The sequence below is a fragment of the Cupressus sempervirens genome, chromosome 8 (assembly GCF_028749045.1).
Source record: "Cupressus sempervirens isolate cs-2001-9-10 chromosome 8, ASM2874904v1, whole genome shotgun sequence".
NCBI lineage: Eukaryota > Viridiplantae > Streptophyta > Pinopsida > Cupressales > Cupressaceae > Cupressus > Cupressus sempervirens.
The window spans coordinates 199,958,836-200,030,924 of NC_143125.1; positions in this window are offsets into that span (position 1 = coordinate 199,958,836).

The following is a 72,089-nucleotide window of genomic DNA, read 5'->3' on the forward strand; positions in this document are numbered from 1 at the left end:
AGTAGTCAATGCATAAATACAATGATCCATATTTCTTCTTCACAAAGATTACTAGTGTACCCCATGGGGATACACTAGGATGAATATGGCCCTAGGCCAATAATTTCTCTAACTACAATTTGATCTCACTCAACTCCTAAGTAGTCATGTGGTAAGGAGCTCATGAAATTGGCTCTACTCTTGGTATGCAATCAATCCAAAAATCAATATCACTCTGTGGTGGCATGCCTAGTATCTCATCAAGTAAAAAATCTGCATACTCACTAAGGAGTGGGTGATCATCAAGTGTCACCATATGAATCTTGGCTTCTAAAAGGTCAACGACATAAACCACAAACATCTAACACCCTTTTACACACTTCACCTTAGCTGATTAGCTGAGATTATTCAAAGTGAGATTGGTCTTTGGACCCCTAACAACTCCACCTACCCACCTATGTCATCAACACATTGCACCAACTTATGCTAGCAATCTATATTCTCCTAATGGGTGGCTAACCAATCCATGCCCAACACAATGTTATACAATCCTAGAGGTAGGATATGAATATCCACTATGGTGGTGAAGGTACCAAATTTCAATCTATAACCACTAATCAAGGAGTCTACAACCACTTTGGATATTGTGGCTAACTCAACTTGCCACCTATCTACTTGATGTACTACCACTAGCCCACATTCTTGAACAAGAGATGGTGAAATAAAATAATCTAAAGCACTTGAGTGAAATAATACTAAAGATGAAATACCATGCAATGTACTTGTAGCCTCAACTACGAAACCCTGGTGCTTAGCTTCATGGTTATCAACCACTATAAATACTCGATGGCTTCTATCTGCATCTTCCATAGTATGCTTTGATCTAGCTACACCTCTACTAGGTCTTGAAGATGTCTTAATAGGATATTTTACTACTTTATCACCAATTTGTCCACAAGAGAAGCATTCTTTTGAAAATATGTGTCAAGGTCCATGTTCAACCTGATTACCACTAGGGTAAGGTACATTTCGCTTGCTAGAGTTCTACTAACTACTCTAAGAAGGGTGGTCCTATTGAGACTTATTGCCATGGTTAGGATCATCCCATTTCTTCCTTGAGAAACCTACTATACACCCTTAGACCATTAATGATGGTTCTATCACTTCTAGTGACCTTGACCCCCTTGCAAGGGTGCTAATTGGGTTTGGCCTTTTCCAGAGGATTGAGTAAAATGTGCATCCTACCCTAGAGTTTGTGCACTTTGGTTTTGAGAACCTAATTTACAATTGAAACCCCTAGCCAAATTACTCTCTACGATCCATTCCTTCTTTGCAAAAAGGATAAGAGTCCTCGGCTGATGCATCTGAACCTCTCCAATAAGGAAATCCTTCAGACCTTAGACAAATTGTTGAATAAGGAGTATCTCATCATGATTATAGCATGAGTAATACCTAAGTACAAATAATCTGATCTCATACTGGTCCATTGACATGTTCCCTTGTCTAATCTCATGGAACTCATTGACACGAGCCTCTCTAAATTGAGAAGATAAACATCTTGCTTTGTACCTCTCCTAAAAGATCTCTTAGGTGAGATTTGTGATGTTGATCTAGAGAATCTACCCCTCTATATCCCACCAAATGGATACATGGTCCTTCAACTACATAAATACAAAATAGGCCCTCAAATTGGTTGCATATGGATACATGGAAATGAAACACTCTATGTCTAATAACCAAGTTTTCATCCTAAGGCCGCCTCCCTTACCATCAGAGTATGGTGGTTTGAACTACTAAAGAGATCTCATAATGTCCAAATAGATGGAATCCTCACCCTCATGGTCCCTACTACCCTAATGGTGCCTTTTCCACCAGGTGGTGTGTAGGAACGTTCATTCTCTTCCTCTCTATTCTTAGACATGTTGGAATCTTCATAATGAGATTCCTCTTCCCAACCATGGCTATGTTGGTTTTCCTCTACACAAGATCCAAACCAAGCTATAATCTCTTGAAGCAAAGGAATCAGTGTCCCAATGACTCTCTGATCATTATTGTCCTATTCTTCCCCACCAACCTAAAGTTCCTCCTCATGGTGTTCTTCTTCATTAACATTTTATCAATTACTACCTCGACCACTAGGTCTATGTACAAAAGGCATAATTATGGAAGCAATAAGATAAGGTTAGAATCACACATCACAATCATAAGATTCATAAGCATGAACCTCAACAAGATATAAAATAACAACCATAAGATAACAATATACACACTGAAAGCAATAACATAGTGGAAGCATAACATAGAGATCCCAATGTTGCAACATGGTCTTTGATACTAGATGTAATGCCCTGCCTGAAGATCCTTGGAACAAGGATAAATAAAATCCAAGATATTTTTGGCTTAAAACAAGTATGGATTCACACATCAGTCAACATACAGGGATCACAAAGATCGTAATGAAAGACTTAACCATCCATTTTGGTAACCAATGAATCTCCAAGTGCCACTACCAAATTGACATGCTCAAACTGAAAGACAAGAACCAAGGATGACAACATAACTCAAAATCTATGATCTATCAAAGCTTAGAAATCCAAAAAATCATAAAGGGTACTTGAAACACCAAAATGCATTCCCCAAAAAATAATGGAGATGCCCCCTATTTTTTGCATGAGGAAAGACAACTAGAGGTTCATGTGAGGAAGTACCCTTTTACATGAGGAAGTGCACCATGCCATATGAGGAACTACCTTCTCATGTGAAGAAATGACTTGGGACAACTAGAAATTCACACAATTGCACAAGGAAGTAAAAAGTCTCACACAAGAGAGAGTACAATCTTGTGCAAGCTTCCTCTACACTTCACATGAGATAATGCCTTCTAGTGTGAGATATCACATTCTTATACAAGAAAAAAATTCTCTGACATGAGGAATTATGAGAACAAATAGAGAAAATGATGGACAAAAATGTAAGGAAAATAACTCCTCCACATCAAGGACTATCAAATCCACAAATTGAGGCTTGGACATTTGAACACAAGAGAAGCAAGATGGAAAAGCAACTAACTATCTAAATATAGCTATATAAGAAAGAATACTAGAAATAATATCATTATGTACAAAAATAACTAAACTCTTGTAAGGTTCCTCCCAAACATAATAACATAATGAAACCTTGAAGGTCCTAGCCATCCCTCGTGTGTAACATCCCAAACTACCAATTGGATAGTTGGAGCTATCTTATGAGGGTGTCACTACTAAAACAAAATAACATCATAAGAAAAAGGAAATATAACATGCTAAATCAATAAGAAATAGATACTCCAACTAAGAAAATATAACATCTAATCATATGCTAAACATAATAATATAGGAATGCATCAAATAACTCATATCATCTAAATATGATATCCAAGCATTCCAATGAAAGCAAAGAAAACAAGGAAGCATGCTATAGAAACTTAAATGTACCAAGGGAACATCAAGTACTGGTCATAACTAGAGATAGACCATCTTTTGTTGGAAATTTTTTCAACACTTCCCTTGGGATTTGTGACAAGGGCTTAACTACCTCCTATGTACTATAAGTTGAGTGGTTGTATTGGGCATTGACAGATCGATCTTTTGGTGCAATGACAACCCCACTCTAACAAGTGGTATTAGAGCTTGGTCACAGGTTTAAATCCTCAGACCCTCAGGTAAAGCTAAGGGGGAGATTGTTGGAAATTTTTTCAATGCTCTCCTCAAGATTTGTGACAAGGGCTTAAGTGCCTCTTGTATACTATAAGTTGAGTGGTTGTATCAGGCATTGATAAATCAGTCTTTTGGTACAATGAAAACCCCAGTCTAACATGTCTCTATACAGTAGTCCCTAGTAGTAGTATAGGTAGCTATGCCTCCAAACCACATGAAAGCTGTAGGTACACTCTTGCCATGTTGATGGAGATAATGATACAACCACAAAAAAAAATAAAGAAAATGTCTATGGCTAACACTCATGCCAGATAGTAAAGAGGACTACAACCAAGATCATGAGATAATGCAAGTGTATCAAGTCTTGGTCAGACACTCTATGGATCACTATGTAGGGGCTATACTAGAGAGTAATATGCTTGAGACTCCCAAGCTAAATATAGTGTGGAAAAAATCTCAAGATGCTCCCTTGGAGGCCATCACACTAGTAGGAAAATACTCTCAAGGTACTCCCTTAGATGTAATCACTGAGTGTCATTAGAATCAAAATGTAAGACATCACATTTTATTATCTTAATTTTATTAACTAGTTTATTCTTTAATTATCACCTAGAAAATTCTTCATGCCAACCTAGGAAGTAATCATCAAGGTAATGAGAGAAGCCCGTCCACTACCTACCTTACATACCCATTCTGATCACATGATGAGTGCCCATCAAAATGTATATTTCCAACCCAAACCAATTAACATAAATCCATCAAAATAAAACCAAAAATTTGGGCCTTGAAAGTCGCCCAAAAAATGCAGGCACACGCATGTTCATGTGTGGGCATACCAACATCACAAAGATCATAACACAAGGGCTAGATGAGAACACAAGTAAAATCACACTCAACTGAATACAAGTATGGGAGTATAGATGTGGTATGCATCCAAATACAACATAATAGTGAAAAAATAGATTGAATAACATCCTATTGACAAACCAAGTCCATGACCAACATCATGCCAAGGAAACTCTAGAAAGCTGGGTGACACACAAATCAAGGTAAAAAGTCAAAAAACTAAAAAACTTCAAAATTAAAACCCATTTGGTCTTAGGACACAAAAGCCACAAAAATCCAATAAAATTTAGGTTCAGACACTGTATGTAAAAATGATTAGCATAATGGTACAAAACCCCAAACCCTCATCCTAAAAATTAGGGAAACGTTCATACTGGACCAAATGAGTAAAAGTAGCAATTAGAAATAGAGGGGAACACTAGTTCTCAACCTCCTAACATACAACTACCAAAAATAGAAGCAAAAATTAAGTTGAAAAAAAAAAACCGAAGAGCCCTACCTGATAGCCAAAAGGGATAAAATAAGAATCAGCTAGATAAAATAAATATATTGTGGAAGCTACCGAATATCATGGCAAACCAAGGTCTCCCTGAGATGGATCCAATGAGACCAATCACATGAAGATCCCATGCCCGTAGCTCTCATAATGAATAGAAATGAAATCCTTTAGAAGAGGATTTGGGAAAATCTCTAAAATTTCTAATTTCCAAAAGTGAGAAGTGAGGAATAAATTTCCTCTTTGGATACTTATTCACTTTTCCAGTGAATAGTTGATTAGGGTAAATAACCAAGTAACCTAGTTAAACCCTAAATCAGCCCAAATAAGAACATCATATTCCAAGTAATTGGAATTCATCTATGGAAAAGATGCAAGAAATTAAAATCAATAAAGTAAAGCCTAAAAACCCTTAAACTAAAATCATAAAAAACCTTACAAACTTTTGTGACAATGTGAACCTCTAAATGCATAGATACATTCATAGATCTAATCACATAATGCAATTGAGTCTGGATTTATCAAATCACTAGAAGGTTTAATTTAGACACTTAAATAAGGTACATTGACCATATAGGGACAACATTGGTAGAATATGAATATCTGAATTACTAACTCCATGTGCCACTATTTGAGATATAAATCATGCACACTAAAACACATGATCAGGTGCAATTTCATATAATAACATAACTGAAAAAATAAATGTATTAAATGACCTAATTTAACCATATATTTAGTTATACAAAATAATCCATTTACATCACTCATGTTCACATAAAGCACAACAAAGAAAGAATTAAGTAAATTACCTTAGTATTAAATCCAACATACAACATAATCAATGATATGTCCAAATACTGGATAACTAGATATGATCATAAAACATATTGTGATCTCAAATGGCATCATCATGCAAATAAGATCAACTAAACAACATAATAATCTAACATCTACAATAGTGGAAATCAAAGTATAACATCTGACCCTCAAGTCATCTCAAATGTAAAAAATAACATGAGTAGAAGTATCTCTTAGATCAAAATATAGCAAGATACATACTAAAAATATGAAAGGCACTACAAAATGTTCTCTTGAGTAGGAGGTGAAGCAAGAATACTAGATAAATATTTTTTCATTGCCTCATGATATGTCAGAGAAGCTTGAAGTGATTCCCATAAAGATATCTTAGTAGGAGTAGCACATAATTGATCAACTAAGTCATACTCCTTAAAGGTAGAAGGAAACCTAGGAGCTTGATGAAACATAGGTTGAGAAGGTGGTAAAGAAACTGGAATAGTAGGTTGAGGGTTATTCTATGTGCAATAAGCATGTGAAATAGAACTAGTGTTATCAAAGAAATTCAAAGGATCTCTAGATTTACCCTTAATTGTTATTTGAGGGCATCCTTTTACCATCATCAAAGGTGTAGGATATATCATTTTAGGTTTATCAATATTTCATATAGTGGGACATGAAGGTAACCATGCACACACCCTATGGTAAAGGTCCATTGAGAGGTTGTGGAGGAGAGTGAAATATGAATAGGATTAATGACAATCTTATCCAGATCATTTTCATCCCCACTACCATGTACCTCATGGGGGAATCTATCCTCTTTTGCAATAAAAGACTCATCAAAGTATTCCAAACAAGAATCATACATATTGAAATACTAAAAGCATGAAAATGTAAAATGTTTTTGTATTTTTAAAGAAATTTTGCAATTTTTTTTGTATTTTTTAAATATAAATAAAATAAATCTAATGAACGATTTAAATCTAACATCAAAAGAGAAAGATTTGTCATAGTTAGGTTCACCAAAATGAATAGGATAAAAAGGGAGCTGCAACAATGACTTAACATTCACCACTATTCATTTATATTTTAGAGTTGAAATGGAGTAAGTAATGTAAATCTAGAAATTCTTGAAATTAGACAAGATAAGATACATAGCTCACGATGGAATTAATCTAGAAATACCTATTTTTTGATGCCTATGAACAATTTCTAGAAATTCTACAACTAGATCTAGAACTAGAAAATTCAATGAAGAAAAGCTAGGAAACTTTTGTCTCTTTGGAAGTAGGTTGACTCAGATAGTAGGGTACAATCTTACCCCAAGACACAATTGTACCCCTCATAGGTGGTCATCCTTGACCCAAAATTTGACCTTGAACTACACTACTCCAATGGAAATTTTGTTCACATATAGCAAAATTTTTCCAAAAAGGGTACTCAAATAGGTACTTCAATTCGTGAAACAAAAATTGTATATATTTGAAAAATGGTGTTTTAGGGTGGCTATATAGGGTTTTTTTTAGTAAAACCCCCATTTTGGTGATCTCCACCTCCACAAATAGTCAGTTGTAATAGAATATGTGTGTGTATTGAATGTGTAATGCCAAGATCCAATCCTCTAGATTGAAACCCTAGCATGAATATATATGAGAAACCAATGCATAGACTTGAAGGAGGTAAGAAAATATACTAAGCCCCAAAGGCTAAAGTGCTCCTATCAAACTCATAATCTGTAATTGCTACCCCATGATTGTATCTTTGAATGCTTGAATATTGATAATGGTGGGTCAAGGAAGATGAGATCTCTCTTGCTCCAAATAGATGTTCACAATTCCATGTTCACAAAAATGCTTAATATAAAAATGGCATGATATTCTATATCATCATCTTCTAATATTGCATCTTCTTTTCACCATCACTTTTGTGCTTCTCATGACTTCTTGTTGTAAATGAATGCAAAATGAGAGTCTTTATATAGATGTTTCAAGGTGAAGCTCCTAGAGTAATGTGAGGACCCATAATTCAAATTTCACCTCAAATTATGGTCCAGTCATAATAACTAAGGAGGGAAAAGAATTAAATTAATTTCAAATTAAAACCTTTTAGTATTTAGATCTGAAAGCTTGACATTATTTTAGGGCCGTCTAGGACCAAATTTGAAAAGGGGGATCAAATCCCAAAGAAGGTCAAGGATTAACTCAACCCTAACCTAGGCTATGGTTGACTTCAATCTTACACTAGGTTAGGGTCAACCTTGACCTCCACCTAAGGGTCCAAATCCAGCTAGAATAGAAAAAAGGAGGTCTCGAGGATGCCTAGAGACCTATAAATGATATCAAAATAGGATAGAGTGCCAATAATAGATGCAAAATTGTATGATGAATATGATGAAGGCCAAGAGGACCTATGCCTATGTCCTACCTAGAAAATAAAGCCTCAGATGTAGAAAATTAAGGAGAATCTTTGAGATTGTAACCCTAATTTCACCTAGAATGAAGGAATCAAGTGCAAAATACATCCTAAATGCAAGTATATCATGATAAATGTACTAAAAGAGGGTGCTAAACCTATCAAGATGGAAGTGCTTCTATTTTAAGATGATAAAATTTCCTTCTACATTACCTTCGTATGAGGTAGAAACATGGTTTGAATAGAGATCAATTTTGTTTTTATGTTTCTATATTTATCCATCAACTTGGCTAATATTCCTAGATAAAATGTCAATTTATTAAATAAATGAGAGCTTGAACTTGTGTCCTTGTTCAAAGAATTGTCTCTAGCCTTCAAATATGCTTGTAATTGATCAATTGAATGACAGTTATCCACAATGAAAAATTCAACATCACAAAGTTTTATATAAAAGGAATGAATAATTTTGAAAATTCCTTCCAAACTATTTAAAAGGTTTGAAAGCTCAACCTATTTTATTGCAATTTCTATTGAGATTTTTTCTAAAACTTTGTGCTCAAACTTTTCTTAGATCATCTCATCAATTTCTTATTGGTCTCCATGTCCTCATTATTTACCTTCTCAACTATATGAACTAATTATTCCAAAATTGGTTGTTTCTCATTCACATCATGAATATCAAATGCATCTATAAAAATGTCTTTTATATCATGGAGTACTTGTTTCTTCTTAAACTCCCTTCTGAGTTGTTCTTGCTTTGTCTTACGACTCAACAATACTTGTCGAATCTACATTTTCTCTTATGTCATATTATCAGGGTCATACTTTGGTAGTGTAATGATCTCATCTAAACTCACTGGAGTCATTGGTGACTCAATCTTCTTCTCCATAATTTGAGATTATGGGGGAGTTGGCACTCGACAGTATGATTTGTAATTACTACCCTTTAGTGCTTGGTCCAAGTGTTTGTTGTTTGATAGAAGTGTTCCCCTGCTAGGTAGGTGTAACATATTGAACAAGTGTAACATTAGATGCATTATTTTGTACTAGAAAAATAGTTGGTAGTTGAATGAGGGCTTGGATATCCTCTTTCTCCTTAAGCTTCTTAGCCTCTACCAGCTTAGATATTTCAACCTCCTTAGCCCCCTCAACATGAGGTCCTAAGGTAGTAATTGTAGATTGATCTATTTTGCCTTGCTTGTCTCCTTCAACATTGTGAATAAAAAGATTAGCCTAAGGAAAGGGATATTTAATCAATATTAAGGATTTTCCTTGCTCCTCAACACTTACATCTTGTTGACCCTAATTATCAACTGTGATAGATGTAACTTGATAACCATTAGTTGGGGTGTTCATAGTTGGTGCACTGTCAATCCATGGGTAAACTTGACTTTGTAGTAAAATTGGATTGGTGCATGGGAAATGGGTGTTTGAGATGTTTGTTTCCACATTCTTCAAATCTTCCTCAATTAGGATATTTTGATTCTATGGTGATGAATTAGAAACATTCTCCATAGTGATAACATCTTTTTTTTCACTCTCTTCTTGTTAGGATTAACCTCAAATAGAAATAACAGTTACATGCAAATATAACCAATATTAGAAAATAATAGATCACACAAAAGATAACTCAAGACACCAAGATTTAACGTGGTTCACCCAATCCCTAGGATGCATCCACCAATAACAAGTCCAATATTATTATTATCTAGTGATTACAATCCAGAATCCCCTACAACTCAATACTATCACAAGAAGCTACAAAATCACCATTACATTATGAAATGCCTAACCCTAAGCCATTTTATATAAGCTTATTCTACTTATAAAATTAGGGCTAGAATAAGTTATCCAATAGGAAAAATAGAAATTGACACCTTTTACAATATAAGGGCATTTTTGGCATCCTAGGACCCTGGAAGAGCACTACTGCTTGACCTTGTCATGGAAGCACTACCCCCAAACCCTCGTAGAAATAATATGGGGAAAGAACCATGTTGAATAAACCTCTAAGTTTGATTAGGATCCACATCACAACACTTCTTTCTATGCACTAATTTTTTTAAGAATGTAACCATATTATCCACATTAATAAAAATGATGCAAGGTGCTCCCCTTAAAACCATAAACTCATAATAGAAACAACCAATGTGAGAAAAAAATATGGAATTCTTATCTATGGCATAAATGTAGAATTAAAAAATTCTCAAGTATAATATGCTAATCCACATGGGTGCCTTCAATACAATGATTTGCAAGACAAGTTGCAAACTATCACCTAGAGCTATCCTCGACAATGTTTGGGCCTTTCTTAAATAGGTAGTTTTATGTTGCCTAGGAAGGTTCTAGATGCTCAAACTTTATACCTAGGGCTGAGAGACCCTAACAATATACATAGAGTCAACCAAATATATCTTTGACAAATTATTTTAAAAATTTTGGTAGCCCAACTTCTAAAGGCCATAACTCACAAACTATTGCTCCAATTGGCTATTATAACCAGTTTTCAAAAATGCTAGCTCCTAAGCTATAGGCTTGAAACCATGCTACCACCCTTTCATCGAGTTTTTGGACCTCATCCAGCCATCCTAAGGCCTCTAACAATGAGCCTAAACATTTTTCTACTAATTTTTACACCAAAAATCTGCAATAACTTCTTTGATACTAATGCTTGAGCAATGAGATTTTTATGGTAGGCTTACAACTCTAAAATGAACCTTCCTATAGGAACTGAGAAAATTCTAAGCTCGTATGAAAAACTTACTAAAAATAGTAAGTTCCCATAAATAGTAACCACCCTGTCTACTAGTCCTTATTAAAATAGAAAATATTGAAGATAAAATAATTTTGGATGATGCAAGATTTCCCTTGCACCCAAGATGCTCCTACATAAGACACCCGGGGTAATTTGAGAAGTGACCTCGTCACATCTCAGGTGTTAAGAGGAAAACCAAGATGGTTAACTTCCTCCTTTGCTAGTCATGATGAATCCTCAATTGGTCTGCCTTTCCATTTGACCAGATATTTTTCATAAGTTTTTTTTGACACTTTTTCCAACACGACTATCTAGTATCTCCTCAATCTCCTTTGTAGCTGAACTAGTTACTGGAATGCTACACTGCACTTCTATGACTTCATCTCCATCACCTCTTTCATAATACTCTATCAAATCTAAATATTAAATATTAGTGAAATATTCAATTTAGTAGGAAACTCCATTTCATACATATTTCTAGAATCATGCCCTTTTCACTATCTTGCATGGTCCAAACTTCTTCATCTTCAACTTATTGTATGTACCTACTAGAAAATGCTCCTTTCTCAAATGAACCTTGAATTCATCCCTAACTTAAAATTCCTTATATCTCCTTTACACATTTTCCTTAGCCTTATACTATGTATTCATCTTTATGATGTGCTTTCTTACCTCCTCATGGATGTTCTTCAAATGTTCAGCAAAATCTTCTGCTTCAACACTACTTATCTCTCCTTTATCCAAGTGCCTCAGTTCAAAAGAATTTCTTGGACTACTCCCACATATAATCTAGAATGGTGATTTACCATTACTCTTATTGAAAAAATTATTATGTGCAAATTCCACCTATGGTAAAATCATATCCCATCCTTTTGGTTTATCTCCAACCAAGCATCTCAACAAATTTGCCAAACTGTGATTCACAGCTTCTATTTTTCCATCAGTCTATGGATGATGTGATGAATTGAACTTCAAATTTGTCTTCAACTTCTACCATGATGCATGCTAGAAATACCCAACAAATTTGGTTTCTTGATTTGAAACTATACTCTTTGGCAAACCATGTAGTCTCACCGCTTCTCTGAAAAAAAATCTACTATATAAACAACATCACTCGTCTTCTTGCAAGGAATAAAATGTACCATCTTTAAAAACTTTTCAACCACCACAAAAATAGAATCATGCCCACATTGTGTTGTCGATAATCCAAGAACAAAATCCATGCTAACATCTTCCCATGGCTTCTCTAGTGTAGGTAATCGTTGATACAACCCTGTATTTTGCTTAACTCCTTTTTCCATCTGACATACTCTGCAACTTTTTACAAACCTCATCACATCTTGCTACAACTATGTCCCATAGTAATTTTTAGCAACCAAGGCTATAGTTTTATCTCTGCCAAAATGTCTAGCCGATCCTCCACTATGCTTCTATTTGATGAGATTCTCTCTCATTGAACTTCTGGGAATGCACAATTGGCTTTCTTTGAACAACATATTATTTTGGATCATGAAATCCAACCACTTTGTCCTATCAAGTGTAACAGGTTTTGTACAAGCCTTCCATGCTTCACCAAAATTAGGATCATTTGGATACAACGTACTAAGTTCCTTGAACCAAACCACCTCTATTTGCATTTCTATTAGAAAAAGTTGTTTTCTACTAAGAGCATTTGGAACTTTGTTAGACTTCCCACTCCTGTGTTTCAAAAAAAATGTATAACTCTACAAAACTCAACCCACTTTAAATGCCTTTGGTTTAATTTTCCTTGACTATTCAAATATTGCAAAGCTTGATGATTAGTATACAAAAAAAACTCCTTAGAAAGAAGATAGTGTCTCCACTTCTTCAATGCTTGAACTATAGCATAAAATTCTTGATCATAAATAGAATATTTTCTTTTTGCATCATTCAAATTCTAATTGAAATAAGCAATAGATCTACCTTCCTAGCTCAAAATAGCTCCTATTGTAGTACCACTTGCATTATAGTCTACTTGAAATACCTTGTTAAAATTAGGAAGTGCTAAAATAAGCTACTTAGTAACTTTCTATTTCAACAGATTGAAACTCTTATCTACTTCTATAGTCCATTTAAACTCTTTCCTATCTCCTCTCATTGTTTCAGTCAAGGGTCCACAAATACTACTAAAACTTCTCATGAACTTTCTGTAAAATGTAGCAAGTCCATGAAAAGATCTCACCTTTGCTCCACTCCTTCAAGTAGGCGTTTAAAGGATTGCCTTCAATTTCTCTAGGTCTATTTTCAGACCTTCTCCTGAGACTACAAATCTAAGGTACACCGACTTCTTTACAAAATTGCACTTCTTTAGGTCCATCAACAACTTTTCTTCCCTTAACTTTTCAAACACTTTGCTAATATGAATCAAATGCTCCTCCAATGTCTTACTAAATATCAATATATCATCTAGGTAGACAATGAAAAACTTACCTAGAAACTCCTTCAGTACCTCATTCATGAACCTCATGATAGTTCTTGGTGCATTGGTTAGCCCAAAAGGCATGACTAACCACTCATACAATCCTTCCCTTGTCTTGAAAGGAGTCTTCCACTCATCATCTTCTTTGATACGAATCTAATGGTACCCACTCTTTAGATCTATCTTTGTGAAATAATGAGATCCACTCAAACAGTCCATAATATCATCCATCCTTGGCAATGGAAATCTATACTTTATTGTGATCTTGTTGATAGTGCATGAATCTGTGCACATAATCCATTCTCTATTCTTCTTTAGTGCTAATGCTTCTAGTACAAAACATGAACTTAGAATCTCTTGAATCAATCCCTTCTACAATAACCCATGAACTTTCCTATTTAGCTCTTCACTTTCTACTGGTGTTATTCTATGCACTTCCTTGTTTGGAAAACTGGCTCCTAGAACCAAATCCATCTAGTGGCTGATTTTCCTCATTAGGGTTGCATCTTCTACAGATGCCTCCTCTACTTCTTCTTTACTATCTTTAGGAATTATAGAAAAACATATATGCTCATGGTTCATACCTTTAAGAAACTCTTTTCCATCAACAAAACATATTTTGGCAACACTACATACCTTTTCTTCTTTATCCTTCAACAACTTCAACTTATGTTTCACTCCATCCTTAGTTAGAGTGTAACTATATCTCACCCATCATGTACAACATGCCTGTCAAACTACCATGGCCTACCCAACAACATATGGCATATGTCTATAGGTATGATATCACATAGTACCTCATCTTGGTAGCTTCTAATATTTAACTTCACTAAGTACTGCTCATTGACCATGACCTTATGGTCATCTTGCACACAAGCAATATGTTATGGACATGGATGTCTTTGCCTTTTTAGCTTCAACTTGGTGACCATCATTTCTGACACCAAATTTTTAGTACTTCCACCATCAATGATCACATCACAATAATTATCTTCACATCTACACCTTGTGCAAAACAAGATCCTTCTTTGTTCAAGTTCATTCTCACCACTCAACAAGACTCTTCATTTAACTAGGACTTCTCCTCTTTCAACATCTTAAGAATGTGAGGATCTAGCATCTTCATCAACATGTGCAACTCTTACCTAACCTTGTTCTTTGATCTATCCTTCCTTGGCACTGGGTACATTCAAATTTTCTATGCCCTTCTTCTCCATAGTGAAAACATTTTCCACGAAAGCCTCCTCCTCCAGATCCTTGTCCTCTACCTCTTCCTCTCTAATCTCTATTGTTCTAATCATGGAAACAATTGAAATTGTTTCCCCTCTAGTTTTGATAACTACTTCCAGCCTCATCCTTTTTCTCTTTATCATTATTACAACCACCATAAGATTGTCTGCTAGATCTTCCACCATGACCTCTTCCACGATTCTTATTGTCAAACTTCTTGCTTAGTTTCTCCTCAACTCTTAGAGAAAATTGGTATACCTCCTCAATACTATTCATTTGAACTAGACTTAGCTCATCCTAAATGTTGGGCCTTAACCTTTAAGATAATGGGTGACTTTCTCCTTATTAGCTTCTACATGGCTAGTTCTAGTGAGAACTCAGTAGAACTCTTTGGCATACTCTTGAACAAATTTTCTTGCTTGCTTCAACCCTTGAATTTTCTTCAATATATCAAGCTCATAATCCATGGGAATGAATTGTTGGCTCATTTTATCTTTCATCTGATCCCATCTAGTGATTTTGTCCTTTCCCTTTCTATTTCACTTCAACTAAACCTCCTACTACCAGATCTTTGCATGTTCCTTTAGTTTTGCCTTCACAAACTTGACCCTATTAGGATGATCAATATATTCATACTCAAAGTACTCCTCTAGTTCATTGATCCAATTGATCAGCTCCTCTAGGTTAAGATTTCTCAAAAATTTGGGTACCTTAAAATTAGGTCTTTTTCTAATCTTGGAGATGCCCTAGAAAGCCTCTCTTCCTCTAGATTCAAAACTACCTTTGCTTTGACATTTTATTCTACTTCATCCTCATCCTCACTTTCATCTCTTATGGGAAGATTTATTGCTCTATGCATTTGTTCTTCCAATGCTTGCATTTGTCTCTGGAGGGCTAAAAAATCCTCAGGTGTAACACCTATATATCTTCTACCATGCTCTATTTGTGGAGGCATTTTTGCACTTCTGCTAAAACCCTAGTGCAAACTACCTCACAATCGATGATTTGTCTACATGCTCAGCCTAAACCATAGTCCTAGTATGAATTGCCTCATAGTAGGTGATCTATCCATACACTCAAGAACTCTAGCTTTGATACCACTTGATGGAAGGTGCTCCCCTTAAAACCATAAACTCATAATAGAAACAAAGAAATGACAACCAATGTGAGAACAAAATATGGACTTCTTATCTGCACTATAAATATAGAATTACAAAATTCTCAAGTAAAATATGCTAACCCACATGGGCACCCTTAGTACAATGATTTGCAAGACAAGCTGTGAACTATCACCCAAAGCTATCCTAGAAAATGTTCAAGCCTTTCTTAAATAGACAGTTTTATGCTACCTAGGAAGATTCTAGATGCTCAAACTTAATACTTAGGGCAAGTAGACCCTAACAATACACATAGAGTCAACCAAATACATCTTTGAAAAATTATTTTAGAAATTTTGGTAGCCCAACTTCTGAAGGCCATAAGTCACAAACCGTTGCTCTAATTTGCTATTATAACCACTTTTTAGAAATGCCAACTCTTGATCTATAAGCTTAGATCTATGCTAGTACCCTTCCATCGAGTTTTCAAACTTTCAAATCTAGGTGCAATAGGTGTATCACTTTCCTTTGACCAGCATTCATGTGCTTGGTGTCTTTGTTTCTTTCAATTAAAATATTTACCAATAAACTTAAGCGTAGGATTATGCATACCAATCTTGCTTCTACAAATATTTTCTATGCGTCTAGAATTTCCACAATGATAGTATGTAGGTTTTCATTTTGGTTTTTTATTTCTTTTCTCTCCACTCTTGGATGATTCTCCTCCTTTAGTAGATGAAGAGTGCTTTCTATGTCCTAAATTATAGATGTCACTAGATGACCTCAGTGATCTCATGAGTTCTTCAAAGTATATTATGGATTCACAAGGTTTATTCATCCTTTCCAATAGTTCCTTCTAGATCTTAACTCATTCCTCAGTTGGTCACTTTGTGATTTCATATTTGCAATCTCTATGTCCTTTCTGTTTAGCTCCTGATTTGCATGCAACAATTGATTCATCATGTCTAGCTGATTGTTTAGAAGATTCTTCACATCAAATGATCTCTCTTCAAGTCTAGTATCCATTTGTCTCTTGTCTTCTTCAGCCTTGACTTTGTCTTCTACAACTTTCTTTTTCTATTTAGTCACTTCACATAATCTTACTCATTGGATTTTGTAAGAATTTGGTATAGCTCTCATACCATGTAAGAATTTGGTATAGGTATGATACCATGTAAGAATTTTCTCAAGGCGAGAATGAAATGCCAAGATCTAGAGGCTCAAGAGATAGCACAAGAGAGAAAAATCATGATCAAATGAGAATGGATATCAGATGATTAGATATTAGATAATTGGATGAATACATTATAAAAGCGCCTTGTATAAAAAGGCATCTGATATGACTAGGAGTCGACAAAGAGATAAGCATAAAAACTAAGCACATGTCTACCAAGAGTGGATTATCCTCCATTGTGTATGAATGTATGTGCAACAATGAGAGGATAAGAATGTGAAGGTGTATCCCATAAAGAGATGTAGTAGACAAAATGTGCTCCATTGGAGTGCAAACTAATGTGTTGTCAACATGACAACTCATATGAATCTACAAAATCTTAGGTGTCTACATGACAACTAATATGCTAATGCATTAACCTAAGTAAACTTAAGTAAAGTGTAATTAGTAAATAATTAATTACACCAATACCCCCCCTTAAGTGCAACTTAGGGGAATGCACTTAAGCTCATGAAAGCTAGATGATAATGCAATATGGGTCCCAAATACTAGGCCATGTTAGGTACCCAAGTACATTTCTTTTGAAAATGCAAGCTTTCATAAAGCGAAGAAAGAGAGAAAACCTCATAGGAAAAACCCTCCCCCAAAAAGAGAGATGAAAAAATAAGATGCATGGATGGATGGAGTAATTAAGACCCCCCATTACAACATACATCATGTTTATACAATATAGAATTATGAGAAGGACAAAACCCCATAAGAGGAAAAGGTCCCCCCATAAGAGAGAAGAAGTAGAAGAGAAGAAAGGAGACAAGGTAGTCTTCCCTCAATATAAAATGCTCATCAGTGATAGCTACTCCAAGATGAATATAGAAGCTGATCCATGACTACTAAATAATGTTCCTCCCCTTAGGAAGAAACAATGTCATAGGTACATATGAGATGCTTCCCCAATATGTAGAAAGAATCCTCAAGATGAATGGTGTCTCTAAAAACTACTCAATTGTCCCTATGTTGATATTGACGATTGCCCCTTCCAACACTATTGAAAAGAACAATTTTGGATTTAGTAAGGATGGATGTAGAACATATCCAAAAGAACCAACTATCTCCTCAAATGACAAAGAGACCTCTTGCAACTATTATACATAAGGATTGGCAATTATATCAACCTTGTAAGACTAATCATGTATAGAATGGACAAGAGGGTTAGAGTGTTCCCTCACAAAAATTAAAGAAGGATATTCTTCATTAAAGAGAAGATGTATATAATCAATAATGTCTCCCAGATCTGCTATGTAGGACTCCACAAACAAACCTGAAATATCTGTCATGTAGTCAACCCCTGATGCTAGAACTAGAAGACAAGGTGTACCCAATTGTATTGAATTACATGGACCTATCACTATAGAAATGTATGCATGTGGAATTCACTAATTTTTTGACCTCATCTTGCATTTGGCAAAAGGATCCCCCACAAGTGAGCCTTTTGAATCACTATCACTGTTGTCACTATCAGCTTCCATAATGTATGAAGTATGGAGAGGATTAGAGGATAAGCTAGGTGAAATTTCCTCAAAGTGAACATTCCTCTCTATGAATATCTCATGAGTCTCAGAATCCATAAGTCTATATGCCTTAACACTTTCTTTGTATCCAATAAAAGTATAAGGCCTTGGTGGTGGTGCCTTACATTCCCTTGAAGATATGTGTGCCTCTGCTGGACAACCAAAAACATTGAAGTGTTTCACAATAGGTTTTCTTCCGCACCATGCCTCAAAAGGAGTCATTCCATCTAAGACATAATGAGGAGATCTATTAAGGATGTGATTGAAACTACTTATAGCTTCCACCTCAAATGATGGATCAAGATACTTAGCTTGCATCATACAACTTGCCATTGACTTAAGAGTTCTAATCCTCATTGTTGCAATACTTGTCTTTTGTGGACTAAATGCTATAGGATTATGAAAATCAATACCTTAAAGCTCACAAAAGTCTCTAAGACTTGAGTTCACATATCTACTTTCACTGTCCATATGAAGAACCTTGATGACTTTACATGATTGCTTCTCAATATGACTCTTGAAGGCTAGAAACTTATCAAACACTTAATTCTTGTGATCAATAAAGTAGACCCATGCATAACATGAAAAGTCATCAATGAAAGTGAGGACATAGAGACCCTTGCTAATTGATGTCACTGAAAAAGAGCCTACTAGAACTATGTGAACCAACTCAAGAACAACTGATGTTCTCCAAGATTTTCCTTTTTTAAAATTCTCTTGTAGGTGCATATCCATTGAACAAGTTGAACATTCACCCTTAGAAAAGTTGATTGTATGTAGACCTTTGACCATATTTTTCAAGCTAAGTTGATGAATATAGTGAAAGGCAAGATGTCCATATCACTCATGCCATAATTTACTTTGTGATTGTGAATATGTCAATAAGACATGTGAAGGAGAATTAGGCACAAAGTGGGAGAAAGAATAAATCCTTGTGTCATGATTAACTTTACCCACTACAACCAATGAATCATCCTTAAGATTTTGCACCATTATTGAATCAGGAAGGAATTCAAATTTTATTTTCACCTCCATAGTGAGTGATTTGGTAAATTGAAAGGATATTAGTGCTAAGGTTAGGAACATAGAGAACATCTTTGAACTCTCCATTTTCCATCTCAACTTGTCCTTTCCCTTCAACTTACACTTTTGTATCATTCCCTATAAAGATGTGAGGTACCTTAGGTTGCTCCAATGAAGAAAAGTGTCATTTTGAAGAACCCATATGATGTGAGGCACCTGAGTGAAAAATCCATTCCCCTGAAGAACTTGAACTTTTGATAAGTGCTTTCCCTTTTCCCTTTGAAGTGGATGGATTTGAATCCTTGGAAGCATTTGGCACATTGATTTTTTTCTTCTTAAGTAAATTATCCAACTCATCTATTCTCTTAGTCTTGCAATGATGCTCATCATAATTTGGTTTCTTGCAATATGCACAAAATAGTTTATCCTTTTTGTTGTTGTTTCCCTTCCTGTTGGAAGAAGAATTGCCTTGTTGTGAGAAGGAAGATTATTGTATCTCTGATTGTGATTTTGGCTTCAATTTTTTTTCTTGTTGTTGGTGAAACTTTTTTTGCCTTGATTTGTTTGGTTCTCATTACTAGCCACCAATGCTTTAGAGTTTGATGACTTGAGAATTCCCATATCTATCAACTTGTATTGTTCCAACATCAACATTTTTGCAAATGCATCAAATGAAGGCTTAGTGAAGGCACTTCCCATGGTCAACTTGTGAGTGTTGTAACTCGAAATAAAAGATGCTTACTTTGAAGGTAGGCTCTTCAAGATGTGATGAATCAATCTATCATCCTTCATGGGATTACTACAATCCTTAAGTCATGCTCTCAACTTGTTGGCTTTGTTGACATAGTCTTGAATTGTGTCAAAATTCTTAGGATCCAAGAGAAGTAGATCATCCTCAATTTCAAATCCCTTTTCCTCATCCACCTTACCATACAACCTTTCAAGTTTGTCCCAAGCACCCTTGGAATCCTTAAAGCTAGAAATGTGGAATAAGAGATCTCTATGAACACAGATCTTAATAATTCCTAAAGCCTGGTTGACTTTAATTTTCCAATCAACTTGTGCATCAAAATTAGTGGGTTTTATAGTTGTACCATCAACATATAGATTTAATCCTTTTTCCATTAGTCTACTACATAAAATATCTTTCCATGTAGTATAATTATGTGAAGTTAAAAGTAGAGTTTTAGATGAACCCATGATGCAAAAAATTAACAAAGCACAAGAGAGAAAGAGAGACATAAGAACACAAGACACCCCCTCCCTTTCACTCAATCAAAAAATCCCCATGCCAAAAAATATGATTTTTCACTTTATATTTAGTGCGGGTACGATAGCCACTTGCCAATTTTGGGTCAATGTGGAACTTTGATTTTTGATATTTACAACTGAAAATATGAAGCTATATATGACTCAACAAGATAAGAAACCAGACCTCTTAAGGATCTAATTAATTACAAGTGCCAAAATAGGCCAAAAATGAGCAAATACTGAAAGTACTATGTCCACTCAAAATTACTCCAAACTAATACCAGATTTGGAAAGTAGACAAAAAATTATGCACTTTCAAAAAAATGGCACCTAAATATGTGTCCATATGAGCCCGAACGAAGCCTCTAAAGTTGTAAAAATTGGGTTGTCAATTTTTAGAAAAATTTAGGAACAGAGATCAAAAACAACCTACACCAATGTCTAGATCATGAAATTCTACCCCAAAACAAAAAATATTGCTCAAAAAAAGGAGTTCGTATGAGGGAGATATTACTGTTTGCAAATTAGCTCCATAATTATTTTTCCTAAATCACCACTGTCACACCTTAAAAAATCAAATAACTCTAGATTTCACCTCAGATGTCTAATTTTGATGAAACAAAGTTCAATTTTGGGGTTTTTTGACCGTCTAAACGTGATACCAATATCTAATTTGCACCACCAAGCTCCAATATTGACCTACAAAAAAAATTGATCCAATGGCTATGTAATGAAAATCCTATGGCTTTGATACCATGTAATAATTTGGTATAGCTTTGATACCATGTAAGAATTTGGTATAGCTATGATACCATGTAAGAATTTTCCTAAGGCAAGAATGAAATGCCAAGATCTAGAAGCTCAAGAGATAGCACATGAGAGACAAATCATGATCAAATGAGAATGGATATTAGATGATTGGATATTAGATAATTGAATGAATACATTATAAAATTTCCTTGCGTATAAAGGCAATTGATATTACTAGGAGTCAACAAAGGATAAGCATAACAACTAAGCACATGTCCACAAAGAGTGGATTATCCTCCATTGTGCATGAATGTATGTGAAACAATGAGAGGATAATAATGCAAAGGTGTATCCCATAAAGAGATGTAGTAGACAACATGTGCTCAATTGGAGTGAAAACTACTATGTTGTCAACATGACACCTTATATGAATCTACAAACTCCTAGGTGTCTACATGACAACTAATATGCTAATGCATTCACCTAAGTAAAATTAAGTAAAGTGTAATTAGTAAATACTTAATTACACCAAAAAAATTCATGTTCTCTCTTTAATCCTTTGGCTTCTTCATTCAGAATGTTGTTATTCTCCAATAGGTCTTCTATTTCTACATCACTTTCACTAGAATTCCCACTTTCAAATATTCCTTTGGTGTCTACTTCTTGGTAGAGTGTATCATTTTGTTGAATGGCCATATCTTTCCTTTTTTATAAGGATTTCCTTAACTCCTCTCTTATTTTTTCAAGTTGTTGTAGTATGATCTAGATGTCAATCAGAAGATTCTTAATAGTCTTTCCTAATTTCTAAGCCTCCATATCCAAGATCTCAACTCTCAAGATATTAAACTTCTTCTAAGAGAACAAATCTTTGATACCAATTATTGGAAGTCTTATTGGGAAGCAAGATATTGAGAGTTGGGTTGGGGTGGGGGGGTGAATTAGGATCTATAATTTTTTTGACTCCTTGAAAGAAAATAACATATTAATTGCATTCACTCTTAATCCCTCTCATATCTTAGGTTGTATACCATGTAATCATAAACTATAAAATAGATCTAACTATGCATCACATCCATCAACATGACAAGTAAATATAAACATATAACACAAATATTTGGTTACCGTTAAAACCTCTAAGGTGGAGGTAAAACTAGAGAGGGGATGAAACCCACAAGTCTTCACTACTATAGTAATAAAGTGTTCCTACTAAGGCTACAATGTTTGATCACTTTTGGTGATCTATCCTATGTTGGATCTACCTTGTTAGAAGCTTTACAATAATATTAAGTCTACCTTGATTAAAGGATTAATAATTACAACTAAGTAAGAACTTTGTTATGAGATATAACTAGGTCTATTAGGACTAATCCATTAAACTCTATTTTTTCCTTCATTGCTATGTTTCTCTATCTGATCTCTATCTTTGATTATCAAAATTAGCCTTCTTTTGTTTTGTCCTTGATCTTCTCACCCATACATGATCATCCTTATGATTTTTGGCTTGAACCCTTCTTAAATAGATAACTAGAGAAGGTTATAGATCATGATCAATGATCCAGAGTTCTCCATTTTATCATTTAGTCCTTCTAATTTTTTGATTGGTTATTCTATCTTCCTAGGGATTGATTTCCTCTGATAAAATGTGTAATTATCTCCTTAGCTATCTCTAAAATCCATAAATATCACATAGAATTTGGCCAAAATGATTTACATAAGTGTTTGTTCTATTACAAATCCATATGTCAAAATTGGTTTACTCAATAATTAAATATCCTGGCGCTTGGTCATAATTGACATTCATGGTATCCCTTGGCTTCTATATGTTTGATACTTACTAACTTTCTCAATATAAACTATCTTCATATTTCTTGGCTTTTCTTATCCTTTACTCAACATATATTATGACTTGGTCTATATTGGACTGCTGGACAACCTTAGACTTGCGTGACATATAATGAAAATATAAACAAGTCTATGTAACTTGACCTTCATTAGGTAGCTCAATTGTAGTGATGATCAACCAACGCGGCCTAGAAAATGACTAAGTGTTCGACACTAGTAGGCAATAAGGCTTAGAGATCAACAACAAAATAGTTGATGTAGGGAACTATCCCTATCATTAGTTGTTTCCGCTGTGGTATTATTTGGCTGCTCCCTAAGGGTGACATGGAAAAATAGTTGGTGGTTGGTGGTAGGATTGGTTGGAAATGGTGGTGGTTATTGGGCTTGAAAGGTTGGCATGAAAGAGTTATTAGCTAGGAGGCTTGTGGTTTATCCCTATAATTATGTAAAATTCCAAGGGTCAAGTGGAAATGAAGTAGTAGTGTTTTGAGTGGAAGAAAATGGATTGATATTAATATTAGTGGTGATGAGAGGTTGGTTTCTAGGTCCTATTGGTGACATTCCCATGGTGAACTGAGGTATGGATTGGATGTTCTACTAGAAAAGGGTGGATGTATTGCTAGTGGTTATGTATAAGGTAGAAGTATTGACTTGAGAGGTGTATGGTCCTACAATGTTTAGTTGGATGGATGCAGTTTGTAAAGTTACAATAATAGTGATGGAAGTGGATGAAGATGTGGGTTCTTGAGGTGTTGTGTGGATTAATGGTTGTGTAATGATGGGTTGGTTTCTTTGCAAGATGGGAGCACCAAGTTGGGTATATATTATGTTTTTGTCCAAAGTTTGTTGTATCACTGATTGATGTCCTCTTCTAGGTATGAAAAAGGGGTCACATGGATCAGAGGGACCAATAGGTGGTGGAAACTTTCTAAATAAGAGATGTGTGGGATCTATTATGTCCAAAGGTGGTAGTCTCCCAAAGCTAAAGTCACCAATATTGTCTCTCTAAAAATTTTCAATGATGGTTTCTTTATTTCTATCTATGATCTAGCATTAACAAGGGTTTCATGCCCTGGTTGATTTCTATGTCTAATAGTGAGGAACCCAAATCTTCTAGATTATGTGGAGGTGGGTCATGTGTGATCACCAAAGCCATTAGGTCAATTTGAGTACTGTTCAAGCCACCACTAAGACTAGAATCCATGTCTTTCTTCTTCCTTTTGTTCTTTCTATGATGTATGGTAGGTGGTATGAAATGATGATGCTCTCTAAAGGAGATATGCTAGATGGAATGGTAACAAGTGCAATAAGGAAGGATATTTTTTTCTAAGATTTATAAAGATGTGACAAACTATGATGAAAGGACTTTCTAGGATGTGGAGATGTATGATGGATGATGGAGGATCCTACTTCTAAGGATATGATATCTAAGGGACCTAAAGGATTAGTGACATGATGTCAAAGAAAAAGACATGTTGTCCTATGTATAAGATCAAGATGTGAAGATTATGTCAAATTAAGGATAGAATAATGACCCTTTAGAAGATGAGTCATGATCAAATGTGGAGCCCAACCTTTAGCTCAAGGTGATGAGGGACACAAGTGATGAAGATAGACTACCCTAGACAATACTTAGTGAAAGGGATAATCATGATAGTATGATGGATGAAGGTTGTAGGATAGAAAACTCTAACAAAATAACACCAAATTCTCAAGGATGACAAGGATGATGGAGGATTTTGATCTATGATTTGGATTTGGATGGGGATTTATTTATAAAGTATGGTCTAAAGATGATGAGTCTATAAAATTCCTAAGGAGGATAATGACCTAGATGATAACCCTAAAGGGACAAAGCTATGATATGTTAAGTGAAAAGTCTATGTTGGAAGAAGATGGACCTAATCCAAGTGGCTGTAACTAGTGTAGTTGATGAGACTTTGATTGACTCCATGTCTTAAGGTCATATTTTGAACTTTTTGATCCCATTTTTTTTTTAGGGCTACGTCAATACCTTCTTTTTCAATTTTGTCAAGTTTAGCAAGTCTTGGATTGGGTGTGTGTTTCTTGCATTTAGTTTCTCTTTTTGTATACATTTCTAATTGTTTGAGTTTGACCTTTTTGAACTTGGGTTTTGGTTGGTCTGACATGAGGTTTTTGCTTATCTTCTCTGGGTTTATCTAAACTTCTAGTTTGCAAAAGTGACTATGCTAAGTGTGCCTTTTACTTGGGTTGGAAAACATGAAATTTTGGATAGAAAATGATGCTAAGTGGGAAAAAATTATCCTCTCAAAGGATGAATAAACAACATTGGTTTGAAGTAAAAGGTAAAATGAAAAAAAACTAGTCCTAGGGTTTTTGTAAATTGATTTTCTAACAACCTTTCAAGAAAAAAAGGAAGAAGAATTTCTCATAATAGATAGGACTCTATGAGAAAATAATATCTCAAAGGATAGAGCAACTTTGAGAGAGACAAACTAGTGATCTCTTTAGCAAAATGATTTGATAGTAAGCAATTTGTATATTTTGACAAATGTTTTCACAAGGTCATTTGATAGTATAGATAGTTCAAGCACACTTTATCTCTATGGTCAAATTGGTTTCAATGTGTTACTTATTGGGCATGTCAGGTGGATCCCTCATGATGTTTTCTAGATCTAGTACAATATTTTGCTCTCAATATAAGAGGTGAGTTTATACAAGAGTTGATTGAAAAACTTACATATCAATGATCCTTCAAAGTATAATAAATAAAAGCCCCCCATCTATAGGGACAATGACTCTTGGTGATGAAGGCCATGTAGCCTTATGCCTCTACCAGGGAAAAAAAAATGTTAGGTAACTTTAGAGAAGCCTTATATTCTCTTGCACCATAAGTAACACACCAAGGATAAAAATGTATCTACTAAGTGGCTCGTAATAAGATCCATGGTGTCCTCCCAAATAGCTGTTATGCATGTGACCTACTTAAGAGTCTATTCTGACCATGCTAAAATTATAGGAACTTGATTCCCTACCTTAGACTACCATAAAAATGCATTGCCTGAAATTGGTGGATTGAGAAAAAGTTTACCTTACTTCTCATTTATATACCAACTAGAGGGATTTACTAGTTTCAACTTGTCTCCTAAGGGAACACACGTTTACCAGAGGATGGAACTCTTTAGAAGAATTCCCAAGTTGTCATAGATAGTCTTACTAAAAAATTTAGTACATGCATAATGTATTTAATGGTTCTACTTTGCAAAGAATAAAAGATAGCTTCAAAGATGTGTTGAAAAACACATCTGCAAACACACAAAACACTTGGTTTCATTTCAACCTTGAAGTTTTTAGATTTTCTACCTATGATTTAAAAAACTTGTGATTAAGCATGTATTGTTCTTTTCAACTTGAAACTGTATGTCAACATAAGAAATTGAGTCAACTTAATAAATCATATGAGAAATATTTTTTAAAATATGGGAATAAGAGTGATTTACCTTGGAGAATTCAAGATTTTGTGATTTCATTTTGAGCCCCAAAATTGAAGTGTGTTGATTTGCAATGTCCTTTGATCCTTAAGCATTAAAGATTTGGTGGAATTATTTTAGGTCCAAATTGAAGTGTGATTCCATAGCATTATTCTTTGATCTTTATGCATTCGAGATTAATGTTTTAGATCCAAATTGAAGTGATTAATAACATTGTTCTTTGATCCTTATTACATTTGAGAGTGTGTTTGATGTCTATGCATTCATTCCAATGAAAATATTGTCAATCTATTAAACATTCAAGATGGAGTTTGCATTTGTTCAATTTTAGCACCCAAATTGAAATGTGATGATTTTGTTCATTTTAATCCCTTTGAATTTCAGCCTTTGTTTGATGATTTAATAAGCCCATATAAAAGGTGTGATTAAACCATGATTAAGAATACACGTTAATTCCAAAAAAAATATTTTAAATGATAACCTACAAGAAATAGTTAGGTGAAATAATAGTTTCCTAAGCTCCTTCACCTACACAAAAGATGAAATCCATAGTTAAATCTTTTGAATTTTGTAGTTAAGTAAATGTGCTATAGAAAACATCAAATACACAACAAGATTAAGCAAATTGTGAGGCCTCACTCTGGCCCATCATAGCATATCATAGTAGTTTATTTATATTTTAGATACTTTATATTTTGTGACCTTGTTATATTTTGGACCACTTTGGACTATTATTCAAACTATTTCATATTATGGGTTGCTTTATTTTTAAAGTGATTATTATGATGTTAGAGCTTATTGATGATACATGCCAATTATTTATATTTATGTACTTGGGTGGTTACTTTAATGAGGAGTACAAAAATATATTGAATGCAAAGATTAGATGGATTATATATTTGTAAATTGTGAAATGTAGCCAAATGGTCATATCATGTTTACTTTGATTATGCTAGTATTATATATGCGCAATGGTTTAAAAATGAAAAAAAATAGTATTTGAAATTTGATTGAGAAATGATTTTTGTTTTGATTCAATTATGAATATATAATTGAGTTAGGATTTATATATGCATATGATTTGTTTATCTTGGACTACTAATATGCAATTTGAGTGTGCAAGAAATAACCATGGTAAAATGGAGAACCAAGACTATACCTTTGTATCTACTAAGAATGCCAAGGCTAAATCTTATGAAGAGATCTTAGCCTCATTGTTTGAATTTACTTTACAAACATAATGTGAATGAGTGTTTTTAGATTAGATTTGTCACTCATAAAGTTAAGTGTATATTTTATAGTGTCACTTGGCACTTGTATTGTTATGTGTAAAAGTGGCAAGTCAGATTTAGATATTGGAAAAAGCCATACAACCTCATTTTTAACCAATTAGAAATGTTTAATTTATATCCCCTTGCATAAAATTATCATAAGAAGGTTTTAATTAGATTAAATTGAGATTTTAAGTTTAAGGTGACTTGAGAGGACTTTATTAGAGTCCTAGGATGTTCTTTTAGTAAAATTAGGTTATGTACATGTTAGTACTATATGTTAGGGCTTTAATTTTGACTTTACTTTAGTTTGAATCATTTTTTTAACCCTTTTAAAATCTCATTTTTCAAGTATTGCGAAAATGGAAGAAATCTTACCCAAGTTTTCACCTTATCTTCAATGAGTTAGAGTTCCAATCAAAAGGGAAACTTAGGTGGAGTTAAAGAGTTTTTTTCTATGGATAAAAAGGAGTTGAGTTTTTTTCCTTATTAAAGGGGATTTTTGAAAATAGGAGATTCATTCAACCACTCTCTAGTTTTATAGATTTTTTTTTTTTTTTTTTGGAGATTTAATCAAGGAAGGATAGAGGGCTCTTCTCAAATCGGTTCATTTTCCATAGCTTGGAGAAAGGTTGGATCTTTTGCCATGTTTTAGGAATGATCTATTTTATTATTTTGCTAAATAAAAGTTATGTAAATTTGGCTATAAATGCATGTGTATTGTCCATGTTGTATTGTTGGGTGTGAACGAATTTCTATTATTTTTTCTTTTCTTTCTCTTTGATTTTGAGAGTATGATGTTATGGGTGTGGAAGGACATCACTCACCCTTGGGAGGGAAGAAGTGGCCTTTAGGTAAAGGGGTTAGTTGGGAATTTCCCTTGAGTGTAGAGTCTCTTCCTTGGAATGAAGAGGGACACACATGTAGTATGGGCTGCATGTGCCAGTACATTGCTATGCACTTTGGGGGTGATAAGGAGAGAAATTTTGTGAGAGTTGGTATTTATTTTGTATGCCTTGTGAAGGAAATTTTGGTTTTATGTATTTGGTTTCTCCTCAGGGTTCTAGGCATACCTTCACCCATTGTATTGGTTGCTATGGTAACTTGTTATACAAGCTCAAAAAGGGTGTTAAATGTTGTATCATGTAATCATTTTTTATGTGTTTGTGCTTGATTGTTACTCATATGGTCTTGGTTCTCTAAGCTTAGTGGGTGGTCTCATAGAGACCTAGGTTGGGAGGTAAGCTCTCCATAGTTTTCAGTGTTATTTTGAATAGGTTTCTAAATGGGTTTGTATTGAAGAAAAGCTTGGAAGATTTTTATTTTCTATTGAATATTTCAAGAAGATTTATTATCAATATTTGTAAAAGTTATGTATTTAAAAAGATTAGTTATAGATCTTCATTATGTAAGTTCTGAACTGTTGTAATGATCAAATTATGATTGTAATATTTGAAAAGACTTTTCAATATTGTGAATATATTTTACTTTAAATATTTCCTTAAATATAATTAAAAGAAATTGAAATTTGAAGCAATAATCTGTTAATGATTTGGTATGAATTATTAAAGTGTTTCAAAAATGTAAAAATTGAAAAGTATATATGTGTGTGTGTTTCTTGTTCAAATTTTTTGACATTACACAAATGCGCTAAATGTTTGTGCAAATGCGCTAAAATAAAATGTAAATGTGTTGTAGTAAGTTTAGGTCCTTTGGTACAACATAAAGTGAGTACATATGTGCTATAAAATAGAACAAATGCATGAAAAGTCAGCACAAATGTGCTAAAAGACAACACAAATACACTAAAAGACAATAAAAATGTACTATAATACTGCACAGATGCACTAAAAGACAAAGTATAAGCACTAGAAGTTTGTATGGATGCACCACAACAATGTGTAAATGTGTTAAAACATGTTCTTTCTTTTTGGTGTAGACATAGAATCAAATTTATTGTGATTTCAAATGCACAAAAGTTTTGTTCAAATGTGCAGCAAAACATCACAAATGCACTAAAAGATGAAGCAAAAGCACTAAAATAGGTTATAGATGTGCAAAAATAGATTTAGATGTGCTATGATGGGTTAGAGATGTGCTAAAGTAGGTTACAAATGTGCTATAATAGGTCACAAATGCACCCAAACAAGTTATAGATGCACTAGAAAAAGTCACAACTGCGTAGGAGAAACTGATATATGTGGTGAAATAACCCAAAAAAATCTACTTGAGCTATTAAGAGGTTGTTGAGTGCTTTTCAAGGTCTCCAAAGAGTGGGTTTTCCTTCCAAATGCATTTCCTGACCTGCACAAGCAACAAAACTAACTTGCGACACACTCAAACAACAACAAACATTAGATTGTTTTACAAGAAAAATAGATTGAAATGGAGGAATGAATGAGCCATTTGTGGGGTCCCACTAGGTGTGCCAAAATGTATCACCTATGATTGTTATTACTAATGGTATACAAAGGTTAGAAAAAGCATTCAACAAAACAACAAGATTAATATCTACAAGAAGACCTTCAACATGAAACCAAAAATAAAAGAAGGAATAAAAACCATAGTCCTCCAAGCAGATCCAAGTTGAAGAGAAGTCGTATAAGTGATGGATATGTGTTCTCAAGTGTGCTTCAAGACATCAATGGATGAGAGATGGAAGTGTGAAATGGTTGTGAATTTGAGCATGGTAATGGTGTATTTGATGACTTTGTCCTTCATTATTCATTATAGCATTAGCATAAAAAGTGGATGATGGATTGTGATAGGAGAGGGGTTCATTTATAGGCCAAGAGAGATGAATATGGAGGGTCAAGCTGCAAAGATGGAGGAAGGATGGGGGAGGGATTAGATGCAAGGAGAGGGAATCATATGGATTGTGCTATCTCAAATCCATAGTCTTGTGACAAGTGTTACAAGGAGAGAGGATGTGAGAGGATGAGAAAAATGAAGGGGAAGTGGAGGGACAAAGGAGTTATGATGGGGTTGGAGTGCATAAGAGGAATGTAAGGGAGTGCAAGGGATCTGTAAGGAGCCATCAAGTCTCTATAAGATAATTTAATGAATGTGGGTGGTAATGTAAGAGATGAGTTCACCTCGGCTTGACTTAGGAATTATTAATCCATGATTAAAGTTGTGCACATGATTAGGATGATGATTAAGTTTGGATTAGAGGGGGGATCAGGAAGCAAGTGGCATGTGAGAGGAATGCAAGTGGGTTGGGTAATTCAATGGGTTTAATTAGGTAATTAAATGGGTTAGCATGGGTGAATGGGTTAGGTTGAGTTAGAACTAGCATTTAGGATTGGGTTAAGGGTTAGTTAGGGGTTGAGGATTTTGATTGAAAAATAATTTTTTAATCAAAGAGGAAGTTGAAATAAAATAAAATAGATATTGTATATTTATTTAATTTAATAGAAGAATGGGGATTTAATTGATACTTATACTTTTGGTTATCTTTTAAATTTATCAATTGGATTATAGTCAAATAAATGAATTAATTAACTAGGGGATGACATTGAAATAGTTAAATATTAAATACTTTATCAATAATGTCTTAGGAGATGACTAAATTAGATTACTTAAATGATGTAATTAGATTTAGAAGTCTACACTTACTACTTCTCTCAAATAATTTTTTGAGATATTCTTTTTCATTGTTAGTGTCCTTACACAGTCCATGATTGATCTATTCATTCTTTTAGCTATCCCATTTTGTGGTGGAGTCCTTGGTGCACTTATTTTTTTCTTGATTCCTTTGTCATTGTATAATATATTGGAATCATCTGATATGAATTCACCTCCTCTATCTGATATCAAGCACTTCAGACTCTCACATGTTTATTTTTAACTCTAGCCAAATACCACTTAAATATTTGAAATGCATTCACTTTTTATTTTAGAAACATCTTAGTCATCATTCTAGAGAAATCATCAAAAAATATAACAAATTATTTATCACCATAATAACTTTGCACTCCAATTGGACCACATAAATTAGTATGAACCAACTCCAAAATATCATCAGAAGAGTAGGTCTTTCTCTTGAAACTAGACTTTGTCATTTTTCCCATTTGATAGTGTTTTCACATCACTTTATTAGGTTAGGTCAATCTTGGAAATCTTCTTACTCTTTTGATCTTACTAATGCTTACCAAATTATCAAAATTCACCTAACATAGCTTCTTATGCCATAACCAAACATCTTCAAATTGTGTAAATAGAAAATTATGTTTATATAGGTGTAGATAGAACAACTTACCTTTTGTTTGTTCCCCACTTCCAATTAGTTCTTCAGTAGCATCATAAAACTTTTCTTTTCTATATTGGAATTCAACTTGGTAGCCTAAACTCTTCAACTATGCCACAGTTAACAAGTTATATTTCAAAACATCTACCCAATATGCATTGCCACATCTAATCTTATCATTCAATATTATTTATCCTTTAACTTTCACATAACATGGTGCATCATTTCCAAACTTAACACTACTCACATGACAATGTTCTAGCTTTTCAATCTTACTTGTATCACCATTTATATGATGTGAACAACCACTATCAATTATCCATTTGTCATTTTTATTCACATGAGAAATTAAAGCATTTTTCACATCCACATTTGATTCATCTTCAATTTCAATATTAACAACTTTTCCCTCATTTTCATTATTATCACCATCAAAAACATCTTCTTTAGCAATGTAACATGGTTTCTTACCTTTTCATTTGTAGTCTTTGTTACCTCAATTGTCTCAGTTGCCCCTCCTTCCTTAGTAGTTGTTGTCTTTCCTTTCTTCCTTCTCATCTCTATTAGGACATCTTACAACAATATTACCAACTTTTTTAGATGTAAACAAATAAAAGGGAGTTTACCTTTGCATTTTCCTTTTCCTCTTGGTAGCCTTCTTGCCAATAATGCTTCAAGATCATCATTTTATCTATCAAGGGTTAGTTGAGACTTGAAATAAATTTGAATAGTAGAAGGTGTATAATTATCAAAATTTGACAATTCAACTGTAGTAAGCCTACCAATTAGACTATCCAAGGTCATATCATTACTAGGTGTACACCTTAGTTCTTGAATTATATGTACTCTAATTGCATAGATATGAAGTAAAGTACTCAATATATTTCTTATTAGTCTCATCAGATATGTCTCCTCTAGCTCCTCTAATAGCATTCATAACCTCCTTGATTCAACCACAATACTATGTAATAGTCTCACCTTGTTCTAATTCACTATCACTATTCATATGCGTATTATTTTTCTTTCTTTTATATCCATCAAGGTTTAGTTGAAACTTGAAAGCACACTCAATAGTAGAAGGTGTATAATTATTAAAATTTCACAATTCAAATGCACTAAGTCTACCAATTAGACTATCCAAGGTCATATCATTACTAGGTGTACATCTCAATTCTTAAATTATAGATAATCTAGTTCCATAGATAGGAAGTAAAGTCCTTAATACTTTTTTTATCATAGGCTCATTAGATATGTCTCCTCCAAGTCCTCTAATAGAATTCATAACCTCTTTGATTTAGCCACAATACTATGTGATAGTCTCACCTTCTTTTATTCTCATGTAATCAAACTTGGCTCTCAAACTCTCTACTTTAGCCCTTAACACATTTTTGTCTCATCCATGGATTTTAGCCAACCTTTCCCACATTTTTTTGTAGTAGTGCACTCCTTTGCATCATCAAATTTAACATAACTTAGGGAAGATGCTAGATCTATCATCATTTGATTGCGCTCCTACTTCTCCTTCATTTGTTCAATAATCAAGGGTCTAGGTACTTTAACATATTCATTTTCTAGGTAGTATAATGCAAAATCTCCAACTCCAAATAGATGCAATCTCATTAGTCATTTCCATTTTCCTTGCTAAGCTCAAGTACCTCTCTCTTGCACATATTTATCTTTGGCTTTAAGTTCCTTTAAATTTTCCTTACAAGCACCAATGCTCTAATATAAATTGTTAAAATATTCAGAATAATTGGGGGGGGCATGAATCAATTATCCTTAGGTCTAGATGTACCAATTCAATTTTTAATAACTTCACACAACTTATTCAACCTCATCAAATTACTTGACAATAATAAAAACTTATCAACAACTTACCTTATTCATTTATCACTAATAATAATAAAGATAAATAAAATTGATCACAAAACAACATTCACATGTATGACACTAGGATTTAACTTGGAAACCCCATTTTGGGAAAAACCACCAAATAACATGCTACCACTTTTCACTCTTCTAAAGTGAGCTTGGTTAAGAACCAACCTTGCTAAAGGTTACAAAACACACTTTTAGGTGTGGTTTGATTAGAGGATTTAATCACCCTTTTAAGAGTGGCCTTGTTAGAGGACTTTGGATCATTCCATTAGAATGTCGCCTTGATTAAAGGATTTACAAATGACTCTTAGGTCAACTTTGATTAAAGGATTTTACTTTCATAGTGGTTAGAAAGTTACAACTAGGTTCAATTTTTCAAGATACAACTCAATTTGCAAATTTACATCTCCATTTGGTTCATTTTTTGGTTCATTGATTGGACTTCATTATTCTCTCCATCTCTGATGTACTTGACAACCCTTCAAGCAATCGTACTTCACCAATATTCTCTCTTTTCCTCTTTTATGTTGTACTTCATAAGTTCTCCACAAAAATGCCAATAAAAAATGAACCACCCTTGATAAAAATCCTTTATGCCTCCTTAAATAGGAATCTTTGATCTTTTGTTTCTTAAACATCACCGTAGATTGTAGGGTTTGATTAGATTTATTGAATTTGATCATCATTTTGTCCTCCTTCTCATTTCTTGACACTTATAGAAACTTCTTTTTTAAATCCTTTCCTTTGACTGCTTAAAAAAATAAATTTGTGCATTAAAGACACCAACTCATCAATCCTTATCATTCATGCATATTGACCAATCCAAAAATTCAATTATGTCAGCCTCAAAGCTCAATTCTTTAAAAACTATAAAGATAATGACACTTGGTCATCACTATGATCTTCTCCTTGGTCATCATTGTATAGCTTAGTCTCCATTATTCTGTCTCACTTAGCTTACACTGGCTTGCTCTGTCTTCACTATGCTTGGTCGCTACTACAATTTTCTTCTTTATCTTTTTTGACCATAACTAACACTTGGTTAATACTATTTTCTTGACTATCTCTTGAGTTCCTTAATCTTCTACTCCATTATCCTAGTAAAGCTATCACACGGTCAAGCTTAGTATTTTACTCAACTTCTTGTCTTGTCTTCTATATATCAATTCAATTGTCTTCTCAATTCATATAATGATTAAACAACACATTATCTTGACAAAGACTAATTAATCAAGTTCCCATTGTAATTTCAACATATTTGCTCCTATTTACTCAACAAATTCACTGGTTTATCTAGTTATCTATCTTTTCAAATCCTCTTCATCAATCAACTGATATGGAACTCTACATTGTTAGTAAATATCTCACCTATAAGGTTTTACATCAATGACAACATAATAATTATTCCAATTATAGTTTCCAATAGAAGCTTAAGAACATGAACATGAATCAACTTAGTCACCATCTCAAAAAAGGCTTAGATAAAGAAGTATATTGATGATTAGGATGAAATAAAGAGGAAAATGTAGTCATACCTTAGGATGTAGTACCCACTTGATCATAAATTATACTTTTAGACTAGATTTTGATGAAACTATTAGGTTTAGTGAACTTGTTTGAATTTCTAGTGGCATCACTCTTATCACTAGAAAATGAGTCATCAGAGTAGAGATCTCAAGTTGAATCACTTGTAACTGATAATGGTGATTCACTATTAATAGGTGTGAAAATGAGGCATAGTCAGTAAGGAGAATATTATCTCTAATGCCTTTTTTTAAATTAGAAATATATATATATATATTGAATATCATGATTAGGCACAAGATAAGAAATCTAAGCATACACATGTTTAAATTGACCAATAAAATTACTAACTTTCTCTTCAATATTTTTCTTATAATGCATTAAATTGGTCAACAAAATTTGAGGAACAATACTATTATGAAACTATTGAATGAAAGCATTAGCAAGAGTTTGAAAAGAAGAAATATAATAAGGAGGTAGAGAGAAATACCATTGTAAGGCTCTATCCCCAAAATTATGTGGGAACAACTTAGCCATAATCCTATACTCATGAGAAAAATCACTACTGATTGTGTGGAAAGTTTTAACATGAATTATGGGATCTACCTTATAATTATAAGTCTCAAGATGAGGTACCTCAACATGTTGTGAAATGATAGAATGAAGGATATATAAGGAAAGGGGATTAGCAACATAACATGTAGGAATATTTTACATTGATTGAGTTAATTGAGAAAGTTGTTGTTGTAAAGAGATGATAGTTTAAACCAATGCACTAATGGTAGGATTGGACAAAAATTCTAGTAGGCATAGCAATGCTAGATGTATTGGGAAAATTTATAAGAAGTGGAAGAAATATTTAAGTATGTTAGTAGTGGATGAGAAGGAATAGGTAAAGGGTTCAAATAAGTAAAAGGAACAATATTATATGAAGACAATGAAGAAGGAATGGAAGTAGGAGGAACACTCATGGGAAGTGAAAGGATAGGAAGACCAATACTTAAAGGAGTGGGCACTTGGGTAGAAGTAGTGATAAGAGGAAGAGCGTATATATGTATGTTAGAAAGAGAGGTAGAATTTGAGATGGAAGGATCAATGATTGTGGAAGGGGGAGGATATCCCATCTCTTGAGCATATTCTATCAAAGACTTAACATGAGAATTAATAAGGTTAGATGTACCACACAAGATAGAGAGATTATTGCTACCATTATTAACAAGATTTTTAAGAGCTTCAACAATATCAAGACTATTGGGATTCTAATTTTCTTGAGAAAACCAAGTTTCCAACTTATCAAATTTACTATAAAAATTATCAACTTGAAAAGGAAAAACTATTAGAGCATCATCTTCATCATGCGATAAGTGAGAAGAGTTATGCTCCATTATAGGATTAAGGTCATGACAAAAAATGTGAGTGTCATCAAGAGTCCTAGGGAAAAAAGTTGAATCATGATCAAAGTAGCCCATGAGTCTATGACTTCACCTAATGAGAATTCTATAGGTTGGACTTTGTGTAATTAAGCTCATAAAAGAGGAGATTGAAAAAGGAAACCATAATGATATCTAACAATGCAAAATTAATAAAGAGCATAAAAGAGAGATATAACCACAAGACAACCAAATATAACTCTATGAAAGGCAATAAAATACCTCCAAATAAATGATCTAACTCCAAAATGAAAGGGGCATAAGTCAGGTTCACAAAATGCTTAGTGATAAAATAGAAGCACTTTGATAAGATGTAGACTTCTACTTTACAGGGTCACTCATCCATTCAAATATGTGTGTGAGGGAAAGAGGGGAATTTGCAAGTATAATTCCACTTATGATCCAAATTAAATTACCTATGTCTTAAAGGAAGAATTGTGTTAATAATAAATTTGGATTACAAGGAGGAATGCAAAAAAAGGAAATATACTCTAGATTATACCCTTAGTAGGATAGCATAAATGTGAAATTAAACCAATTTTAAGTAATCTAAATCTAGATGCTTTGCAAACACAATTAGCCCAATCAATTAAAAAAATACAGGGTAAAGATATGAAAGGAAATAAAATATAAATGACTCACCTTGAAATGTATAGAGGAAGATGTATTTAATATCCAAACTCATATATCTAAACTATATCTGAATATCTATCTGCACATCTTGAAATAAAATGACAAAAGGAACAAAACCCAAAAATGGAGACTAAAGGACTAGGTCAACTTACGAAGAAATCTTACAACTAGGTTGATGTATTCTAACAATCTAAAATTAACTTCTCTAGAAATCAAACCTTTTTTCTTCCAACCTACAAATCAACACAAAAAATAAAGGTTTTGGGGTTGGGGTTTGATGAGGGCTTGCCTTGGTCAAGCCCTAGGTTATGGAATTAACACCAATTGAGAAATGTAAATGTAAATGGCTGAAAGACCAGATAAATATTATGATTAACCTTGTTTGAAACCCTTGCTTATAAGGATTTTGTGTATAATTAATGTCGATCTTGAACTAGAAATGTAGGGTATCTCCACTCTTTGCAATGGATCTACCATAATCTCATTATGGTCCCATAGGAAGAAATATTCACTTGAAATAAAGATATTGAATGCTTGAATGAATAAGATGGTTGAGAATTTATGAGATATGAAAATGAAATCTCTAAGTCTCCTTATATATGAGTTTTTACATGGGAAAAAAATATAGGTAACTGGATAATGGTAAAAAACTAATGAAACCCTCAAGGCCTTTCAGGCAATGAGCTTCAAAACTTCTGGGGATTGGGTCAATGTGGGTCAACCTTGTCCAAGACTAGGTCAACTTGGGAGGGCTAGATCAACCTAGGTCAACCTAGTTTAGACTAGGTCAACCTGAGTTGACCTAGTCCTAAAGGTCAAGTCTCAGGTGCCATACAAAGAAGGAGTAGATAACAAAGATATAAGGTGGAAAGATAGAAGAAGTGCAAGGAAAATAAGTTCAAGGATATGCATATCCATGGTCCAAAGGAGGGTATTATGAAGAGAGAGATAAAAGGTCTTAAAAGGAACATGCATCCATTTTAAGATAGTACACCTCTTGTTTTCTCTCCACTACCAATCAAATTTCAATAATCATCATAGATCTTGACTTTCCTATTATGAAATTCCATCTTGCAACATATATTATTAAATCGAGTGATACTCAATAGATTATATTTTTGTCCTTACACCCAATATACATCATCACATCTAATTTTTCCATTTGACATCAATAAACCTCTACCTTTTACTAGACATGGAACATCACTCCTTAATTTTCATATTTCTCGAGTTTATCAAACTTACTAATATCTCTAGTCATGTGATGAGCATCCACTATCAATGATCCATGTTTCATTATTACTATTTGATATTTATCATCCTCATACCTTTCCTCATATGAGTCTTCTTTCATAACAACATACACCACTTCTTCTCCTTCTTTCTCATCTTCAGTGTCTAACTCAGTGTGCTCTTCCTCAATAATATATCATGATTTCTTCCCTTTGTCCGTGTAGTCTTTATGCTTTTTGTATTTTTGATCCTTCTTGTCATTTCTATCACTCCTACTCTTGTTAGGACATATTGTAGTAGTATAACCTACTTCATTTAAAAAAAAAAATATCATAGATAATTTACCTTTGAGTTTACCTTTACCTCTTAGTATTATCCTTGAAAGAAATGTTTCAATATCATCCATATCATCTTCTAGATATGAACCACTTTCATCGTTACTACTCTTTTCTTTCTTTGAACTAGTATTGGTTAGCGAAGTCTTGAAAGAATTTCTAATTGTGGTCACACTATTATCAAAATTACTTAATTCAAATACAGTCAAATGACCAACTAAACCATCAAGAGTAAGATAATTACCAGGAATAGCTATGAATTCATGAATTATTGATACTTTTATAGAATAGATAGATACTGATGAATCTTCCAACACCTTTGATAACACTCATAACTTTATTAATTCATTTTGCATACTGCACAACATTTTCACCTTCTTTCATTCTCATGTCATCATATTTTCCTCTCAGACTTTCTTCTCTTGCTCTTAGTATATTCTCATCTCCATGATGTACAAGTTAAAAATTTCCCCATATTTCTTTAGCATTAGTATAGCTCTTGACATTATCAAACTTGACATCATTCAAGGAAGATGTAATCTCAATCATTATAATATTATGTTCTCTCTTTTGAGCCATTTCTTCCAAAGTCATAGGAGGGGTAGAATCAAAAAATGCATTGTCTAGCATTGTATATCATTGTCTCCAATTCTAGACAAATGTAGCCTCATCCTATTTTTCCATGAGGATAAATTCTCCTTGTTTAGGTTTGGTACCTATCTCTTATATATCTTCAGATCTTTAGCTCAAGTCCCTTCAAACTTCTTCCTTCAAGCATTAAAATTTGATACCAATTGTTAGATAACTAAGGAGGGGGGTAGTGAATTAGTTATATCTAGTTATTATGCAAGCCTTTCAAACATGTTAGTACAAATTCAAAATTCATAAAAATTCATATCAATAACTTGGTAACCACATTCAACAACTCAAATCAAACTTATAACAATTTTACGTCAAATTATTATCTCACTATTTCTTACTTATACCGAGTATCAAATAAATAACCTAGCTTATATTGAGTTGCAATATTAAATAGATAACATGAAAATTAACTCTGTGTCACATTATAAGCATTCACATATTCACACATATATTTAATGTGAAAAACTTGTAAAGGGAAAACCCACTTGGGAAATGGTAACCCAAATAATTCACTCTTCTAAAGTGTGGTCCACTAGGATCCAACCTTTTTAAATGTTACATGCACATGTTTAGTGTGACCTAGTTATGGGAATTTAGCTGAATATCATCTATAACTTATCACTCCTTGGTATTTCTAAATTGTGGTCTACTATAAAGGACTCACAAACATCACTAATCATTGCTACCATATAAGATTTCAAAGGCTTATTAGGTCCACTCGGTTAAGAGGTTTTATTTGCTTCAATGATAAGAAAGTAATAGTTAAGTGATTTATTAGGTTTAACACTACCTTTCTTGTTCATATCTTTACTTTTATATGTCTCTTCCTTCTGATCTCTTCTACTAATTCACACACTTTCACTTTCACTTAGCACTTCCTCTTGCTTGATCTTTCCACTTCTATTCTACTTGGTTCACCTTTTGTCTTCTTTCTTTTCTTCACTTCACATAATCAAAATCAATCAATAAACAATTAACAAAAAAAAAAATATTGTTCATCTCCTTATATAAATAACTTTTGCTTTCTAGAATCTTCCATATTTTGCCACTTAGAAACAATTGTAGATCTCAGATTGAATGTATTTAGTCACTCATAAAATAGAACTCCGTGATCTTTGTGCTCAAATCCATTCTATCAAATCTCCTTCATCAAATCTTCATTATATTTATCCAACCATAGATCTCATAAATAACTTTGACTTTATCCTTTGAGCTTCTTAAACACTCTTAAGTTTTATCAAATATTAGCCTCAAATAAATATTTTCTTAACTTGTGTTTCTTGTTAAGGCTCAATAAACATTGAAACTTTACTTAGGCAATACATCACTTAGTTAATATTGAAATTACTCATTTTCTAGGAGTTTGATTAATACTTCATTTCTTCTTTCATTGAACAGTTTCGTTAGTGTAACTTGAACATACATGATCTCCATCACTTAATCACATTGATATTACATGATTGCAAAATAATCAAACCAACATTATATTGTCACAATCCAACTCATTCAAGTACTCATTGAATACCATACTCTTATCAACTTTTTTCTCATCATACTTTCCCCAAATCCTCTTCATCAATCAAATGATGTGGTACTCTATTGAAATATCATAATGTCTAACCAACTAAGGCTTGATATCAATGATAATGTGACAACTAATATGACTCTTTTACATATAATAAAAAAATATTGGTTAGGGCTAACAACATAAGCATCCTATTTACTTAATAATACATTTTCCTTTGTTTCTTAGTAGAGGTCTTTGAGAAGGCATACCTCTTCTTAAATTTGTTTCAAATTTAATAATTTAATTTACATATCTTGAACTTGAGGAATCATATCCTTTCTAACCTTAGATGTAAATTATAAATAATGCCTTTTCAATTGTGCTTGTTTCTTTTAGTATTGTTTTCTTGCTCATTTCCCAATTCATTATGCCCTCAAAATTTATAAAATTACCTTTCATATCTTCATAACTATTGAGCTGAAAAATAATTTTTGACTAAGACCCTTGTTAGTAGATCTTCCAACCCAAATTGATACCAAACTTAAACCTGATTATGCCTTACTATTTATCAAGACTATGAGAGTGTCTTGTTCCATTTTCTATTATTGGATGATGATTATTTGAAATGAATAAATACACTAATTGATCCCCTTCCTATTTTCAACATTTGATTTTCCTACTTTTAGTAGCCCTCAAGGTAGTTTATTGACTCATTGAGTTTTACCTAGGTTATTTGAAGGAACTTTCCTAATTTGTTATTAACTTGATTTGGTTTATTTCTAGATATTCAGTTAATATATTAATACAGTAGAATTTATGTTTATGATATAGAATAATGACTTTTATTTTCTTAGATCAATTTTAAACAAAATAGGTTGATATGTTAACACTAATGAGGTCAATAGACATACAAATTTAACGAATTCATGTTTGAAACAGAACCCTTAAGCCTTGCTTCTATCTTTTTATAAAGATTGACATTTGAGTGTTATTTAAAAATAAATACCTTAAATATTTAGTTTTTCTGGCTACATCATATCAAGTGTTTTGTGCTAAGATCTAGATGCAATCAATGTTTCAATATGTGTATCTTAGAAAAATGGAAAGGTCACAATAAAATATCAATTAAGGAAATGAGTCAAATGATTCCAACATTCTTAAATTATTAATAAATCATTTTCTAGAAATGATTAAATCCAATGTCATATTTACCTAATCTTATCACATGACTATAGCTTAGTATTTAAATCTTAATCTTAGCAATTTTCAACTATCCATAATACCTAAAAAAAATACTTATTCATATTAAGATGGTACTATGATGAAATAACCATTGATTGTATCATATTTCAAAACTAGCTCCACCACTCCCTCTAATATCTAGACAAACATGACACACATGCATTAATCCAGTCATGTTGAAACAATCCAAAAATATTAATGGGATACATAAATAAACCTAATTAATCTCTCTTTTAGCTGAGTCTCAGAAACAAACCTTTGAACCTTAGTGAATAGTTACCTTTCAATCATATCATTATGTCCATCCACATGATCACACAGTTAAGACCTCAATATTGATCACCTTAACTATTTGATTCCACTTTTAATTTGACAAAATTTCTATTATATGATCTTGGTTATTGTCAAAACTACCTCCCATTTGTATTTTTAACCTTATCCAAGTGGCTCCATAATTGGAGCTTAACTCTAAAAATCTTGAGTATAAATTAGACTTTTGGACCTTAAATTACCAAAATATTCCTATCCAAAGTAAACACTTTTCTCATAATGCAATCCTTTATTGAAAAAAGTTGGTACATTAAAAATATCAGTCCTTAAATTTAAAACCAAAATTTTATTAATTGTAGTTCTTTTCTTTACATTTTTAGTAGTACAAAATATACCATATGGATCCCAATTAGGTCTATACTTCAATAAAGTTATAGTCAATACCAGACACAACCACAACTCAAGATTACCTTACTTAACTGCCATATAACTTGAAAACTACCTAGCTTGACTATCTTATAAAGATATTAATCCACTGGGAAGGAGACAAAATTCCATCTATCTATAATGAAAATGACTTTAAAGATAACTAAATTCCTTGTACATGAGGCTAGACAAATTATACAAAGGATAAAAATTAAAACTTAAAACCTAAGAGATTTATAGAAAAGAAAAATTGACATTATTTAATTTGGAGCTAGGACAAGAAAAGCCATAGCTAGTAAGGTAAGAAAAGTATGTGGATCTCATAATCTTATTCCTCATTATTTTTATCATCTCCCATCAGTTGTAGGTCAGGAAAAGGAATTTTCCTCCTTTTCCTTTTGCTAGATTTCTTTAGATTTGGAAAAATAAGAGTTGGTTTTAGTAGTCACCAAGACCCCATTCTGAGGAGAATTGAAAGCCCACTGTATACACTAATATAATGTGCTAGAAATACTAATTCAATGAAAGCATTTACACATTAAACTAACATAACATATAAGAGAGACAAAGAGAAGACAAACTCAAATGAGAATGTGAGCCATGGATAAGCTCTCTCAATGAGATTGTTCTCTTGTTTTTGAGATGTGTCTATGTATAGACTGGGGATGTATGCTCAAATGCTTAAAATGGCTTCAATGGAGGAGATGGGTAATGGAAAATTGGTAGATTTTTGAGCTCTCAATTTGGCATTATAAGGGTATGGGTATGGCTTTTGGCTCTCAAAAGGGCATGATAACTTTACTCAAATGATTTTTCTTGAAATGGCTTGGGATGGGATTCAATTTATAGGCCAAGGGGTAGAGGGATGGAGGGCTTAGATGCAAGGATGGGGAGATGGTTAAGGAGGGCTAATATGCACTCAAAGGGGAGCACATGGATTGTGCTTGTTTAGCACCAATGGGAAGGTGACACTTGCCACAAGGAGGATGAGTGTGAGAGGGTAGGGTAAAGGGTTGGTTAAAGGCATGATGAGTGGGGTTGAGTATGTAAGAGAGATGTAAGAGGAATGAGTGTGGAAGAGGGAAGAGTGTGGAAGATGGATGTAAGAGTCATGAGTGGGCTTGTAAGAGTCTTTTATGTTTTGTAAGAGCACTCATGACTTGGTGGTTGGGATTTTTGAGGGGAGACTTTGGTTTGGATTACGAAAGTCTTAAACTTTCTTAGGGAATGTGACAACATTAGGGGGTGGATTAGGCTTGGGTTTAGGATTAGATTAGAGATGTTAGAGATGTGCAAGTGGATGGCATTAATGAGGGTGGGTGAGTTAGTGGCTAAGCTTGGTTAGTATGGGTGGATGGGGTGGATTAGGCTAAATGGAGGATTAGGGATAGGTTAGGGGTTTTTAGATTTGAGGATTTTATTTATCAAATAGATTTATTTAATAAATGGGGATTTTTGGAATTAGATAGGAGAAAAGGATTTAATTGATAAATAATAGGTTATTTGATTTATCAATTAGGACTATAGATGATTAATTAAATTAATCAGCTTGGGATGGAAAAGGATTAATTAAATAGGAATTTAATTAATGATGCCTTTAGAGATAACTAAATAGGATTACTAAAGCGGTGTAATCAAATTTAGGTGTCTACACCCACTGCTACAAACTAGTATGCAAGCCATGTGTAGCTAGGTTTCTATGAAAGTAGAATGTTAATGTTCAATTCCATATTTAGCCAAACCTTCTCAAAGTGGTTCGAAAAAAGGATTTCTAGTGGCCAAGTCATGTAATCATCCGGATATGGTATCTCCATATACTTGTTAATACTAGAAAACATATTATAGAGTCCCAACATCCAATCATTCTAATATTTTTTCTTCACAAAGCCACATAGTCTTCTAATGAGTGGCCTTAGCTCTCAGGACACAAGCTATAAAGATCCTTATAACATCACTATTAGAATGCCATGAGAAATCATAATCAAAGTATTTCTCACCAATCTCCTTGCACATGACTAGCCTTGTCAAGTCATCTACATTTTCCAATAACCCATTCCATCTCTCAGACTTGATCAAATCATGGAATGACATAGTCCTAGATTTGAATGCATGATATAGAGTGCTAATAGATTCTCTGGAAATCCTTGACTATGATATTAAAAATCTAAATGTAGAGCTTGACTGCGATGCAAGAAAATTGATGGTAATCCTTTCCTATGATATATTAAAAAGGAGATAACTAGAATTGGTTGGACAATTCTAGAAGATGCTAGAAATTAAGGAGAGAGGTTGAGAAAAGATACTAAATAATGAAGGAAAAAAATTAGGAATGATGAAGAAACAAGGCTCAATATATGAATATTTTTTTTATACTATGATCAAATAATGTAATCAACAAAGAAAGAAAAAGAAAAAAGAAAGGAGAGGAAGGAATGAAAAAGAACCTACAACAAAAAAGAAATCTAAACTAAGAGGAACAAAGAGACTAAAGGGAAGAAAAATAAAAAGGGAGAAGGCAAAGAATACTAAAGACCAAGGCATGAAAAAGATAACAAGGGGAGGGGGGAAAATAAGGCTACATAAACCACATCAACCTACAAAACAAGGGAGCTATCAGAAAGGAAATAAAAATCTATGAAGAAGGAGGATGTTAATCGAACTTCACCATGAAATGACTATAGATGTGAAAAATAAGCACCTAAACAAAAAAATATGGAAGAAATACACAACAAAAGCTCAAGCTAGAGTTAGAAATCAATAAGGAAAGGGGTAACTAAGGTACGATATGATTGCCAAATCATTTATCTCTAAGGCACCTACATGAAAGTTGAATATAAAGGAAAGGCTAGTCTCATGTTGCACTTAGTTAATAATAGGGCCTTGATAATTCTATAAGGAATTTTATTTATGTTCCTTTGAAATTTTAAATAATTCCATTATATATGATAGTAAATCCTAGCTTTACTCTATCCATTTTTATTAATGAAGACTATAACCAAGATCTTAATTGTGCTGATCCCTCTAACTTATTATTGATCTCATATTGGTTTTGACAAGTGAGTGTCAACACACTTAAGTTATTACTTAGTTCATGTCAAACTAGTAGTACATGCCAAGCATAACATGTATATAAATTAGACCATGCTAAGTCATAGTGAGTGTTGAGCCACTCATGTGCCGAGTCACTCAAGTGCTGAGTAGATAGTATATGCTGAGTGACATAGGAGCTGAGTAAATAGTGGATGCTAAATAATACAAGTGCCAAGTTACAACAGAGAGATTAGTGTATGCCAAGCATTAGAGAATTTAGATGCCGAGTAAAATAGTTTTGACATATTTGTTTGTAAAGGCACAAAAAAATATGTAAACTATTTTTGAGCCAACTTAAGATTGAATTTTGATATTTTAGAGATAAGGATGATTCTCTCGTTGGATTCCCTATGCAATTACATGCAGTCAATCAAAAAATGGGAAGGATTAAATGGAAAAATGGATGAATCTTAGTCATAGGTTCATATCTAACCCTAAGTCACCTAAGTCTTCATAAGGAGGACTGTCATGTCCCCTAATTTGAGTAATATAATTAAATCATTATGAATAAATAAATATATTATTTATTAATGTTATAATATATTAAAAGAAGTATTGATATATTATTAAAGAATAAATAATAATATTGATATAATAATAAAATGTTATTAAGGTAATAAGGTAATATTAAATCATTATTAATAAATCAAATAATAATATTTTTATAAAATAATACTACATTCTAATTATATAATAATATCATATCATGTTATAATAATCTAATATAATATAGTAACGTACTATATTATTAAAGTATTATAATCTAATAATATAGTTGATATATTATTGAATTAATATATATTATAATATAAATAATTACATGATATCCCTAATAGTTATGAATACAAAAAAATTTGTAAATAACAAAAGGGAAATTAAAACACACCTTGTCATGAAAATAGTACGTGCTTACTAGTTAGGATCTCATTTGCATTTCATTTTCTACATCATCCATATGGAACCCTTGGGATGCGCATGTATCAATACATGTTACAATGATCAATGCTCTGATCATTATAATCTGTATGGATATATCCATACAACAATGATGCATGTTGCTCAAGTATCACATTCTGATGGACTATTAAATCCATTATTGGGTGTCACTACTAATATATAGAATAAGTGAATCATGATCAGCAAGATTACTCATAATAATGAATAATAATAATTATGAGCAATATAAATTATTCAGCCTTGATGATTATTGACACTTGATCAGTCTTATTACTTGCGATTATGTCATGACCATGCCTTGATAATGGTTAGCACTTAATTGCTTTATGCTTAATATATCATTTATGTTGTTAACTAATAACATCAACATACATGACTCTACAACATGTCTCTTCATATATATATATATGGGGTGGACTGAGAAAGCATGGTTGTTGACACAACCTTCTAGTTACAAGTGTCAGAATTGCAATAGCATATATCAGACACAATGCAATTGTTGAGCACATATTTATCTCTTTATCAGTGATGGCTTGAAGCATTGTAGATTGCATACATAATAAAGTTATATCAGAGATGACATAATGCAAGTGACCGTCCTATCATCACCAACATGTATCATAAAGCAATAATAGAGTTGACTTGAAAGGAATATGCATGTTTTCACAACAACATATAATAGAGAGAACCATAGCGTCACCTGAAGCACTTGAAACTAGCAAACTATTGTGTAAACTCATAGAGAGCCCTAATACTACCAAAAGGGTCATTACAAGGACAAACCCTAAACTCTTTAGAGAGCTAGAGTATGAGTGAGTGTGTAAGGAATTGAAGGAACAAAGATAGAAGTTTGTTTTTGCAAACAGAGCATTCATGGTGGCTTAGAAGTTATGAAGTGAAACAAGATTATAGAATCAGTTAGAGCATAATAGAGGAAAGAAAAAAGGATAAAACAAAGAGACATTTGATAAAAATGGATCAAGAAAACATTTTTTAGAGGTGATCAGTTATCAAGCAATCAAGTTCTAACCACATGATCAAAGCTGAGACATTCTAACAAGTGATTTCAGTCAAAATCTCTTAATCAAGTAGTCCTAACAAGTTGTATAAAACCTTTAATAGAGTGCTTACTTAGTTGTGAGTTAAAGTCATTTAGCAAGGCACACTTCTAATAGGGTGTTGAAATCCTCTCACAAGGTGAGACCTAATAGTCTTTGTAAGCCTTTAATGGGGTAGACTTTTCATAGGGTAGATCATGTTTCATGGTCAAAAACTGTAGTAGTGAAGATTAGTGGATGTCATCCCCACCCTAGTTTTACCTTCTCATTGGAGGGTTTATGGGTAATAATATCTAGTGTCATATGTGTATGATTGCTTATGTGTTTACATGATTAATATGTATATGCTTTACATGTTATTTTAGTTTATTCATTGAATGTATGAGATGGATGTGTGGTGAAAGTTTTTATGGATCCAAGTTTAAACTACTAATTCACCCCCCTCTTAGAAGTTTACCTTTCCTATTATAATTCCAACAATTGGTATCAAAGCCTAGTTCTCTCAAAGAGAAGCTTTGCATCTTCGAGGAAAGATCTTGAAATGGAAGTCTACAAGTTGGGAAAGACTATTGAGAATAAGGGAATTGAAATACAAATTATTCTATATCAACTGGATGAAGCAGCAAAAGAACTAAAGAAATCTTTGAAGAGAAGGAAGGAAATTTCTATTGCGGAGAATGAAACACAATACAAAGAGATAGACACTACTAAGCTATTTGCAGATGGATACTCCAATTAATTTGATGCAACAGTTGTAGATCTAATGGAAAAGAATAGAGCCCAAGGAGAGGAAATCTGAAATCTCAAGTTAGAGAAAGAATCACAAGCTATAATGCTATGCAAAGTGGTTGAACAAAAGAAGTTGTGGAGGAAAAAGCCATAATTGAAGAAGACAAAAGAAGTTTGGCAAATAGACTGGAAGAGAAGTCAATAGACTTAACCAAGATTTCCAACATGCAATTAATTACTCTAAGTCAAATGATGAATGCCAACTATGAATTGAATGTCAAGGGGATTGAGATAGCTACATTGAAGTTGCAAAATGAACAATTGCAAAATAACCTAAAGAGCAAAGGAATTTGCTGAAACTTTCAACAAGCCAAATGAAGCCATGGAATACTTTGAGCAACTATTGAGATCCCATAGATCTAATAATAATACATTTGGACTAGGATACACAAGCACTGAAGAAGGAGAGTCATCCAAAAGTGCAAAAGAAAAGAACAACAAAAGTAAGAACTCCAAACCCACTTGTCATAAGTGTGGTAAGAAAGAACATGCTACTAATGTGTGTAGGAGCAAGTCTACAAATCAGAATGTCAAGCCTAAGAACATGGTTCACTGCCATAACTGCAAAAACAAGGTCATCAGGCACATGAATGCCGAGCTAGGACCATGCATACACAAATATTTGAAGGATATTGGTACAACTGTTAGAAGTATGGACATAGAGCTTTTGAGTGTAGATCCAAACCTATGTGTTCATTAGACAAGCAAGCAAAGGTAAGGAACAATGGCAACTCTTATAACTAGGATTATAATACAAGATATAGCTATCATTATTGTCAAGAATATGGACATGTTCCTAAGAATTTTAACTATTTGAAGACTTGTCATATCAGTGGGTATTGTCCAACTAGTTTAAATGCACCAAGTTGTGAATTTGATAAAGGAAAAGGAAAGACAGATGCTGAACACATTAGAGATGAAATGAAAAAGACATGGATGAGAAAAGATGATTGTAGTACATCAATTGGAGAAAGGATCACTTCACCCAATGGATCAAGTGATCACACCTCATCAAACTAGGCAATCAAGAGGTACATGGGACTGATACTTAAAGGTTATAACATACATCAATTCCAAAATGACTTAGCACTAAAAATATTACACTAACACGAATAAAGATGCAAGATGTTATTAGAAATTCAAGATAATTCTTTAAGATTTTCATGTTGTTGCCAAGCATGAAATATTTCCTGTGTGTCGAGTGAAATGCTAGAAGATGCCAAGCTTATAGACTAGCTAGTTAATGCCAAGCTCATAGTGGTTTTTGAGTAATTGAAATGTCAATGGATGCAAAGTGAGCCTAAAATTGGTTGATGCCAAGCTTATAGCTGTGTAAGCACTCAACATTAATTACAGGGTTTTCAAAGGGCATTTGATCAATTTTAGCTCATTTTTCATCATTTCAAATTTGAGAAAGAGAAAGCAGAGTAGAAGGTGATCTGGAAATTCACTCGAAGTAGTTGTAGAAGATTTTATCAGCAATTCATCATTAGTTTATCAAATTTCATAAGGTATTTATCAAGAGCTGAGCTACACAGTTTAAATTTTGTAAACCCTAGTTTCACATTATGGCATCTAGTTCAAAGAATGTAGATGGAAAGGAAGTTTTGAATATTTAGTTAGTAAGTATTGAAGTCAATCAGCCCATTTTCAAATCTATTCTTGATATTGCATACAAGTAAGACCCTTCTAGTGCATTATCAATGATTCCACCAAATGTGATAATGGTGCAAGATGTGAGAAAATGCTATACTTGTAAGATATGAAGCATTGGTGATATGGAGAATAGGGAAGCATAAAAAAAACTTTTTGATAATGGTGTTTTGAAGGAAGAATTCAAAATCATTGAGAGGAAGGGATTGACATGAGCCCTAGATTTTCTAGATGTGTTTAAAAAAAGATGGATAAGGATAGCACTTAGCCGAATTCATGATGGTTCATTATGGCTGGACAATGGACCTATTAAAATTACTAAGAGAATAATCAATAGGGTTATTGGTTACCCAACCCTAGATCAGCCTAAGGCACTGAGAAGTGATTCAAAGGAAGTGATTAAGAATATTACTAGAGCTATCTCCAACAAGAGAGGCATGAAAATTGACACAATTATTGGTCCATTGATTGACTTTGCTACAAGGGTGATTTCACACAAGTTTTACCAATCTAGTAGATTAAATAGTGTGCCCTATATAGCTATGGATGCGGGATGCAAAATTGTAAAGAAATATCACACATATGATCTAGCAAATCTACAATTGCAGCAATTAATAGAGAACCTTGGAGCAATTAGAAAGACAAAGAGTGCATAATGTAAATATGGTTCTATATTGATTTGTATATTATTTTATGTACAAAACACATTCCCCTCATTTGGCACTATTGGATAGAAAATCAATAGATCAGTAGCAATAAAAAATGGTGAGTACATTGAGAATATGGAGAGAATTTTGAATCTTTGATGACAAATTATTTTGAAGACTTCAAGAAATCAATGAAGGAAAGATTGAAAATAAGAGTATCCCTAGTTGAGAAACACTATGATGATGTATGTTTTCTTGTGGATGCTGATTATACATTTGTACAAGCTGCTACGCCAAGGGTGAGATGGTTGAGACCCTTAGATTATGAAATAAATATGGATGAGGCCTCTGCAGCTATAACAACTTTACTGGTAGAAGAGGTAGATAAAATTGTAAAGGTATTTTCAAATTATGAGATGGTAAAGTCCAAAATTACCATGCAATTGAAGATTGCCTCTACCATGAAGGAAAAAGGAGAAGATAGTGAAGAAACTAAAAGATACTTTTGGAGAGGGTGCTGATGAGGAAGAAGAGGAAGAAGATGATGAAGAGAAAGAAGAAACAAGCCCAAGTACCACTTGAATTAACTCAAGGTATGGGAGAAGACCAAGAGGAGGAGAAGACTGAAGGTGCTAAGGGAGAAGCCAAGGAAGCACCTACTCTTGTTGAGCCAAAGAAGAGGAAGGCTAAGGCTCAACCAGTGACTAAAGCTAAGAAGGTAGCTAAGCTGAGTTAGCCTAAGCCTACTACACCTACTACAAGAGCTAGTACACATGTAACAACCAAAAAGGCCAAGGAAAAGACAAAACTAGTAGAGCAAGGAGGTCAAGAGTAGAAGAGACCAAGAAGAAAATATGTTGCACAAGCCAAATATAATGAAGAGAAAAAAAAATCAGATGGCAATAGCCAATTTAAGGTGGTGATTCATAATCCTCTTTTAGATCTTGAAAATTTATGTGAAAATGTTAAGAATAGTGTAGAACTTTTAGGATTTACATATGTAAATTTTGATAATTTGAGTAAAGTAGAGAAAAATCAAGTGGAGGAGGCCATATATGCCATGATGGAAAAATTCAAGACACTCCACTAGAGATTGCCAACTCAATGTTAAAGACTCTACATGATAGAGTTGAGTAGAAATGACACTATTGTCTAGACTTGGAGAAACAAATTAGAGAAAAATCTCTATCCCACGTGATGCCTAAACTTATTTAGGCATAGATTGATAAAGCTATGAAGAAATATGTAGTGGTTCACACCTAAATATAGGGCCTTTAGCATTCTACAAAATAACATTAATGATGTAGTTTATAAGTTTACACGGATGTGGATGCTCACTTATGGGTTAACTATAGTTAAGGAAGGAGAACAAGCACCCTTTGAAGTGAAAGATGATGAAAAAGATGATATTATTGGTGGAGGAACAAAAAAACAAGTAGATGACAAGACAATAGCTGAGCCAAAGTAACTAGAAGAATAGAGTGTACAAGACACATAATTGTCGAGTGTTAGTCCTCCACATGTCATAAGTGAGACTAATGGAACAATAATGGTTAAGGATGTTTTTGATCTATCAACATAGAACATCAATCCATTTAGTAAAATTTATTTGAAGAAGATATTAGATCAATCTACACTATAGGCCAAACTTTGTAATGATCCTATTTTGGTCAGTGTAGATGAGCTACACAAGTCAGTGATTGATGTTGTATGGGAAAAGGTGAATCCAAAAGAACCACCTTCTATCATCCCTCTAGTCACTGATGTACAACTTTTGGTCCAAATGCTAGAAGATACATCTAACAAGGTTGATAAAATTGTCAAGATTGATAGTATAGAGAAGAGCATAGTGGAAACACAAGATGCTACTGTAAAAATAGGTTAGATAGACTTATCTACACCTACAACACATGGACAAGCTACAAGTTAGATCATTGTAGTAGAAAAGTGAAAGCCTAAAGAGAGTGAGATGACACCAAAACTAAAGGAGCAAACAAACATCCAAGCACAAAAGTAGATGACAAGGCAATAGTTGAGCCAAAGTAACTAGAAGAATAGAGTGTACAAGACACATAATTGCCGAGTGTCAGTCCTCCACATGTCATAAGTGAGACTAATGGAACAATAATGGTTAAGGATGTTTCTAATCTATTAGCATAGAACATCAATCCCCTTACTAAAATTGATTTGAAGAAGATATTAGATCAATCTACACTACAGGCCAAACTTTGTAATGATCCTATTTTGGTCAGTGTAGATGAGCTACACAAGTCCGTGATTGATGTTGTATGGGAAAAGGTGAATCCAAAAGAACCACCTTCTATCATTCCTCTAGTCACTAATGTACAACCTTTGGTCCAAATGCCAGAACATACATCCAACAAGGTTGATAAAATTGTCAAGATTGATACTATAGAGAAGAGCACAATGGAAACACAAGATGCTACTGTAGAAATAGGTTAGATAGACTTATCTACACCTACAACACATGGACAAGATAAAAGTTAGATCATTGTAGTAGAAAAGTGCAAGCCTAAAGAGAGTGAGATGACACCACAACTAAAGGAGCAAACTAACATCCAAGCACTAGTAACCTTACTAGTACCTGACACTCCATTAAGTCATACTCTTTCGAAGCTAAGTATAGATGCTACTCCATTGTAGATCTCAGTTTTGAGCCTGAGTTCATCAAAGGTTGAAGAAGTAATTCAATATGGAGATGTGAGCCTTGATGAAGAGATCATTTTTCCAAAATATGATTATGATAACATGACTATAGAATAAATGGGAATATTGCAGTAGGCCCTAACAAGGAAAAAGCATCAGGAAATGCTTAAAAGGGAGCATAGGCAGAAGAAGGCATTATGAGATATTAAAGACATATTTTTAGATCATTTGGTCTACCAACTCTAGATGACACCAAGCCACTAATGGAACAATTGATAGACATAGTGGAGAAGGTTAGTAATGAAGACCTAGATACTAATGCTAAATTGTTAGAATGGTTAGAAAAGAAGTTTCAAAACAAATTCAATGAGAAAATATAAGGTGATATAGCACTAACACAAGTTACATTGGCAACTAAGGTTGAGGATGTGAAGAAGGTACTTGAGAGCATATTCTCATTGTACACTAAATTGTGAAATCCATCACTCTTCACCCAAGAGGCTAGAAGTCATATTTTGAGTTTGGAGAGCTAAATTACTACATCAGGTGCAAAACTACCAATGAATCTAGCTCAGAGTGAGAAGCATTTTAGGACATTGCTTCAAACACAGAGTCAGTTAGCTATATTGACAATGAATGAGGCCAACATGAGGGCCAAACTAACTAGTATCCAAGCAACTCTCACCCCCCATATGGAAATTTTGCACAAGGAGCTAGGCTATGCTGAAACCTTAATGAAGAATGACCCAAATCTTTCTACCTTAGATGCTCTAGTCCACCTTGCTACTGAGCTTGCAATCCAAATCAATTTATTGGATGTCACATGTGAGAACTAGGATGTAGCTCTTAAGATGATATTGGATGTCCATAAATATTTTTTGGACAAACACATAATAAGTGTATAGCCCATTGACATAAGTGTCAAAAAGGGGCAGAATAAGATAAAAGGGGGAGACATATTTTGGAGGGATAAATAGAGAAAATAAGGAGAATGATAGAAGAGAATAGGGGAGTTATTACTTTTGGGAGTAATAAAGAATAAAATTTTGGGGAGATACAAGAAGAGTAAGAAATAAGAGGAATAGAGAAAAGCTAGAATTGGCTAAGGGAGAACAAGCATCAAAACATATCAGAAGTATCAAATGCAAGAGTATCATAAAAAAAAAATGAAGTCAAACTGTATCAGTAAAGACACATTTACTTAGTAAGAGTACAAAATTTTAGATATAGAACAGAAATATCAACTAAAGGGGAGTTATTAAATTTTGAGGTATCTAAGTGATTACAATTTTTTGAAGCTATGTATATAAGATGAGTTAAGATATGTTATGCTTGTGAGGTCAAGGATATTAATGTATATTCAAGTTTTTTTGACACTCATGTCAAAAGGGGAGATTTTTTATCTGAGATTGGTTTCAACAATTGAGTGTCAAAATACTTAAGTTATTTACTTAGTTCATGCCAAATTTGTAGTACATGCTGAGCACAACATGCATATATTAGACCATGTTGAGTCATAGTGAGCGTCGAGCCACTCATGTGCCGAGTCAATCAAGTTTCAAGTATGTAGTATATGCCAAGTGACATAGGAGAAAAGTAAATAGTGGATGCCAAGAAATATAGGTGTCAAGTCACAGTAGAGAGAGATTAGTGTATGCTAACCATTAGAGACTTTAGATGTCGAGTAAGATAGTTTTGACATATTTGTTTGTAAAGGTACAAAAAACTATGTAAACCATTTTTTAGCCAACTTAAGATTGAATTTTGATATTTTGGAGATAAGGATGAATCTCTAGTTGAATTCCCTATGCAATTACATGCAACCAATCAAAAAATGGGAAGGATTAAGTGGGAAAAAGGATGAATCTTAGTTATAGATTCATACCTAACCCTAAGTCACCTAAGTCTTCATAAGGAGGACAAACCCTAAACTCCTTAGAGAGACAAAGTATGAGTGAGTGTGTAAGGAATTAAAGGAATGAAGAGAGAATCTTGCATGCACAAATAGAGCATTGATGGTGGCTTAGAAGTTATGAAGTGAAAAAAGATTGTAGAATCAATTAGAGCAAAATAGAGGATAGAGAAAAGGATACAAAAAAGAGACATCTGATCGAGAAGGATCAAGAAGACATTTTTTAGAGGTGATCTATTATCAAGAAATCAAGTGCTAACCACATGATCAAAGATGAGACATTCTAATAGGTGATTTTGGTCAAAATCTCTTAACATAATAGTCTTAATAGGCTGTATGAAATCCTTTAATAGGGTGCTTACTTAGTTGTGAGTTAAAGTCCTTTAGCAAGGCACACTTCTAACAAGGTGTTGAAATCCTCTAACAAGGTGAGACCTAATAGTCTTTGTAAGCCTTTAACAGGGTAGACCTTTCATAGGGTAGATAATGTTTCATTGTCAAAACATTGTAACCATGATTAGACACACTTTATTACTGTAGTAGTAAAGATTTGTGGGTGTCATCCCTACCCCAGTTTTATCTTCTCATTGGAAGGTTTTCGGGTAATCATATCTAGTGTCATATGTGTATGATTGCTTATGTATTTACATGATTTAGATGTATATGCTTTACATGTTATTTTAGTTTACTCATTGAATGCATGAGATGGATGTGTGGTGAAAGTTTTTATGGATCCAAGTTTAAACTACTAATTCACCCCCTCCTCTTAGAAGTTTACCTTTCCTATTGTAATTTCAACACTTAATTCAATTAAATCCTCTCTATCTGCACCTTTGTTAGTGAGATAATATGCCTCTTTAGTGCCTTCTCGATAGATATGCTTTATTATTATTTCTTCATATTTATCAAATATAATTAAAGTGTATTCTAGTCTAGAGTTGAGGATCTAGTTTGGAGTTTCTCTCTTACTTAATGCATTTAAGGTTATTTGTGAGTCTCCCTCAATAACTAATTTCTTGATGCCCATATCTCTACAAATATATAAGCCTTCAATTAGGGCATCTAGGTATGTGAGGTCATTTGACATCACCCCTAAGGGTTTGACACATTCCACTAAGAAAGAAACTTTGTTTGAATGAATGATACATCCTAAGCTTGGATTACCCATAGATGTCCCATCAAAATTGAGCTTAGCCCATCTTGCTGGAGGGGGTTCCCATCTACATATCAACCTAGAACTTGGTTGATTTAGAAAAAGTCATTGAAGGGTTGATTAAGTTGAGCTAGTTCTTATGCATTTCACATTTCAATATGAAAAAAAAACCTTCCTCCTTGAAAATGTTCCTAAGGTTATTGTTAACCACCTCTATGATGCATGCCTCTAGCTTATTGAGAAAGTTTGATAATTCCATCATTTCAATGTAGAATATCCTTCTATTGCTCTCTTTCCATAATCCCTATAAGATTATTGATAGAGGTATTTTCTAAAGGTGACTGTATACCTTGGAAGACCCATGCTTAGGCCAACTTCTAAAATGATTCAATAGATTGTCTAGAGGTGTTGTTTGCTAGTTTACTTATTGACATAACCATTGCCAATAATACCTAGCATATGGCCCATTATAAAGAAAGTTTTCATTTGTATTAGAGTTGTTCTCAAATAATGGGAATCTTGATGGTCCCTTAAAATCCATCTTGGATAATCTATTGGCAGTAAGAATTCTCTTTTGAAGGGTAACCCTATTTGAATTACAATTGGAAAGAGTAAACTTTTGAGGGGGGGTGGGGGTGGTGAGGTGGGGGTGAATTAGTAGTTTACACTTGGACCCATAAAAATTTCACCATTCATTCATCATATGCATTCAATATATAAACTAAAATAACATGTGAAACATATGCATCTAAATCATGTAAACATGTAAGAAATCACACACATAACACCATATATGACTACCCAAAAACCCTCCAAGTGAGAACGTAAGAAAAGGTCTAGGAATGACACCCAAAAATGTTAACTACTATAGTTGTAAAGTGTATCCAATTAAGGTTACAATGTTTTGACCATGAATCATGGTCTACCTTGTGAAAGGTCTACCTTGTTAAAGGCTTACAATACTATTAGGTCTTAAAACCATCCTGTTAGAAGTGTGCCTTGTTAGAGGACTTTAACTTACAACTATGTAAGCACTATGTTAAAAGATTTCATATAGCCTATTAGGACTACTTTATTTAAGAGATTTGACTGAAATCACCTATTAAAATGTCTCAGCATAGGTCCTATGATTGGCACTTGCTTTCCTGATGACAGATCACCTCTAAACACTTATCTACTTGATCCTTCTTATGTCTCAATGTTTTATCCTTCTCTCTATCCTCTATTCTTCTCTAATTGATTTTGCAATTTACTCTTACTTCATAACTTCTAAGTCTCCATGAATGCTTTGTTTACACATACAAACTTCTCTATACTTCTCCTTCAATCCCTTACACGCTCATATGGAATTTAGGATTTTGTCCTTCTTAAGAAGACTAGAAGACTTAGGGTTAGGTATGAATCTATGGTTGAGATTCATCCATATTACCACTTAAACCTTCCCATTTTTTGATTGGCTGCATGTAATTGCATAGGAAATTTGAATGTAGATTCGTCATTATCTCCAAATGATCATAATCTATCCTTAAGTTGGCTTTAAAATGGTTTACATAGTTTTTTGTGCCATTACAAATGAATATGTCAAAACTATGTCATTCAACATATGAAGTTATTGATGCTCAACATACACTATATTTCTATTTTTGAGTTGACACCTGCATTACTTGACATCCACTATTTACTTGGCTCCTGAATCACTTGACATGGTCTATCTGCTCAACACTTGAGTGACTCAACACTCATTGCAACTTGGCATGGACTAAGTAAATGGCTTAAGTGTGTTGACACTCACTTGTCAAAACTAATATAAGATCAACAATCTCCCCCTTTGACATGAGTGTCAAAAACACTTAAATATACATAATCAACCTTAATCTTCTCGAGCATAACATATTCATGACTCGGCTTGTATACAAAAATTCAAAAATTCAAAATTTTGCAATAACCTATATACCTCAAAATTTTACAACTCACCTTGAGTTAATGTGTTTTTGTTGTATCCAAAATCTATGCTTCCTTTGAGTAAATGTGTTTCCACTAATAATCTTTGACTTCAATGTGATGCATTACTGATACTCTTTCATCTAATATGATCTGACTTAGCTGATATCTGTATCTGTTTGTTGCTTTCTCTCTAAAAATGTATATCACCCCAATGATATAACTCTGCTACTATTCTTCCCTTTATTATTTCTCTCCCTTTTGTTCATACTCCCCCAAATATGTTTCTATATCTCTTCCTTTCTTTTATTCTCCCCCTACATTATATCTCCCCCAAGTTATATTTCTCCCCCTTTTTGACACTTATGTCAAATGGGTTGTACACGTGCAGTGTGTTTGTCCAAAAAGGATTTATGGACATCCATTATAATTTTGAGGGATGCATCCTAGTTGTCACATGAAACATCCAATGACTTGATTTGGATTGCAAACTTGGCAACAAGGTGCACTAGGCCATCTAAAGTAGAAAGATTGGGGTCTTTCTTCAATAGAGTCTCGACATAACCTAGTTCCTTGTATAGTATCTCCATGTGTAGGGTAAGTGATGCCTATATACATGTTAATTTGTCTCTTATTCTAGCCTCATCTACTATCAATATAGCTAATTGACTTTGTGTCTGAAGAAATGTTCTAAAATGCTTCTCACTTTGAGTTGGGTTTTGAGGTAGCTTAGTACTTGATATGTTGAGGTTTCTCTCCAGACTCAAAATATAACTCCTCTGATCTCTTGAGTAAAGGCTATAGGATAACATAGCTTTTTGTAGAGTGAGAATATATTCTCAAGGACCTTCTTTGCCTCTTCAACCTTAGTTTCCAATGCAACTTGAGTTAGTGCTATCTCACTAGAAATTTTATCATTTACCTTTCCTTGAAACTTCTTCTTAGACCATTATAAAAGTTTGGTAGTAGTATCAAGATCTTCATTACTAACCTTTTCCACTATATCTATCATATGTTCTATCATTGGCTTGGTATCTTCAGGAGTTGGCAGATTAAATACATCTAGAAAGATGTCTTTTATATCTTGAAGTGCTTGTTTCTACCTGTGTTCACTCCTAAGAATTTCTTGATGCTTCTTCTTCTCTAAGGCTTGTTGTAATATTCCTATTTGCTCAAATGTCATAGTGTCATAGTCAAATTTTGGAATCACAGTGTCTTCATCAAGGCTTGTATCACCATAGTGAATTACCTTATCAACCTCTGATGAGCTAGGGCTTAGCACTAAAATTTGTAATGGAATGGCTTCCATGCTTAGCTTCTGAAGAACTTGTGTAGAAGGAGTTCCAAATGCTAGTAGGGCTACTAGTGCTTGGATGGCTTCATGTTCCTTCACCTTAGGTGTTTTCTCATGTTCTTTAGGCTTGCTTTGATTTATCACTATGACTTGAATTGCACCTTGTTCCTATGCTTTAGGTACTGATGAATCTATCAATCATATTTTATACTATTGTCCTATAGTATATTTCTCTTTTGCTTACTTCTTCTCAATAGTATCAATTTTGACACTTTTATCAACCTTAGTAGATGTATCTATTGTTTTTTGAACTGAAGGTTGTACATTAGTAATTGATGGGATGATAGAAGGTGGTTCTTATGTATTCACCTTTTCCCTTGTGACCCTAGTTACTACCCTTTTCAATTCTTCTACACTAACCAAAATTAGATTTTCACAGAGTTTTTCTTGGAGTGTAGATTGGTCTAGAATCTTCTTCAAGTATTTTGTAGTAAGTGGATTGATGTTTTGAGCTAATTCATCAAAAACATCCTTTACAATTATAGTCTTAGTTGTCACACTTATGATATGAGGAGGATTAACATTAGACATTTGTGTGTCATGCACATTCTGTTCATCTTGCTACTGCTCAACTAATGCCTTGCCATCATCTTGATTTACTATTTCCTCCCCAATTGTATTATCTACCTTATCATCTTCCTTTTCATCATCATTTTCATCATCCTTATCATCTTGTTTACCCTCTAAAGGTTCAACTTATCCTTATTTCACAGTGATCAACCCATAGATAAGTTTCCACATTTGAGTTGATTTCTTGACCACATCTTCAATGTTATTTTGAGGAATGTTGAAGGCTCTATATTTAGGTGTAAAAATAACTATGTATCTCTTGATAGCCTTAGCAATATGTCCTTTTTTCAACTCTGGCATCACTTGAGCTACTGTAGTTTGTATGATATGTTTCTCTAAGTTCAGATAGTAATGCCCATTTTGCTCAACAACAACATATAAACCTTTTGGTACTATATTGGCAAATTCTAGTGGAGTGTTCTTAAATTTAGACATCATGGCATATAATGCCTCTTCCACTTGAGTTTTCTCTTCTTTTCCAAGTTTATCAAAAACAATATGTGTCAAACTAGATAAATCTACATTGCTTTTGATATTTTCACATAAATTTTCAAGATCAGACAAAGGATTGTGACTTACCAATTTAAATTGGTTATTTTCATATGATTTTGTCCATTCTTCATCAAATCCTAGTTGTGCCACATATTTTCTTCTCTATCTTTTCTACTCTTGGCCACCTTTCTCTATTTTCTTGTTCTTTTCCTTGGCCTTCTGAGTTGTAGCATGTGTGCTTGCTCTAGTGGTAGTAGCAGTGGGTTTGGTTGGGCTAGGTTTGAAAATTTTCTTTTCCTTTGTCACTAGCTATGCCTTAGCCTTCCTTTTCTTTAGCTTGATAGGAGTAGATGCTTCCTTGACTTCTTCTCCCTTGGCACCTTCGATTTCCTCCTTAGCTTTGTCTTCTCCCATGCCTTGGGTCTGTTGGTGTTTTGAAAGAACATAGTTTCAAATTACCCTAATGAGAACAAGATACATCTAGGGGAAACTACTTCCCATTTTCAATGTTGTAGTGGTAAACATTTGATAGATTAGTCAATTAGCAAGAAACATTGATGCTAGGGGTGCTAACTCTTCTTATGCTACTATCTTTGTTGGTCCACAGTGTCATCCTTCCTATCCTATGTGAGGAACACTAGGGAAACATGCATGTGGAGTCAAAACACTTCTTCCAAAAGGTTGAAGTGGTGGGTTTATAAAATAAATGATTTGTTGAGAAGAGACTGAGGGATGCGTTATTAAAAGGAATTTACAACAAAGCACAACATAATTGCCTTGTTGGAAAAATGTCTCATTACTTTAGTTTCCATTCATTAGTTTATTCAATCGAATTACCTTGAATAAAATTTGAGTCCCCATTTGAACATATTATTGACTTGGTGAAAAACAACATGACTTCTATTCTCTAGTTCCTACAAGATCATGACTCTCCTTTCCTTTCCCATGCAAAACAATGTTAAATTGTGTGAATGAGCACCAAAGACATTCCAAAACAAACATCCTTATTAAATTTCAGAAAAATTCTTGTCCTCATGTCACCATCATCTATATTGCAATTGGAGTGTGATTCTTTAACAAGACAAAAGCCCCTTTGTTATCCTTATCTAGCATCTTAAAATCTCATCATATTTAGAATATGGATGTTTTATATTACTTCTTTGATTATATGCACTTTCCTCTTATTTAATTATGCACAATTTTTCACTTTTAAAACATCTTCTATTCACCTTGAAACCCATCAATGGCAGAATTAGTCGGGCCCCAAAGTGGTCCAGCTAATTTTTGTTTTTGTTTTCAAACAACTAAAATTCTACACTGATCTAATGAACATATGACAATGACTAAAAACCATTCGATCACTGAACTATTCATTTAAAACTCATTTCACATCTTATCCATGAATTGTCAACTTTGTGCTAGGAGGTCCTTTGACTGGCCTTAAAAACTAATATCGGGCTCTGAAATCTAACACACTGATTCTCTTTTCCACATACTCTTAAACTATCAAATATTGTCTCATGACAAATTCTTGGTCAAAAGATATTGACTATCAAAGTTGTCTTCTCAAAATTGCCTACAAGAAAACATGTTAGAAAACCATAATTTGCGTTCAGATTTGGCTTTGAAAATAGGGGAAAATGATACTTGGGGGCTCAAAAATTGAGACATTGGTTCACTGTCATGAGGAAAACTTAAATCTATGATTAGGGCTCATGAAAAATAATGGGGTGAAAATGGTGAGTAGTCAAAGTGGGCTACTCAAATTTGCAAATTAGAAACAATGGTAGGAAAACATTTTTTGCAAACAAAATGGACCTGGAAAAATGTGTAGATAGATTTGTCAAGACTTGCAAATTAGTAGACTTAGATTATTTTTAGAGGAGAACACAATAGTACAATCCATTCAATCTTATCTATCACAAATTTAGAGATATGACATCACGAATAGGGGTACCAACCAATCTGCATTTATAACACTAGTAAAAAGTTATAAATTGCATTTGGAATCACGTTTGCAAACTGATCGAATTTTTTCCATAAGCTCAAAATTGAAATATAGTAAGTCTATGACCTATAGAATGAAATGCAAAAGGAATTTTCTCATTTTAGCCAACTGGGTCAAAGTTAAAACAAGTCAAACAGGGCCTCCCAAAATTTTGAACAATTTGCATTAGCATGACAACAATAAATGACCAACTTTGAGGGATTCAAAACCTAGTCAAACAAATTTTAAAGGACTCAACACTAAACACTCCCAAAGTAGCAAGTCATGAAACATTACTCGGTGCAAGATATTCAATTGCAAACACAACCTCCTATCATTGTTTGACACTTGGGAAAAAATGCAGATTTGGTCATTGCTCAAAAAAAAACTTCACCAAATTATCGAGAATGGAAATTTATCTTCATGGGGCACATAGATGTATTGAATGCAAGGTGTTAGAAACATTAAACACCTCTTAGGAATCAAATAGACAACCAAGTACACATGCATTATAAAATTCTTATAGGGTTTAATTTTTCAATGGTACCCAAAATCAGGGCTTCAATTTTGAGTCCCAATAGTGGCTCTGTCTGGTGATGCATGTACCTTGTAGGCATGGGAAGGATTTAGATCTCTAGAAGAAGAAAACCACACACTTGATATCAAAAAATTTTCTCAAAGAACTTTATTGAAAATAAGGAAACTACTCCTAAATTGTACAAACAATGGCCCTGGGGCACCGAGCTTCAACAATTTTTTTTTACCTCTATCATATACCTAATTTTCATCTACAATTTCATGAGGTAAGCTGAAAATATCACTCCTATTAGTTTCACCAATCAAATTAACATCTTGAATCACATCACTTGGCAAAATGAAAAACCTTCCTTCATTCTCATAGTGCATATATAAATCAGCATTAACTTCTATATCATGCTCACTATAAAAATACTGATTAACATGCTCATATAAACTAGAATCACTTTGAAAACCATCATCCATATATAACTAATGCATGCCATCAACTGGAAACACAAATGATTCATATTCTACCTTGTTCAAAAATTTGTAGATGTCAAAACTTTGCAACTCACCTTATGTAAGTAGGTGTGAAGAGTATGTGAAATCTGATCACTGCCTACTTGCAGTCATGTTACTCATTAAATCAGATTTGTCTTTCATTGAAAACTATTTACACTCAAACAAAAAATTAGTAATCAAGTTTGAGAACTTATCTTGAAAATGTTAATCTAAACCATGCTGATCACAATCATTTTCTTCATCTAACCAAATGTTAGAATGAACCTTGAACTTATCTCTCCAAGAATTGTCAGCACATAAAGAGAATCCACATTCGGATTGACAACATTTACTATTTTCCTCTTCATCACATGAAATATCAAAAAATATTGTAGCAAAACCAACATGAGAAGAATCTGAAACAATATCAAACATCCCTTCACTAACATCCCCCACTTCCAACAAGTCATCATGTGTAAAGAAACACTGTCACATATGCCTCCAAAATTTGACAAAGATTGTTTGGATTCAATATGTCTTTCCACATCAAACTTTGGGGAAGTAACTTGATTGAATGAAAAAACATTATGAAGGAAAATATGAGCATCCTTAGAAACACTTACATCCTTTTCAAAATCATGAGCCAACAAAGCTGAAATTTCATTAGGGCTAAAGAAGACTGCCTTGCAAATATTCTCTTGGTTGTGATTATTATTCAGATGACATGAAGAATTCATAATAGAAAAATCATTAGTATAACAATCTGAAATATCAACATTATTACAACATTCATTCTCATAATGACAATAACTACCTCCACTACAATCATATAATTCCTCAACTTCATAATCACTATAAAAATGTTTATTTTCACTTTCATATCCATCTTCATCATGCTAATTGTCATTACCTGATTCATTTGCATTTGAATCCTTCTCTTCACATTCGAAAGACAAATTATCTTTCTCTATGGATTCATTACATTCATTTCTACCTTGACTTTCAACACACTCATTATTATCAGTAGGAGATATATCATGAACCCTATAATTATCACTTTCCATCTCCTTAATGAATGTTTCAACTTGCAAAAAATTTTGTAGTCTTATAGGTGTTGGCCAATTAACTAAATTAGACATTAGAACATCAAGGAAAACACTAGGAAAAGAAGACTCCCTAGGTCTAGCATGAAAACACATCTTGCTGATTGCTAATTTAATCTTTAGATAACATTGTTCAGTATTTAGACCTTGAGTAGTTCCTACTTCAATTCTTATAAAACTGACAATCTTATTATAGATCAGTCTATTCAACATAGCAATGTTTTAGATTAAGGTAAAAATAGGTTTTGAAGGGACCCGAAACCCCTAACAATAGTTAAAAAAGATGTTCAAACATAGCATAACCTGGATATGAAATCCTGAGACCAAAAAATAGACACAAAATCAAGTTTTATAGGGACCTAAAACCACATAATGTAACTAGAAAATATGACCAGGTTTTACAAGGACCTGGAACCTACAATTTTTACAAAGCTTTCAAAATGAAAACTAAAGCCATAAATAGAGAAAACCAGACCACTACTGTAGCTCCTTGATCATCTTTGTATCCTCCTTCCCCACTTCCACTATACTAATATTGGTATCAATAGGGGAAAAGCTAGTACTAGTAGTAACCTTAGTAGCCTTCTTCTACGAGCTCAATCTGGTCCTTTTACTTGGTCCTCTAGTAGACATAATATCCTCATTGGTCTTCTTCCCCAAACTTGTCGTAGTCATACAAAAACTAGAAGTCACTTGTTCCATATTACTTCCACTTTCCTTGATCATATGCCAAAGACCTTGTTCGTATTCCTTCATTTTTTTAGGTATATTTTCCACCTAATTTTCCAACATCACAAGTTTGGCCCGATCATTCTCCTAATCCTTTTGCACTTTACCCAATTTTTTCTTTAATTGCATAATCTCATTGTAAGTCTAGGAATCTTCATGGAGGGAGGATTCAACTTTAATCTTTGTAGTATTAAGGGAGGAGAGTGAAATCCCCATACTTGAATCATCCACCTCCTTCTCCCTAGGGATCTTCGTGCCCTTCTCTTCTTCTTTTCCTAAATCTTTCTCCCTTCCCATTTCCTCCTCCACATTTTCCTCTCCAAATAGTTGGGTTTCTCCACCCTAGGTTTCTTTATTACTAGTGTTATCCAACCCTTCATTTTTATCCAAACTTTCCTCCACATCATTCTTCCTGATCTCATCTTTACTATTAGGATAACCCTCCAAATTAGAGCTAATATCCCCCATCTTTGTGTCTTCCTCTGTCTCCACATTTTTATCTTCGAATTTATCCGACGACTTAGTAATATCCTCAAATTTTTTTGGGGGGGGTATCCTTAATCACTAATTTCTTCTTCATGCTCTATCATTCATCCCCTTTGCTCTTTTTAGACTGGGATTCACTTGCTAACTCCCTTTTCTTCTTCAAAATAGGAGAAGCAATAATTGCCTTAGTCTTGCACTAATTCTCAATTAAGAGAATGAGGCTTTCATGAAGGACATGGTGAGTGTCTTTATTCCTATGGGTATGGAGGCCTTGTAATAATGAAAATGCTAGGTATAAAGGTAAAAAAATCCTATCTTTATACCAGAAATGGTTCAGAAAAACAAAATGGAACTTGTGGACTCTTTTGGATCTTCCATCTAAAATGAAATATTCACAAAGAAAAGATAAAACATCCCTCCATATTACCTTTATCTGGTTAAGATCATAAAAGTCTCCATTCTTCTCCAACTTTTTCTCTTCCTCCTCAATTTTGGAAACTTTTTGAAAGCAACATTAGAAATGCTCATTTCCTTACTGTATTTTAGTCCATCCATTAGGAGACTAGTCACTTCAACAATGAAGTCCTATGTGAGATGAATTGTGATTCCATGCAAATTTACCCTATCCTTGAACCAATTCTTAAAGAAAGCATCTGTTACATGTGGTTTGAAACCATGCAATCACTTTAGGTAAGGAGTCACATTAGTTTTCTCAAGAATTTTCTAGACAGAAGCTTTATACTTCCAATTTTTGCAATTTTTGGGCTCTTGTTTCCTTGGCTCTCCCCCCATTTTCAAACAATGCGTGTCTTTGAGAATGAATAGAGTAGCTAATCCTAGAAAAAGAGACAAAATGAAGCAAGTCAAAATACTCACAAAAGTTAATAAAGATTTCATTAATATTCCTATGTGCCACACCTAGATAATAATAGCAATGAATGACATCCTAGGGATTCTAACACACCCCTATGTAGACCATCTTTCAATTATCATTAAATTAATAATCTTGGAGGATATTTCCCTCCATCACATATATACCATAATACTTAATGAGCAATTTTAAATCCACATTTTTTTTGAGGTTGTTTTGCCACCTCAGTGTACTACCCCCTTGCATAGCCTTACTAGCAAGCCAATCAGCAATAATGTTACCTTCTTGATAAGAATGGAAAAAGGTGACTTTTTCAAAATTAGCTATTAGAGCTTTAATTTCCATTATACTATCCTCTATAGTCCATGTACTTGGGGTTTTGTCATTGAACATATTTATAATGTTTAGGGAATCACCTTCCATCCAAAGGTACTTGCTTCCAATTTCCACAGCCATTCTCATGGTGTAAAGGGCAGCAGTGGCTTCATCTTTATGGCTGGTTGATATGTTGATAAGAATTGCTATAGCATTAATAGTGTTACCTATATGATTCCTTATAATTCCTCTACACCCTACTTTTCTAGGGTTTCCCTTAACAACCCCATAAAAATTCCCCTTAATCCATCCCCTTGGAGGAACCTTCCATTTTACACTTGATCTTTGATCCTCCACCTTCTTTTTAGGTTTTGTATTATGCATAGGATTGTCAATCAAGAAACCATTAGGAACATTTTTCTGAGATTTGAAATTTTCCTTTATTGCTCTAATGATGTGTTGACCTAGAATCCATTTAGGCATTTCTTTCTCTTTGATAATTCTATTATATTTTTTATTCTAGATTCCCCACCACAAGTGAGGAAGGGTGATTTTCCATAGATATTCCACATTACTATCCTGAGTCAGGAAAGTCTAGCTCTGAAAATAGTGCTCAATTTTATTATGATGAATCGAAGCAATGTTCTAGAAGATGAAGATGTAGCTCCACACATTTTGGCTATAATTGCAATTTAAAAGCAAGTGATCCCTATTCTCTAAGTCTTTCTTGCATAGACAACTTGGGTGACATGGCTTTTATAAAAAAAAAATAAACTGTTAGTGAAATGATAATTGCCCATAAAATGGTTGACCACATTTATCCCTCTTTTTTGCAAGTTGTCTAGGTCAAAATTTTATTTTGCAATAGAATCCAATAAAAAATATTGATTTTGGGAGTTAGATCTTTTATCCAGGCTCTAGACCATAATGGAACAAGTCCTTTTTCTTTAGATCTAAATATAGAAGAAACTTTGAAACTCCCATTAGCATAATTCCTCCATAACATTCTATCCTCCTTATAAGGATACAAACAATAAGCATTCAACATAATCTAGATATTATTGAAGTCCTGGCTAATGTTAGTAAGTCTGACCCAACTATTATTAGCCTAGTAATTTTCCACATGAATACCATAAAACTACTTTCATTGTTCAATGTAGGTCCTATCCTTAAAATCTTCTATCAATGGATGGTCCATAATCTAAGAATCTTGCCACAATTAGATCTTCTACCCATTTCCAACTTTCCATGAGCACCCTTCACTTAAGATATTCTTAGCACTTTGCACAACCCCCCATATAGCAAAAGGGGAATTAATAATGGGATATGAGAACAAATTAGAAATAGAAGGGGAATTATACAAATTTTTATGTTTCCATATAGAGCACCACTCCTTATCATCATGGTACACTCTCTATCCTTTCTTAGCAAGAAGAGCCTTGTTCATACTTCTAATAGTCCTTATTCCCAAGCCTCCATCTTTGATCTATTTACAAATATGGTCCTAAGCAATCAGGGCCATTCTCTTCTTCTCCTCAATACGAGACCAAAGAAAGTTCCTTTGGATTTTGTCAAGGGAATCAACATATTTAGTGGGAATTTTGAAAAGGACCAAAGCATAAGTAGGTATACTTTGAAGGCAAGCTTTTAGAAGAGTGACTTTACCAGGTTGGCTCAATAGGTTTCCCTTCCATCCAGCAAGTTTCTTAGATTTTTTTTTTATAATATCTTCCCAAAAGGAATTAGGGGCATTAAGCCCCAAAGGGAGGCCTAGGTAAGTACAACGAAAGGATCCTATGGAATATCGTAGAATTTTAGCAATTTTAGTTTGTCTAGACACTGGGGTATTCACAAATAATAAAGAACTTTTATTCTAGTTAATCAGATGTCCTGAGGCTGAGGAGTAGAGGCTTAGAGCTTTTTTTAGATTTCTAGCTTCCCTAACATCAGCTTTGCCCATAAAAATAGTGTCATCAACAAACTGACCATGGGTGTAGATAAGAGGTTGAGAAGAGGATTGCAAGCCTTTAATATCACCATCCAAAACCAATTTCCCAATATACCTACCCAAGAAATTAGCCATTGTGGTGAAAAGAGTATGGGATAAAGGGTCTCCCTCTCTTAGACCTCTGGAGGGATTAAAGAAAGAAGAAGAGAACCCATTAACTAAAACAATAATTGAAGAGGTAGAGATGAGTTGAAGAACAATCCTAACAATATTATTATTAAAACCAAAAGCCAATAAAACCTTTTCAAGGAAGGTCCACTCCCCTCTATCATAGGTTTTAGAAATATCAATTTTCATAATGAAGCCTTGATTGTTAGAACAAAATAAAGAATGGATATTCTCATGTACAACTATGACAGAGTATAGAATTTTTTTGCTTGGAACAAAGCCATTATATTGTTCAACAATAATATTCGGAAGCACCAAGAGAATCCTAGAAGTGAGGACTTTAGAAATGATCTTATAAAAATGATTGCATAAATTTATAGGCCTAAATTGGTTTGGAGAATCAACACCCACCTTTTTTGGAATTAGGCAGAGAAAGGTAGAATTAATCTCTTTCAACATTCTTTTAGCCCCAAAAAATTCTTTGATAGCACAACAAACATCTTTCCCTACCAGATTCCACTCATTCTGAAAAAAGAACATATGAAATCCATCTAGGCTAGGAGATTTATCCCCACCTAAGGAGCAAACAACCTAATAAATTTCCTTATCATTAGGAATAGATCCCTACATCTTGTTTTGATCTCTAGTAACCAAAGGGTGAATGACACTAAGGATTTCTTCTTGCTTACGAAGATCAATATCAGGATAAGCAGTCATAAGGGAAGCAAAGAAAGAAACCAATTCTTTCAAAATATCCCTTTCCTTAGTAATTTTCAAATCACCTATTATTAGATTAGAGATCCGAATTTCAGCCTTGTGCTTCATTGTAGAAAGGTGAAAGAATCTAGAGTTTCTATCCCCTTCTAGAACTAGACAAGTCTTGACCTTTGCTTCTAATATATTTCCTGCTTAGTGACAATATCATGATACTTAGCCAATTTACCATTTTCTTCTCTAACCAGATCAGGAGTATACCCTTCCTTCTATATCTTATCCTAGATAATTTTCAACTCTACCTTAATTTTAGGTTTGATCTCGAAAATGTTCCCAAAACATCTTTTATTCCAAATCTTAGCCTCCTTTTTAACATTTATGAGTTTAGTAGCCACTTTATAAAGAGTATTCCCTTCAACTTCAATGTTGCATGATTCCTCCAAATTATTTTTAAAATATGGGTGCTGCATCCACATTTTTTCAAATTTGAATGGATAGTTTTTCTTAGAATATGCCTTAACAGTAGTAAAAATCAAAGGAAAATTGTTCGAATCAAATTTCTGAGAAGCTTCCAATTTACAAACAAAATCATTGGTCTAATTCAAAGAAATCAAGGCCCTATCAAAATGAGCTTGAATATAATCATTTCCAATCCTTTTATTAGTCCAAGTTAACTCTATTCCATGAAGATCCATATCCATAAGCCCTTCATTATTAATAAATTCCATTAAATCCAACCTCCCATCAAGCTGAGTAATATTTCCTCCTTTTTTCTCTTGATCATAAAGGAGAACATTGGAATCACCCATAAAAATCCTTCTACCATTTTGTTCTTTGCTCTTAATATTAGATAAAGTTTTCCAAACTTTTTTCCTAGAATTCTTAGTATTAGGGGCATACATGTTGACTAAGAACCACTCAGAGTTTTGGCATAAGTTAATCATTTTAACCACCATGAAGTGATTACTTTCTCTAATAACAAGACCAGAGAATAGA